This window comes from Lygodium microphyllum, chromosome 4, assembly GCF_053477565.2.
Source record: "Lygodium microphyllum isolate KBCC chromosome 4, Lygodium_microphyllum_v1.1.10, whole genome shotgun sequence".
Classification (NCBI taxonomy): Eukaryota; Viridiplantae; Streptophyta; class Polypodiopsida; order Schizaeales; family Lygodiaceae; genus Lygodium; species Lygodium microphyllum.
The window spans coordinates 169,959,864-170,031,952 of record NC_141138.1 but is presented as its reverse complement, the minus strand read 5'-3'; the positions used below and the strand labels follow the sequence as shown (position 1 = coordinate 170,031,952).

General features: G+C 41.0%; 1 pseudogene; it reads left to right on the top strand.

Moving 5' to 3' along the window:
- The first annotated feature begins 41,032 nt into the window (after positions 1 to 41,032).
- LOC148037891 (uncharacterized) lies at positions 41,033 to 62,021 on the top strand (annotated as a pseudogene).
- The last annotated feature ends 10,068 nt before the right edge of the window (positions 62,022 to 72,089 follow it).

The window sequence follows — 72,089 nt, the reverse complement described above, 5'->3', positions numbered from 1 at the left end:
AGCCTTGAGGGAAAAGTCGCTTGGGACTTGAAGGATATTGATCTCCCAAGTGAATAATGGCTCAAAGTGTTCAAGCTACAACATTGAAAGAATACCAAGATATAATGGAATCATCAATAGACTAAAATTTTTGAGGACTGTAGAGTAATCTTTCACAAGGTTTATTATCCCCCCCATCGTATGGGGGAGATCATGGCAAAGTTTTCCATGTGCTATGCATTTGAAAGGTGTAGTGCTACAAAAGAAGACCCTTTCATGCATAAGATTACACAAACAAAGTTTAGGGTGATCATGCTAGACATGTGTGGCCTGGAGGGTTGAAAAAGAAGTTGGAAAATTGGAAGAGGGAAAATGATGTATTTTAGGGTGGCTTGCATGGGTCAAATAGAAAGGCCGACTACATGTCTTCAATAGGAGGCAAGTCACTACGGCCAATGAGTAGCCAAAAGTCATGGATTTTGATTTGTGTCTCTCTCTTTTCTTTGCTTTGCAACAATGAGGCCTTATAAGCACTTGATATTATCCTATCATTGACATCCTACTTAAGGGGATTATGTGTGTGGCCTTCACCACAAATTTGTAGAAACAATAATCCTTTTTCTTTACATAATTAACTATGAGCGATGACCATTTTCTCCTCTTCTTGGTGCCTCAGTATGTTTCTTGCAAGAAGGGTGCATCGCATAAACCATCTTTTTCATCTTCTTTGTGCGGATGATGTGCAATTCTTACAATTGAGAGGGGTGACCTTCAATGTGGCTATGCTAAAATGATAGCCCTTTTCTTCTTCTACTTCATCTAAATTTGGGCACTATTACCACATTCTATGTTTTGTTGCCACTCTCATGACAAACAACACTTGTGAAAGTTGGATGCAATCATCAAATTTTGAAAGTGGCCAAGAGTTGGGCTCACAAAAGGGATATATTCAAGAGAGTAAGTAACTATCTACTTCTTTTTCATGATGCATGCTGCCTTATCTTCCTTTCCTTATTTGTTATGGGTCATCTTGTTGAACTTTCTAGATTGTGGGGCTAATATGGCATATGCAGATAACCATGCTATAGATAAGGACTCGAAGGGTCTTAGACATGACTCTGGTGATATCAATGAAGAGGTGTTGGGAGCCAAGGGAGATCAATCATAAATATATGTATATATCACATGGGTTGAACATAAGGGATTTTAAAAATACCATTTTTACACATTTTTTCCATACAAAAGGGTCCCATATTACAGATTGAATAGAAAAGGGTTGTGTTTTATTAAAGAAATTTCACAGATAAGGATATTTATAAATAGGCATTGAACGCATGTGATATACAGGCTATACATATAGTGAATTACTCGAGGTTGGGAGACCCTAAACCCATCAAGGTGACGTGAAAATACTCATTGAGCATGCTCTTTGTGAAGAGTAGAAAAGAAAGTTGGAGGGAGAGGAGGAGCCCACTATGGTTCCTATCTTTGGAGAGTTGAAAGGGGAGTTGGAGGGAGAAGGGGAGCCCACTATGGTTCCCAAAAATGAGTAGAGACTAGGTGAAGATAATATGTAATTCAGCCACTTTTGAGTTCAATTATTTGTTTAGTCTCTTGCACATTCCTAATTTGTTAACTTATTTTATAGTCCCAAGAGCTTGGTGGCTCAAATAGGAGCTTGCCGTGGAAAGTAATCTTCTAGGTGATGTTTCAGCAACCAAGGGTAGATTAATAAATTATTGATTTCAATGTAGTGCTCTTGAAGGAATCAAAAGAACCTTTTAAATAGGACTAGTTATTGGAGAGGTCCAAACTAGCTCAAGGGTTAGTGAGAATTGTTATTGTATGGTGAGGCCCAAAGCCAAAAAGTTCCTGCTCTGACACTAGGAGCCAAAGTAAGTTTCATAGTTTGGAGTTGTTGTTGGAAGCCAAAGTTGTTGCATATTTTTTTGCATGCTTCCCCTACACACTGGCCAATGAAAAAATCTTATAGCTAAAGCTACTTGAAGGCCATCAATATTTCTATGTTTCTTTGTAGTCTTCTTATGAATTAAGTCTTACATTCTTGTCATGTATGAATAAATGTATTCTCTCAAGAAGATTGTGAACTATGGCGAAAGAGTTTTTGCCATATCCCTTGTGTTGATGAGCAACTTTGGAAAAAGCCCATGTTATTAAAGAGCTTGTAGAAAGTGTGGGAAAAACACCCTTGGTTTGATGCCAACAATAGTAGACTCTTTATAATGTAGGAATTTTAAGGCTTGCTAGGGTTAGATTAGGGTTACCTATAAATAGGGGAGCAGCCACTAAATTATGGGGATCATGCTATTTTGGAATAAGAAGTTTGGTTTGTTTCTTCCCTTGTAACCATTTTCATTTCATAGTTAATGATAGTTCTAGCTATGATTTCTTGCCAATTTCTTGTCCATTTCTTATCAATTTCATGTCATAGTCTAGAATTAGGCTAAATTAGTTTAGGTTAAGAATCCTTCTTTACAATGGTATCAGAGCATGTGTCTTTGATCCTTGGTTACATCAATTTTCATGGTTATGATCTTGCTGGGGAGGTCTTAATCATGGAGGAGTTGGTTACATCAAGACTTGATTGATCTGTCATCATGGAAGTCTATGTCTAGTTATCTGGGGATGATTTACATAGAACTGTGGTTAGATCTGAAGTAACTGTCACAAACAGTGGTCAAGAAGATGGTTCTTGGTATGCATGATGGAGGATCTTGGCAATATCCATTGGATAATGGAGGTTCAGGGCTAATTTGACAGGTCGTCATCAAATTTTACCCCATTTTGAAGGCTTATGGACCAAAAGAGGGTTAGACATGGCTGGAGGACACTTTAACTGTGGTTACTTTTGAGAAGGAAGGGTTTCTTCTTCTCTTTCCTCTTTCCTTCAAGCTTCCCTACAAACTGCCATGGACATTTCTTCTCAGATCTTCTTCCCATGACCTCTAGTGCTCAAATGGCTTATGCAAGAATTTTGTATGGGTCTCGAGCTACCTATTGAATACCTATATGCTTCATATCCATCTCATTTTCATCACGTGCTATAAGAGGACATATTGCAGTAGTTTGCGCTGTTTTTACAGCCCCCCCTCTTGATCAACAAAATGTGATGCATTTGGAGATTATACTCTTCATAGGATGATCAAATGGAGTGCAACTATGGAGTATCCATCATCTTATACTTGATCTTTCACTCTTTTTGAAGATGGGAGCTTTCTCAAACCCTAGGTATGGAGCTTTATGACAGTTTTGGACAGCACTAAAATTTCTCAAATTTCTTCATCAAGATCAAAGGTTTTTTGCTCTATTATACTCCCTGAGGCTTCTACATACATCCTAGTACCAACATTGATTGATCTTGAAGCTTGAAGCTTTGATGGAGCATGGATATGGAGATTGCAAACCCTATGCATAACAGTTTGGGACAGCAAGCTTTTTCTTGACAAATTTTCACTAATCTTGAAGATTTCTTGGTCTTTGGAGGCTCAACTTACCAGTCTTCAACTCATATATCAACTATGGACACAAGATTGAAGCAATTTCTTGGATTCAAGCTCATGGACAAGTGCATATGAAGGTATTATGGACAGTAAGCATTCTTTCACTCATCTTGGGCAAATTTTGGTGTAATCTTTTGGGGCTTTTGCTTATCTACATTACAGGAAGTGTCTACTTTATTTGTACAACCAAGATTGGTTGGGTTTGAGCTTGAATCAAGCTTTGGAGCACTCTTCTTTCCAATTTGTTACTTGGACAGTAGGGTATTTTGCCTTTGTATCAAATTCTTAGTCAATCTTGGATAATTTCAAGGGGCTTTTGTCTAATGTCAACCTGGGAATGATCATTGAAGCTTGTTGATCAAACTTCATTGAGAGATCAAGCTTATGTGTTACTCTTCTCTTGATTCAACTAATGGCAGTAAGCATTGACCTTACCTATCAAAACTTGGTCTCTTCTTCAAAATGTGGTTTCTTCGCATGTATTTGAGCTCTTCAATGTCAGCAACAATAAGTACTTTGCAATATTGGATGGTTCTTTGGCATCTTTCTACAAGATTGGTTTGGAGAATGTACTACAAGCTGGGTCAAGCAATTGGGTATCTTCTTACCTTTGAATCTACTTGATATGATTCAAACTCATTGGGTACTTTGAAGCTTACCACCAACTCAAGCTATATTGGAGCTTATTTCTTGGTTAGCTCAATCTTGAAGCAACTTATTAGAGTTCTCAATGCTTATGGTTTATGCTTGATCAAGTGGTTGAGAATATGCAGTGAGGGTCAATTGAGCTATTTGTAGAGCAACTCTTTGATGTATTAAGGATGTATTTGCAGGGTTTATGCATTTCTACTTAGTGTTCTTGTTGATCTTAAGTGCCTTGCAACTTTCTTTGGGTAAAAGGTATTGATTATGAGGCAAAACAAAGCTACAACAAGGCATAAAAAGGGTGCAATCCAAATAGGGACAGATTTGGAAAAATTGCTACAGAAATTAGTAGCATCATTCTAATTAAAAACGAAAAATTGGGCTTGATACTAGACATCACAAGCTTGGATTGGAGCTAACAAATGCTTCATTTGGATACATATTTCTCAAGTTAGAGCCTATTTTGTTCCAACAATTCACTAGCAGTTCACTGTGGACAGACCCGGAGAATCATTTCTAGAATGGGGTATAGGTACAAAATAATGCAAACCAGGATTCCTAATTGAAGGTAGACATTGTGGGCTTCGAGTGAAGCTATCAAACACCTCATTCCGATCAGAATTTCTCAAGTTATGGTCAAAACAATGCAACTAGGTACTTGGGACAGGGTGCTGTCTACTGTGGACAATTTTGGAAATTCTTAAACAGAGAGAGGTATTGGCACTCTAAAATTCAAACTAGGACCTCTATTTGATGCTAGACATCATAGGCTTTGGATAGAGCTATCAAATGCCTTATTTGGTTCTATTCTTCAAGATATGGCCAAAATAGTGCATAGGGATAATTGGGACAACATGGTTACAATGGACAGTTTGGTTAGAGATGTAAGGGAAATGAAATTGAAGGTTAAAGAGCTCATATCCATCATTTATAGTATCATTGTACAAGTGCCAAATGTGCAACATGATTCTTATACATATGGTATATCTCATGAAAGAGAGAATGGCACTAATGCTTATGGATGTGTTTCCCATGATGCTCCAGTTCATGGATATAGTGACTATGGATCTTATGTCTCTTTTTCTTCAAATCAGCAAAGTCTTAGAAGTTCTTTTGGGAAATATGGATGCCATACCTCATGCCAAGATGATCAAGGTGATCCTTATCCAAATGGTTTTGGCCAACAACAAGGTGGTTTTGTCTATGTCAGATTTGATAATGAGAGTAATCATACAAATGCTCATGGCCAGTAGCTTGATGCATTTGGGAAGCAACAAGGATATTTTGGAGGGACGTATGCATATGTAGATCATGCGTCATCTTTGGAACCTACTTCAAAATACTTTGGACAGCATGCTGATGAGAATGCCTATGCTTATGGGCAGCATAGCAATCTCAAATGTAGTTGTCATGAATGCTTTCAAGAGCAATCTTATGGGAATGAGCATCATACATCTTATTTTTGGCCACATTTAGTTGACCATGGACATCATGAACCAAGTAATGTAGGGAATCATTATGATCAGCCTATGGTAACTAATGCAAGATCGTATACCATGCAAACTGAAGGAGGTTACAGCATAGATGAAAATGAGGAAGCTAATGAAGAAGACAACACTCAAGAAGAGGATGACAATGAAGAAGATGTGGAAGAGGACCAAGCTGAAGAACAAGAAGACCAAGAGCAGGAATTTCAGCATGAAGATAGCCAAGAAGATGAAGATCAAAATGAAGAAGAGTGTGTAATAGACAATGAAGAGCATGAGGATGTAGAGATATGTGATGATGGCTTACAAAGAGAGTTATTTGCAGAAATGGATGAGAATGTATACTCATATGATGATGATCTACTTGAGGATACTTATGGTGATGAGATACATCAGCCTATAGTGGATCATGCTCTTTTTGATTCTCATGTACATGGTCTTGGTGTTGACATGTCATATGATTCGGATGCCTCATTTCCCTATGATCTCGGTATTCATGGTGGTAATCATGAATTCTTGGGTGGTTTTCCATTTGACCTAGGAGGTATAGATGATATCCATGATTCTTGGACAGGTACCCATGATTGTGACTATTATTTTAAGGGATTTCCTTTTGATCTCGAGGGTGCTTGATATCTTTATTTGGAGTATTGCCTATAAGGTAGTAACTCATAAATGGGTGTTGCAGTTTTAATGATTTTCTTATGGTTACTACAAATGGAAAAAGTGCATTCCAAAGACAGGGCAGCTTGCACTCCAAAATTTCTGTCATAAAATAAATTGACTTATCTCAGTCAATTTGCAAGCTTTATGATCGGGGAAGGTACTATATGATGTCTACTTCATTATGACATCTCATATGCTAAAAACCGACATGTATTTCAAAAGTTATGACCATTCTCCTACATCAGCCCTGTTTGGAGAGTTTGGAGAGTTTCTAGCAGTTTACAATCATCACCTTCATTGTAATTCTTTCTATATTCCCAAGCTTTGAGGACAAAGCTTTTTCAGGAAGGGATGGTTTGTAATGTAGGAATTTTAAGGCTTGCTAGGGTTAGATTAGGGTTAGCTATAAATAGGGGAGCAGCCACTAAATTATGGGGATCATGCTATTTTGGAACAAGAAGTTTGGTTTGTTTCTTCCCTTGTAACCATTTTCATTTCATAGTTAATGACAATTCTAGCTATGGTTTCTTGCCAATTTCTTGTCCATTTCTTATCAATTTCATGTTCATAGGCTAGAATTAGGCTAAATTAGTTTAGGTTAAGAATCCTTCTTAACACTCTTGGAGGATTGTCATTGTCTCTAAAGAATGAATATGAAAACTGCGTAGCTATCCATTCCTATGTGCTAGAGGTTGAGCCTTGTAGCAATTCGTCATATTTTATGGATACTATTGTGCCTCAACTTCAGGGGTGGATTAGAGATTCTTGCCCATTGGCCTACTATTAGGTGATATCTAACATATGATGTCAAAGATGACTTGACTTGATTGGCAACAAATTTCTTCATTCAGATGAAAGGTTATTCATATTGGCTTGAAAGTCCAAATATATAAGTTGTTCTAGCTAGCATATGACATCTTGTACATATTGTAATACAATCCCAATGTGTAGAAGCATCCTAATGTAGCATGGTGTTTATTATTTCTTGTATCAATTTGTCAATATCACTTAGGCTCCTTCACCCTACATGGGTCAATAAGGTGGGATTGTTCAATTACACCCTTTCTATATTTGCATTGGTGATACCGCCTCTATTAATACAAATAGATTATAAGGTGTAATGTAGTTTGATCAAAGGGCTTCATGGGTGGAGGGCTAGAACTTGGAGAAACTCTCTAAGTTTATTGAAAAGTTAGAAGTAAGAAAAAGTCTTACACTAGGGCTTGCACGTTGCCATATTATTTTGAAAGCAAGTCTCCAAATTGGGTTGCCACATTATATGATACCACATCATGTACTTATTTTTGTATCAAATTGTCAATATCAAGGCCCTTTTGGATGGTTATGCGATGATGTAATGATATTGTAGGTGGTAATATGTATTGATCTTAGGGCTTTTAAATATCCTAGTGGTAATTACGTTGTGATTATTAGGTGATTCGATGTGGGTGGTGATAGGTGGTGATCTCTGGGCTTTTAAAATGTCAATGTTGATTATGGTATCTTGGAGACTTGCTTGGAGATTTATGTTGAGGAGGTGATCATCATGTTGATATGGCCACCACCAAGCAAGAGAGACCCATCACAGTCATGAAGTTCTCTCTTATCATTTGGTGGTGACCCTCGTGGGTGGCAAGGGTAAGAAATACAAGTGCCAAGTGTGGTACGATGTTATGGGTGGCGATAGGTGGTGATCTATAGGCATTCAAAAATGTCAATGTTGATTATGGTATCTTGGGAAATTATGTTGAGGAGATGACCATTGTGTTGATATGGCCCGTTATTGCTTAGTGTTGACCTTCATGTACTATGAATCCCACATGGTCACCACCAAGCGAGAGAGCCCCATCTCAATAGTGGAGTTCCCTCCTATAGCTTGGTGGTGACCCTTGTGGGTTGCAAGGGTGAGAATCACAAGTGCCAAGTGTGATATGATGTTGTGGATGGTGATACATGGTGATATCCAAGCTTTTAAAAATGTCAATTTTGATTATGGTATCTTGGAAAATCATATTAAGAAAGTGATCATCGTATGCAGAGGGCTCCAAATGGATCATCATCAAGTTAGGGAGGTATCTCCCAAGGGTATTTGGACCGTTATCACTTGGTGGTGTCATGTGTGTGGTGTGAAATCCACATGGGTCACCACCAAGTGAGAGAGCCCCATCCCAATGGTGGAGTTCCCTCCTATCACTTGGTGTGGCAATCCTCGTAGGTGGCAAGGGTGAGAACCACAGAGTGTCAAGTATAGTTATAACAATATTTGATATTGGTATTAGATAGTAGCCCTCTGTTATAGAATCAAACATATGTTCTAAAATTAAATGTCTATTCTAGGATTGAGAAGGGTGCACAAGGCAAATAGGGAACAATATTCGGGTTCTAAAATAGAATGTCATAGAAGGAGACACAAAAACCCATATGCATTACATCAATGATAGTTTTGTTGCATTAGCTACAAGGGTGCTTCTTTCCTACCTCAAAAAAGAGATTTGACAAGATGCAATTTCCTATATATTTTTCCACCACACTAGCCATCTCCAAGTGAATATTTGCCTTGGTAACTCCTCCAATATCACCATGTGGATTATCAGCTGCACCCTTGGCTATCCCTATATCTGTACTTGCTCCCTTAGTAGTCACTTCACAAGTCTCTAACCCCATAGTCTCGTCAACCAACTTTCTGTAATAAGTGTCAGGAACCATGTCATTCTTGGCATCTTTTGCATTCTTGTCAGACCCCTTGTAGTCCCCCCTTCGACCCATTAGCAGCCCCCTTTCCACTTTTGTTATCAATAACATCATCCGGATCCTCCCTCTACCCCAATGGCATTGTAATATCCCCGCGGGATCCTGCATAGGAACACCCCCTCCCTTAATAGTTAAAAGTCATTGAAGTTTTTTAAATCTCCCCCTCCCCCTATTGTCACCGAATAGGTGGTGCGGGGAAGGAAGAAGGAGGATGACGATGATGAGCACAAGGAGGGAGGAAGGAGGCCATGGCACGATGATAGAAAAGGAAGGAGATGACGATGTCGATGAAGTCAATGGGGGGGAGGGGCACACAGGTGCCACCTCCCCCCCCCCCCCCTCCCCCAACTATCTCTTTTCACCCTAAATGGTGACAACCAATCTGGCTGCCCAAAATGGAGGTGAGGGCCTACAGCATGCCCCCCCAATAATACCCCACCTCTCCAACTATAAACCCCCCCACCCTATCAAAGAAGAGGGGACGAGACCTGGGACACTAAGTGGCATGCTGAGAGAGAGAGAGAGAGAGAGAGAGAGAGAGAGAGAGAGAGAGAGAGAGAGAGAGAGAGAGAGAGAGAGAGAGAGAGAGAGAGAGAGAGAGAGAGAGAGAGAGAGAGAGAGAGAGAGAGAGAGAGAGAGAGAGAGAGAGAAGGAATATTCCAAGGGGCCTCCTTCTCTTCCCCTCCTTAGAGGGTGACCCCATGTGTTGTTCTTCTCCCCTTTTTCTGCGAGTTAAACCCCCCCATTGCAATAGAGGGGAGTCACCCCAACATGCTATCTCTTTGACGAGAAAGAGAGAGAGAGAGAGAGAGAGAGAGAGAGAGAGAGAGAGAGAGAGAGAGAGAGAGAGAGAGAGAGAGAGAGAGAGAGAGAGAGAGAGAGAGAGAGAGAGAGAGAGAGAGAGAGAGAGAGAGAGAGAGAGAGAGAGAGAGAGAGATTTATAAGTCGAAACTTTGGCCCCCAAATGGAGGGAGACATGCACCAATGGTAATCCCGCATCCAAAAATGGAGCCACCGGCCAAGACATTACTGCTAATACGAATACAACGTTGGGTATGGATAATTCATATCCGAATATCCAGGTACTAATTGCCATCTGCGCTATTCGGTTATATCACTTTGGCATGTGCATGAGTTCATTTTAAAAAGTAACCTTTTTTTTTTAAAAATAGTTAATGAGCTCATAGGGGATTATAGGATAATTCTTTCCACAACCATAGATGACCTTGCGTAGATTTATGCATATAGCGCATTGAGGTCCGCACAAACCCTTGTACCCAAATACAATCATTGCATCCTAGTGCAACACGATAAAATCATATGTAGCGTGAAGAGCATATAAGGTTACCTTGAGAGTTATGCACATAGATGATACATGCATGGAAAAGATTATACAAAAAATTGATCTTGCATTAAAGACTTGCATCCATCCTATGAAGGTTTTACATAAAATAATGGTCAAGGAGTTTACCTTGTGCTGCCAAACCATGAGTTGATTACAACTCACATAATAATTCAGGGATTATTTTACATTGGAAGATAGTCTTGCATCGTTACAAATTGGTCTCGCATTCTTTGCCTTAGGAGAAACGAAGATAAAGTCAAGTTAAAATTCTACCTAGTATCACTCTTTGATCCCAAAGGGGGAGAGTGAATATGCAATAGAAATGTTATTGTGACTATTATTATATTGTTTGGAAAAATACAGTCGGTTTTGTTGATTGATCGAACACACCTTAGTTGCTTTTACATTTAGCTGATTGTTGAAATTGTGGTTTGGATGATTATTCCAAGTACTTGGGATTGATGGTAAATTCATGGCAGGGGTCTTGATAACAAATTGCCATGAGGGTAAATGAAATTTTTCTTGGAAAATGATATTAGGCCTAATTGCCTTGATTGTGATCGATTCTTAACTAGATTAATTAAGGAAATGATATTTTGCACGGGTGGATCATCTCCAAGGTCACACAACACTTTAACTGAGAAGGGCACTTCTTGATTCACAGGCCAAAGATCGAGTGGTGAAAAGGCCAACCACGGAAATGATGTCTTACTCCTAGTCCGCTTGTGGGTTGGGTGGAGCTTTGGACACCCCTTGCTTAGTCCAGAACAGAGTTGAAGACTGTTGTGGGCCCAAGGTCTTTGGCATTGGAAGATCCTATTCTAGAAAAAGGATGGAAATTGTGGTGCCATGTGATTTGGACCAGTTACCTTTGTAGGGTAGAAGGGACATATAAATTCTCCTGTATGGGCAGGAGACAGAGATTAACTTGAAGATAAGTTAAGAAACTTGTTTGTCAAAAGGAGTGCTTGCCCTGTTTTCATGTCTATGCTATAAATTACACGAATGAACCCTGTTTCATAAAAGGCTTAATTAAGGTAGCTAGTTTTAAATGTCACACATAAACATGCTAGGAACTATTAAATAACTAAAGAACGCCTATTGAGGGAAGCAAGTGGGTGGAACCCCTGATGAGTATGGCAGGGTGGTCCCAGGGAATTGGGAGGCTTCTCACAAGCTTTTAGGTATTGTTAGGTTAGAACCTGATTCATGCCATTTTAGGGGACCGAAATGGGACTATGCCCCATGGGTAGAGACATTGAGCAGTGCATCCCTCTTGTTTTCCATTCTCTTTGAGCCAAATGTGGCATGGATCTGCTTTGGCTTGGGTATCTTTGCATAAATTGGGATGTTGAAGACCCGACACTAAAATGTTGTCAGGAGAACTTGACCACTAGAAACCCAAATTTAGGTTGTTCCTAGTGGGTTTGGCCGTGAACGTTTCGTTGCGAGGCGAAATGAGAAACCCTAGGTGACAAACCCTAGAACATTCCATGGGAGTGCCACACAGTGACGCTTAGATTCGTTTCTTGATGGACCACTAAAATGTACTTGGACAACCTATAGGTGGGCACATTACATGCATGTGGCGCTGCTTCATCAATCAAAGAGTTTTTCTCAACCTAGTTTTGCTCCACATCTAGCACATCATCCTCAATGTTCTTAGATTTAATAGCACAAACTCCCGATTTTAGGTCCCATGGGATATCTCTTACCTTCTATATGTACTATACGACTCCTAGAACATGGGACTAGTAGTAGAAAATTTGGCTAGCCTTGGCCTGTCATATTTCACATTGTCTATAGTCTTTCCATATTGGATGACCTCATCCAATCCCAATTGCATGGAAAATTTGAACATTGTCAATCCATTGATAATCATAGTAAATTTAGATGCAAAAAGATAGAGTTGAATTAACAAATATCAAGCATTATATATAACTATGGCCACTTGACATGGGCATTATATATAACTATGGCAATCATAGTAAATTTATATCTATTACCACTGGAAGCTCAAAGTTACAATAGAGATTCTGCTTTAACCCTTAAGAGAAAAAAGATTAGATATTTATCGAGCACATATTATGTGCTTTAAATTATTTTTTATTTTGGATGGGCATTCATTGTTATTGCCCATCAATAAACATTTTTCCAAAAACTTTACAATTCCATATAGGTTGACAATGTTTTAGGTTGAAAATTTGATGAAAAGTTCCATGTTATTTTTCCATTCTTAGGACTAGTTGGAGACCCTTGGACTAGCTTTGCATCTTGAGTTTAATCTTGTTGTACAACCAATTGAATCTCTACTTTAGCATGAGCCCACAAATAGTCAAGGTATTTAGTGGTGCCCTAGCTATATTGTTTTGAAGCTAATCTCTATGAGCCAACTTGGAAAGGTCCCATGAGAGCACGATTATCTTTGTTTTTACCCTGTTGATTTTAGAGCCAACAAACGAGAAAAAAAAGGTTTCATATATTTGAAGGAGTTCTTTTGTGGAAGGTAACCCCATCACTTGGAGGGTTCCTAGTAGAAAGGATCATGAGAGCCTATCATAAGCTTTTCAAAATCCATGATCCAAAAGGAGATCTCCAATCTGCAGGCTTTTCTCACCTCTTGAACACAATTCTCAACCTCACCTTATATAAGGGTTGCGAGCATGCGATGTGGGGACCCTCTGCCATTGATATGGGAATCCCTCACTTGGTGGTGATCCATGAGGGATTCACCTCACAAAAGGGTTACCACCAAGTGATATGGTACTCTCCACCCTTGGGAGGGACCTCTCTTGCTTTGTGTTGATCCATTGTGGGTTTAAACCACATGAGGGTCATGACTGAGCAACAAGATCTTAAGGATTGAAACAGTGAGATCAAGCAATAATGTTGCTTTGATGTCAACATTCACTATATGATCCAGTATAGTAGACTACATGAAGTCTTAGCTAAATGTGGAAAAACACAAAATAAACAAAGTGAATCAAAGCAAAGTAATAGCATGGAAACTCACCTCTAGGTTTCGTCTTCATCACCAAACAAGATTGATGTTTTCTTGGATTACTCCATGGAGCAATGATCCTTACTTGTAGTAATGTTTGGGATCCCTCTCTCCTCCGACATGGACCAGGGTGTCTTATTGATGCTACAAGGGGATTTCCTCACCTTCTTATGCTTCATCATTGGGGGCTTCATTGGGGTGAATTTAGCAACCCCCTTCCTTGATGGAGTTCTAATGGCAACCAACAAATAGGAAAACTGAGTGCAAAGCACCAAGAAAAGAGTTTGAGTGGTTCAAAAAAGAGCCCTAGGGGCTATGTAGAGAGCTTAATGGTTGGAGAGGGCCTGTGTTGTATCTCGGGCAACAAGCTTTAGCATGTCTTCTTGCTCCATCAATTGGATGATGGCTAGATTTGTTTGCAAGATAAGACATTTCTTAGTAGTTCAAACTTGAGTCTACTCAACTGAACTCTATCCATACATGATCATAATGACACCATAGACGTATGTCATGACTTGACGTCATTTGGGCCAACAATGTGCTCAAAATTCTTTACAATTTTAACTTTTCTTATCTAGGGATTTCCCTCCAAAATTAATGGAAGCATCAAATGACTAGGCATAGACAAATTTGGTCTTTATCTTATACCACCAAACTATGCTTTCATCGATAAAGGGCTAATTTTCCCTTGGATTTCAATTTTTTTTCTCCCAATGGTGTATTTTATGAATTGCACATCACTTTCTCTCTCCACAATTTCTTACAGGGCCAAAAATTGACCTTAGATATCCCCTAATGTCTCATCAAATTGTGGAACCACGTTCTTGGCCCTTGCTAACTCTTTGATTAAAGAAGAAGTCAAGGAAAAGAAGCAAGTGAATGAATGACAACCAACAAGAAGTTGATCCAATAAGGTATTTAATGATGGAATGGATTTAGTAAATCGATAAAACCCTCGACCTCCAAAAGTGGTTTTTGGACCTTGCTAGCTCTTTAATTGAAAAAGAAGCCAAGGAAAAAAAGCAAATGGATGAATAACAAGCAACAACAAGTTGATCCAATAAGGTATCTAATAATGGAAAGGATTTAGTAAATTGATAAAACCCTCAACTTACGAAGTGGTTTGAAACCAAGTAATGAAATGAGATCTATGTTGAACTAGTAGAGATAATGTCAAATAAGTTATTTAGACTTAATCAAATGTTTTTGATTCTTAGATAGTTTGTTTGATTTTCTAGCAAAATAATATTCTCTCTTAGATGTTGGCACCCTAGATGGATTGAATGATAATTCAATCAAGGCTATGTCCAATAGTTGTGAGAAATATGAACCTATTTTTAGGTACTAGCAAATGACAATAGATGGACTTAGAGACACCTTATGAGAGCATGTAACTAAAGCCACAAGGCTTCGCATCTTATTTAGAACTAGCATCAACCAACAAGAGATCCAAGAGTTGGACCAAAAGGTACAAAATGCTACATCTTTGTTCTTCAAAATATATTATCAACTACGGCTTCATTTGGGTGGGAAAGATGTCAACTCATAACCAATGCTAAAGAGCTGAGAGTCAATAGACATTCAAGTATGATTCGACATGTATAGCTCCCACTTCCCTTAAGATTGATGGATTCTACCAAAAAGAAATAATTGTCATGGGACATAGAAATTCATCCTTGATTTAGATAAGATTTTGGGTGGAAGAGATGCATGTGGCTAGTAGGTTAAACACATGCCACATTGTCTAGACATCATGCATTATGCCACATATCTAGCCATTCTCTTCAATATCATTCAACTTTGTATCAATGGATTCTCTCTTCGATTGCATTTATTTTATACATGAAGAAAACCCATTCTTTCTTTTAAATAAAAATCACTATACAAAACAAGAAACACAAAGAGAACATGAGCACTTTATCTTCCTTGATCAACTACATGTCTATGTTTTAGTTTTATGAGCAAGTAGAAATTTTTTGAAACTCAAATCTAAAGAGAAAACCAATTAAGAGGAAATCTCAATTATTTCAACACACAAAGGAATTGAAGAACCATTCTCTAATCTTACCACCTCTTCAAGAGAACAAAATTTGACTTGTACCATAGTAATAATAACATTTTGCAAGAGGAGTTGCAAGTTTCTTCAACAACAACTCAAGTTATTTACTAATACACCACATGGAGCTCAATTCTTCTTCAATAAAAACTTATCAATATCATAATATTGCAATTCACATTTTTGTACACACTTTTATGTATGTAACCAATCTAAAGAGTTGACTCTACTATTTACACTTAACCTTGGTATCCCCATTTTTATGTACACATTGCTAAAAGCTAATGTATGATGGCTATACAAGACCACAAAGAAAAATGAGAAAATAAATAAGCACACATGAAGATTGCAAAAATAGTAAGGGATTCTCAAGATAGAGATCCTTAGTGGCCTTGGTCAACTGGCTCCATTTCTCACTCCTTAGCCCCATTTCCAAGCTCTCCACACATATGATGTGGCCACATCGTGTAGAATATATCTAGGGAGTCTTTACTCACCTATGGTTGGATGTTTCTTCTTGAGTCACTTGCACCACCCTTTCTCCCTCTAATCCATTTAACCACCCAATGCCAAGGCATTGAACATGTGAGTAATAAGATAACCAATGAGGAAGAGCTATCCCTCCATGTACCATTGATTGCTCATGATAGAGGATAAATAAAGATTTGAAGGAGTGGATTTTATCAAATCATGAATGAGTGTCCAAAAGTATGTTGATTGAAAAGCCATACTAATGATAATTTCCTATATCGCTCAACTAAGGACATCATGATTTTCATTATCAATAATTAGATTTTATTAGTTGGAATAATGGTTTAGCTTTGGGTTGCTTCTATCATGTGTTGGACCAAAACTCTAGGCTTGCTTGGATCTTCCAATCCAATGAGATATTCCTAATGCACAAAAAGAAGACTATCATTTCCCCTACGAAGAGAATGCACATGAGGTTTTTTATTGTAGAATATAAAAGTCTATGGATGACTACAACACATCACATAAACTTCTACTTCTAACCTTCATCGATCCAAACCTTGCAACCTATCCTCTTTAGCAACCCAAGCTTCATCCAACAAATAGAATTACCAAATCAAGCCTACTGGCAAGTACAAAATATCTCTAAACTCTTTGTTAATCTATGAACCCTTTAGCTTCCATTAAACAAGTCCAACCACATTCCTAATCATTGCCAAGGCAAGAGTCATCACCCCTAAGAACACCCTTTTCTCCCTTAACAACAAGGCCAACCACATTCCTACTCATTGCCAAGGCAAGAGTCATCACCCCTAAGAACACCCTTTTCTCCCTTAACAACAAGGCCAACCACATTCCTACTCATTGCCAAGGCAAGAGTCATCACCCCTAAGAAACACCCTTTTCTCCCTTAACAAGCTCAAAATTCAAGTCCCAATGTTCCATGTCTATAATGTAACCCCAAGCACAATACCTTTGATGAATATTTCAAGGGGGATTGACACTCATGTGTAGAATGGGGGAAAAAGTTAAGCTAATTTAGGATCAACATAGTATAATAATTGCTTACTAATAGCAATCACAAGAGTCTAGAAGTGTGAGCTACCAAGGACATTGGGAGTTATTGATGAAAGTGTCAACTTACAAACTACTAAAATAATAGTTCCTATCAGTAGTAATGTGAAAGATAGTATGTGACAATTGACAATTAAAAATAGGTGAGGAGAGATCAATTTGTTGATATTTAAGGCCTCGATGTTACTTCAGTATCCCACAAGTAAGTCATGAAGGACAAGTCTAAAGACCAAGCATTGTAAGTGAACAAAAGAAGGACCAAAGGATTGAGAGTGCTCACTCAAAAGAAAATACTATGTACAATTTGTGAAAATGGATAGCAAGCCCATGCTTGTGTGTATAGACTATTAAGACCCTACACACACACACACACACACACACACACACACACACACACACACACACACACACACACACACACACACACACACACACACACACACACACACACACACACACACACACACACACACACACACACACACACACACACACACACACACACACACACACACACACACACACACACACACACACACACACACACACACACACACACACACACACACACACACACACACACACACACACACACACACACACACACACACACACACACACACACACACACACACACACACACACACACACACACACACACACACACACACACACACACACACACACACACACACACACACACACACACACACACACACACACACACACACACACACACACACACACACACACACACACACACACACACACACACACACACACACACACACACACACACACACACACACACACACACACACACACACACACACACACACACACACACACACACACACACACACACACACACACACACACACACACACACACACACACACACACACACACACACACACACACACACACACACACACACACACACACACACACACACACACACACACACACACACACACACACACACACACACACACACACACACACACACACACACACACACACACACACACACACACACACACACACACACACACACACACACAGGCATGCACACAGAGAGAGTCAAAAAGAGATAAAGATGAAGAAGTTAGAAGATAAGATGATAAGAGAGGAGCAAGAAATGCTCAGTCAATTCATGAATCCTGAGAAGTAAAATACTCAAAGGCCAATTAAAACTCCAAGTCAAGTTGTGGTTTATGTTGGCATTAAGGGGTAGCCACATTACCTCAGCATATCCCTAGAAGACATCATATTCCTCAATAGAAAGAACAAAAAGATAAATGATGCAATAATTTTGGTTTTGCCAAGGCTCTCTCTCTCTCTCTCTCTCTCTCTCTCTCTCTCTCTCTCTCTATCACACGCACGCACACACACACACACACACACGCATGCACGCATGCACACACACACCCACCCACCCACCCATACACGCACACGCACACACATGCACACACGCACACACGCGCGTGCGCGCACACAGACACACACACACACACACACCCCAATCAGCCAGTCAATACCCTTGCTTCAAAAACTGGCTAGTTCTCTCATGTGAATGATTCAAGAATGGATATAGTGGTTGGGTATTATTATAGTGATCCACTATTGCTATAGTTTGATCTAGCATATAATTTTTCAAAAAACTCCATAGTTTGAGTATTGTAGCTCCTCTTGATCCATTACTATTCCATCCTTCAATTTATCTACCACCACCACTCCAATGCAAAGAGGAGAATATAAAAGAAAAATAGAAAGAAAAAGGGAATGGAAAGAGGGATTCTCTCAACTGATCCCTAACTCTCAATGACTCTTGCTCTCTCCCTCGATTTCATGCTCTAACCTTCTCACTATTTGCATAGTGAGATGGGAGGAGGAGGAGGAGGAGGAAGAACCATGAGTAGCTTCTATTCCTTAACTTCATCACTCTCCCTCCTTCCTCACTCTCAAGGTATAGTAAAGCAAGAATGAAAATAGAGAAGATAGAGCAAGGGTGTGTGTGTGTGTTGATCCTTTTTTGTCTCCTTTCCCTTTTTTTGCTATGTCTTCTTCTCAGCATTTTCCACATTTCTATCTTGCCCAATGACATCTTCCTTTTGTAAAGTACTCTTCTTGGATCAAGTTTTAGATTTACCTCTTGCATGGGGAAAAACATATTTTTTTCCTTAAATTTCCAACCTTTGGCTCCTAAGGTTTTTAAAACCTTAAGGGAGGTGATATCAGCTATTCAAGCATTAATACTCCTATTTCATGGGTGGATATGCTTTGGGCTATTGCTATGTATTTTGTGTGTTTAGTTTTGATCTACATGTCTCTTGAAGTTTTTAGTCCACTAGGATTTTCGGAATCTTTCTTGCAATTTGTCTCACTCTTGCAAGTTGCAAGTACTCAATTATCCAAGAAATAGTATTAGAATAACATGAAAAATTAGTGAACATAAGGGCAAGTGCACCAAATCCCTAATGGTAATAAGATCAATGATGGAAAGAGCAAAAAACCTCAAGAAGATGGACAAAAACACTTGAAATTATGGTCCAACCCTATGGTACATTGCAAGGTGATTTAACAATGTCACATTGTTAGCTTGCACTTATTGTGTTGTTGTAGCATTTGGCTTGTTTTCACACTAAAATATCCTTAAAAATGGTAAAAACTTATGAAGAGGGACTAGGGTGCTATTAAATGCACGGCATAAGAAATGTTTAGACCTTGAAAAGATGGACCAAAACATTGCACACATAACAATCATACCTTATGACATGCAGGAAGACAATCGACATTATCGAATCACCTCCTAGCGCACTATAAGTAATGACCTAAATTTTTGCTAGAAAAGTATTAAAATTTCCAAAAACTCCATAAGAGTTGAAAGTTTAGGGTGAATACCTTGCTTGGGTGGACTACTCTTTAAGATGTGGCTTTACTTGATAGCTTGAGCTAGACTAGAGGTACTAGAAGTTAGAAGTTGTTGAAGGTAGAGGTAGTGGAAGATGGATGGAGGTAGATGAAGCTAGAGAGCTCAAAAGAATGAACTTAGGGGTGAAAATAAAAACATCAAAATGAATCTTGGTTTCATACCTTCGGCCACCACACATGCAAGTAATGCCCATCTGTCGCGACATGACATTCGAGTATTGGACCTACAATCTTAGGTTAAATGTGGGATATATTGGAGGACATTCGGCAAGAATCACATATATGATTCAATCAATCTATTTCCACATGGCAAGCATGCTATGAAAATTGAGCCACAATACATGTGGCTTTGTTTACATCATTTATGGCTAAGTATTCCATGCACTTAAAAAATAGTAATTATATACACATCCTCATCTTTGCATCTTCATCATTGTGTTTTCCATACTTTTTGTAGAATATTGTTGTATTTGTTATATATATACTTACTTTGGGTCAATGTTTGTGAAATTACATTTCAAATTATTGAGGGAAAGAGAGATAGAGATCCGGGGGGGGGGGGGGGGGTCGAGAAATTTCCATTCTAAGGAAAATAACTTCTCATATGGGACTCCTCTCCATTGACAATTTCTTCTCCAATATAGTTGATTTTTTTGCCAATGTCCTTTGAGGCTTCTACATTAGCTGTTGTCTCTTTCCCATGTCTAGATATTTTCATGTCTTTCTTTTATCAAATGATGTGGTTACTATTAGGGGCCTCCAATTGTATTGAAATGAGGAAAACCATCCAAGAACAAGGAAAAGTAGAAAAATTTGGACCTAAAACTTAGCTAGATTGTGCAGGGCACTGCAAGGCAACTCGACATTTTTGGATTACTTTATAGTTCACCATGTCCAAATGTGAAACAACTCAAGTTCTTACTTTAACAATTATACAAAAATCTTCAATGGACCATTCAACACAGATCATTCCATCTTGTCCAATATCTAATACTTTGTAAAGAAGCTCTAGAGCTTTGAGGAAATGGTGATTATTGAAAAGTAGTTACATAGTCCACAAATTTTATTCACCCATTATCTATTCACAAGGAAGTGTCAATCACCAAAGGAGGGTTGTAAAAGAAAGGATCTAGAAACTTCTTGAAGTTTGTAGAGCAACATCAAACTATTCATTCCTTGAATAAAATTTTGAGCTTTATCAATTTTATTTTCAAAGCCGTGTGCTTTTTGGCCTACCAGAAAGAGCCAATAGACCCAACCAAACTTCACCAATTAGAAGCCATTTGCAAGAGAAATGAAGATGTTGAATGGGATGACATGGATATGAGGAGGCATTTACCATTTTGGATGATGAGGGCATGTTAAGAAAACTTGACATAAGAAAATTTAAATATAAAAATCTAAAGAAAAGATGAGGAGAAGAAATTGTTAAAAGAGACGAGACACAAATATGTTGGGGTAAAAGGCCTTTGGGCCTACCCGTGTATACTGTGACCGCCCATTCTTTATTCATATATAATATGATAGTGCAATAAGGCTGTCAGTTTAGTTGGACAGCACCTACATTGTGTGTGCTCTTCTCTCCCGCATCTTCATCTTCTCCTTCTCCACTGCCATTGCATCCCCTTCAACTAGTATCAAAGCGGGTCTTCAAGAGCTCATCCTGGCCTTCCACACGAGGTATGAGATCTTCATTCTCACTCAGTTTTCAGCTCAATAGGGTTTTCACAGGTTGTGGGCAGCCATAGCTCACATCTCTTGGAGCTTCCTTCACCTAGATCTTGCTTCCAGCCTATCAAGGCTTGCTAAGGCTTGGTGTAGGCCTTCTTTGGCCCCCATTTGTGCCCCCTTTGGGCCCCAATGTTGACACGTGGGACAGCAGACTCCCCAACTAGCTCACGTTTTTTTTGCGCCTATTTTAAAATCTTGCCCAAAAATCACTCTTTTTGTCATATCTCGGGCATTCGGAACCCGATTCAGGCAAGGTAAGAGTCTAAGTTGGGGTTTTGGCACGCTCCGACGTGATGGTGATATCAGATTTGCCAAATTCTGATGACAAAATATTCTCAACAGATTTCAGTTCTGAGACAACATGTATTTGTATGCCTATGGCTTATGTGATGCTTCTACTGATGTCTATTGATATCGAATCACTTGTGGATATTATGCCTCTTATGTGAGACGCATTTTGGAGCTGATTTAGCTCAGCCATTGATTGTTTTGAACAATTCTAGATCTATTCAAAATAGGGCAACCACCTGTTACTTCAATTTTATGCTTACAGGTCTTGGCATTTGATGCCCAATTATGCCCGGTTGGTGCCTATACATACGGGAATGTATGGCTATGGTTTGACTATGGATTTGAGCTTGGATTGAGCACTAATTTTCTCAGTTTACAAAGGTTACATACTACTGGAAACTTCAGGGCTGAAGCTATTTATGCTACAGTTGGGTTATGCCTATTGGCGGGGTGCTCCTGGCTACTCGGTATGATGTCATGATGTATTTGGACTATGCCACATGTCCTGTTTATACTCCGGAATGCTTTTGAGTTGAGATTAGAGCTCTATTTGGGTTTGATTGTCACTTCTTTGTAGTTGATATTTCATCTATGACATGGTTTATGCCTAGGCTACCCAGTACAGGTTATGATGTCTTGGTGAATGCTTTATGCTTTGGCTATGGATGCCAGTTGTTTGAGCTCATCTCGACATTCATTTGAGTATTCCCTTGAGTAGTTGGACATTGACGTGGCTTTTTCCGTTACGACTTTGGATACTATATGGGATTTGATGCTCCGATTATGGATCTTGGCTATTACTTGGTGGATGCACTTACAGGTATTGAGCAGTGAACTGCTCCCTTGTTTTGGCAGTTGCCTATTGAGCTATGATTGCTCGTTTTCATTTGATATACAGGATACTTACTAATCAATGGACTTGGAGAATGCTTGGGATTTACAGTTATGGCTTTCTTGCTTCTCTGTTGTCTAGCTTCTATGCTAATTGGGCTCCTGTTGCCTGTCCATGTTAGAGAGCAGATGCTATGTATGCTTACCCGTCTATGCACATGGTCTACTATTATATACCTTACAGAGCCACTTATTTGGATGTTGTTGTAAAGATGTTTGGGCTTCACCTAGAGCTTGACTCTTGCAAGATGCTTTGCCACTTGTCGGTCTTTACTTGACTTGGATGTTCCTTGGTGGCATGATGTACTACAGAGCTATGTGTATGCATATGGTTATGGGCTGATCTCATGGATAAATATCATATGCTCTTATGACAGATGTCTTATGCTTCACTGTACTGTGGTTGGTTATGTCATGTAGTTGGCTACAACTCTTCTTCATGTGGGAGCTTTTGCATCCTTGATTGATGCCTTTATGTCCTCCCATCCATTGAGGTTTCATGAGCATTTGCAGCATTCTTCTACCACTGATGTACTAGCAAATGATTGTCTTTATGAGCAGGTTCCCTATGTTGGGACAGCCCTCTCGATACTTGAGCTCCATGGATGCTATGGATAGCCCTATTCATGATGACTTGGATTCATTGTTATCTTCTACAGGTTCTTCTACTTCAAATGTTGTTTGCTTCCATTGTGGGAAGCTTGGGCATGTTCAAAGAAAATGCTTTAGATGAACTAGAGAGCAACAGAGACAGAGATGAACTCGACATGAGCAGAGAGTCAGTGATGCAATGGGTATTACCACTCTTTCTAGTGGTGAGGTACATGCAGTTACCCATGATGATGCAGTTGAGCATGTCCTCCCATCATCTAGTTTCCCTATAGCTTACTTGCTCAATGATCAGGCCCATGCCTTTGATTGGCTTTTCGACTCTATGGCATCTTGTCATGTTACCCCTCATAGAGCATGGTTCTCTTCTTATATGGAGGTTGATGGATGTATTGATCTAGGCCTTGAGCAGACTTATGCTATTGTTGGTACAAGGAACATACACCTAGCTTTGCCTAATGGGACTTCTCTTATGCTCAGGGATGTTCTACATGTTCCCATGCTCAGTAAGAGCCTGATTTCTGTCTGTCAGTTGCATGATGCAGGTTACTCTGTTTCTCTTCAGGATAGGTCATGGAAGATCTGTCATGGTTGCTTGGTTTTGACCAGAGGTTCTCGAGTTAGTTCTCATTACCCAATGCATGTCTCTCATGTGGGAGATTCTATGGTTGCAGTTATCCGATACCACATGCATTGTTATGGCATTATCGCCTAGGCCATATGCACCACAGAGAGATGGAGATCTTGTCTCGTTCGGACTCATTGCTGCCTCCTATGTCACTTACAGATCTTGATGCTTGCCCTGATTGTACTCTTGGTCCTTGCAGAGCCCCCTTGGCTTATGGCGATCGTATGAGACATGCTCCTCTAGATCTTGTCGATTGTGCAGTATATGGACCTATGCCTTCCCAGTCACTTGGTGGAGCGTTGTACTTTCTGACCTTTGTTGATCATGCTACCCATCGTGTTTGGGCTTTTCCCTTGGTGCAGATCGAGGATGATGTAGTTATGCTTGACAGGTTTATGGATTCTACTGGTAGCAGGCCTAGGTGCTTGTAGATGGATTATGAGAGTCATGCTTTCTCTCCCAACTTTCGGACCTCTTGTCAACAGTATGGCATTGATTTCTTGTGCCCACGGTATTATGGGATTGCTCATGGCATGTGTTTGACCTTACAGGCAAAGGTTGCTTCTATGCTTACCATAGCTGGGTTGTCTTATGGATTTTGGGCTGAGGCCCTTATGACAACAGTCTATTTGGTTAACAAGACGCCGTGCTTGACCTTGGATGGTATTACACCCCATGAGGCATGGAGTGGGATGCAACCCTCTTATGATTACTTGGGGATGTTTGGCTGCCAAGCATCTGTGTGTATGCCACATGAGCCTATGTCACGTAGATGTATCCTCCTTGGTTATGGAGATGGTGACTTTAAGGTCTACAGATTATGGGATTTGGATGCGCAGCAGATCATACGCAGCCATCATGTTGTCTTCTATGAGATGCAGACACCTCTTAGCCCTCTTAATGAGCGTACAGTACGCTTTATGGCTGATTTTATAGCAGCTACAGTGCCATTATAGCAAGTTTTTTATTCTAAAAATGAGGAAATTATTGGCCCAGATGACTTAGCTATACATAGCAGTCAGGGTCAGGATGTTGGTGGTCAGTTGCTAGACCCCTTGTAGGCTCATGAGAGCCGTTTTCTTGTAGTTTTGCAGGCTAGAAAGCCAGCCATATGTCAGTCTTCCGCTTCGATAAGGCCACATGTAGTCTTGAGACCCCGTTGGACGAGTGTCCGGGATGTTGGTCCTCTTTTAGTGATTGACTCTAGAGAGTTTGACTGCTCTCCGCTGTCTTATATGCACCACGTTGATGGTATGCACGACTCTGATGCTTTATAGCCATGTACTGATGAGTTGTGCTTGCTTCATGAGAAGCATTCTTGGATTGCTCCGTTGTATGGAGTTACGGGATCACTTATCTCCTAGATGTCATGGACTCGGGGATGCTTGACTCTTCTTCCTCAAAGGTTCTCGACACTTCTTGCACAGCTCGCTTTCTGATTGGGTGTTGGATGAGATGTTATGATTCCTCACCTTGTCTTTTTTTTCTTCTTCTTCTTCTTTTCTTTGTTTTCACTCCCCAGCCACATTGGCCTTTTAGTGGGAGGTTGTTGGGGTAAAAGGCCTCTGGGCCTACCCGTGTATACTGTGACCGCCCATTCTTTATTCATATATAATATGATAGTGCAATAAGGCTGTCAGTTCAGTTGGACAGCACCTACATTGTGTGTGCTCTTCTCTCCCGCATCTTCATCTTCTCCTTCTCCACTACCATTGCATCCCCTTCAAGATAGAGGAAAGCCAAGAGAGAGCTCAATCATGCTCTACTCCATCTTCTTCATTATTCCATTGATACTAATTCACTTACTCAAGTGTAAGTCATACACAAGGTTAACCTAACGACGACTAACTCTAATTAGATCACATTGACTAACCCGACTTATTAAATGTCCCACACTTGCTAATACAGCTGGACATAGCTAAGATACTGTCGATCACACACAAGAGCTTCAAGTCCCAGCGCTCCCCCTTAAGCTCAAGATAAAACATGTGTACCAAGTAGCTGTCAAAATTGACTGAACTTATATTTACCCAAAGACTTGGTAAAGATATCTACAACCTATTCATCAGTCTTCACATGCATAAGATCTACTTTCCTTGCAAGAACCATCTCCTTGATAAAATGGTAGTGTACCTCAATGGGTTTAGTCCTAGCATGATAAACTAGATTTGTTGCTAATAGTACACTACTGAGATTTCGCATAACCAGGTCATTGGAGCATCCATCTGTATGTCAAAATCAGCCATAAGCTTGACCAGCCATGCAATCTCACATGCTACCAATGCAACACCCCTATACTCTACCTCAGTGCTAGACAATGCAACCATAGGTTGCTTCTTGCTGCTCCAGCTGATCATTCCACTTCGAAAGCTGAAGGCATAACCACTCGTAGACCTGCGATTATATGAGCATCCTGCCCAATCTACATCCATGTAACCAATGAGTTTCAGGGCCTTATCCTTCTTGTAGAACAACCCATGATCTACAATTTGCATAAACTGACTTATGAGTCCAACAACATAACTCAAGTCAAATGGTCAAGTAGATCAGACTTCCAACCATCTGCATGTACATAGTCACATCATCAATTTTAGCTCCAGTGCTAATGTCCAACTTGACATTCTGATCAAGAGGTATATCTAGTGGTTTACATTTAGCCATGCCATATTTCTTAAGCATTTCCATGGCATAGTTTTTTTGCATTAGCCATAATCTATTTTCAGCCTTGATCACCTCAATACCCAAGAAATACTTCAGTTCACCGAAGTCTTTCATATCAAATTCAGATTTCAACATCTGCATAACATGTTGTATCCCCAAGTCATCATCACCTATGATTATCAAATCATCAACATAGATAACCAACACTACCTCTTTTATGTAAACAGTCTATGATCAGCCCTGCCAATAGTGAATCCCAAACTCTACAAGTAACTATTGATCCTTGCATGCTATGGTCTCAAAGCCTACTTCAGCCCATACAATGCTTTTTTTAGCTTACATACATAATGCTGAAAATCAGGATATACATACCCTTCAAACTGATCCATATAAACATCCTCTACTAAATCACCATTGAAAAACACATTCTTAACATCCATCTATTGCAATTTCCAGGCTTTAGGAATAGCCAATGAGATCACTGTTCTTATGGTTACCATCTTGGCAACAAGGATGAATGTTTCCTCATAGTCTAACCCATACTGCTGCGCATAACCCTTAACAAACAACCTAGTTTTGTACCTCTCTACACTACCATCTGACTTGCATTTAATCTTGTAGACCCATTTGCAACCAATGGTCTTCTTTCCTTTTGGCAGTGGTACAAGATCCCATGTTCTATTTTTAGCCAAGGCATATATTTCCTCATCCATAGCTATGCATCAATTTTTATCCATCACTGCCTTAACATATGTAGTAGGTTCTTTGACCTCCATCACTTTTGTCATGTAAGTATAATGCTTTGTAGAGTAACCACTCTATGTCAGCCTATCCAGAGGGTACCTAACTCTTTGTGAGCATCTAAGTTGTGGTGCACTACTCGATTCCCCTCGCTCATGAGGCAAAATATACCTGTTGTGCCTAGTGCCAGGCGTATACACAGTTGGAATACCAAGCTCATTGTCTAGACTGTCAGCTGAGTCATAACCTGAAGTCATCTTGCCAAGTGTCATTACAACAAATGTATCATTAGAAGCTTTCTCTTTCCCTTTTCTATCCATCACATCATATCTTCCCCTCACTGACATACCGGTGTCAGTGGACGATGAGATAGAGCTCCACAATCTCCCTATCTATGGAGATACCGTCGTACCACTAGGACCTGTCAATGCAGTACTCTGCTGTGAATCAACTATAGAAACATATGTAGAAGGCATATTTGATGGCACTGTAGTAGGTAATGCATACCAAGAGGCCATATCATCAAAGATAACATCTTTGCTGACTAGTGTCTCCCGAGTAGAGGGATCATAGCATTTATATGCATTCTTCTCCTACGAATAACCAATAAAGACACACTTGTGTGCTTTCGAATCCAGCTTCTTCCTCTTCTCATCAGGGATATACACATAAGCAAGATAGCCAAATACTTTCATGTGACTGATATCTGGCCTGAGCCATACATCTTCTCAAATGGTGTCATATCATGAATCCTTGTAGTGGAAGTCATGTTCAAGATATACATGGCTGTCATAACAGCCTCAACCCAATAATAGAGTGGCATCTTCTTCTCTTTCATCATTGCACACGCAGCTTCCATTAAGACTCTGTTCTTCCATTCAGCTACACCATTATGCTATGGAGTGTAGCTGCATGTAACCTGCCTATGTATGCCATTTTCAACCAAAACACTGTCAAATTCATTTGACACATACTCCCCACCACTGCTAGATCTCAAACAAGAGATGTAGCAATCAAATTCCTTTTCAACTTGCTGCTTAAATTGTTGAAGATTAACATGCCCCACTCTTTTATGCCATATTTCTAAATCTCTAACTGTGCCAGAGCCATGGCCAAACATGCCTGATTTCAGTTATGGCAAAGTGGCATCAAGAGTAAACATCCTGCCATTTCTATGACCGCAAGCAATCAATTTGTAGCCATTACCAAACTCCGCAATGAAGCAACCATGCTTATTAATCCTAACCTACAAATTTTGCTCAATCATTTGGCCCACAAGCAATAATTTTTTAGTAATTGATGGGACATAAAATACATCATGTAAGTTCTTCTTCTTGCCATCGTGGATTACCAAAGGCACTTTGCCTTTATGTTTAATGCTATGCTACATGTCATTCCTTGTGTATACATAGCCATTCCTCTCAGGCACCATGGCAAACAATAAATCAATCACCATGAGGTGTCATATGATTTGATGCCCTTGAATCAATATACCAGACAACATCCTCAGTGGACTTCTCAATAGCCATGTCTTTCACATGTCATAGCAAACAGTCTATCCCTAGAAACATCATCTGTCTGACTGCATGATGCATAATGTCCATGCTGCTTGCCCTTTTGATTTCCCTACTTCTTCAAGAAATCCTTGGCAATATGATCGTACTTTCCATAGTAGTGATGATCCTTATCATTATTAGGATTGTTAGATGGACGTTGTTGCTGTCAAGAGCCTCTGCCTCTAAGGCTAGATCTCCCCCTGCCTTTGAAAATTCCACCTCCTCTTGCATTTAGACCCTACTGGTTATTATTTCCATAAGACACATTCTGGTGAGATCCTTTTCTAGAGCCATAACCTCTAGCATGGTTGCGTGATTCGAATAAAAAACAAGTTCCTTGCTCTTAGAGCTGCTAGAACCTATGGCCAAACCTAGTTTAACCTCTTCATGAATGAGCAATGCAACAAGCTCATTGAAATCCAACATTTTAGCCCACACAGATGTGGAAGTATCAAATGACTTATATTTAGATCCCAAACCATTTAATGTCACTGCAACCATGTCTTCATCCTCAACCTATGTTCCAATGGATGCCAATTGATCAACAATAGTCTTAATCTCTATGACATAATCATGTATAGATATGCCTTTTCTCTCCATGTTGTTGAATTTTTACTTTAATTGTATTTTCCTAGCACTAATAGTTGTGCCATAATACCTAATCAATATGTTCCATGCATCTACTGGTGACTTGCAGTTCATGATTTGCATTGCTATAGCATCTGAGATACACAAAGATAACCAGTGTAGCACCCTGCGAGCTCTTTCCATCCAAGCTCGGTGCGCTCATCTTTGATCAGCTTTAGGATTACTTTATGGGATTTCAGGTTCAATTTCAACACATGTCACCAAGTCTCAATATCCTTTACCTATCAAGAAGTTCTCCATGCGAAACTTCCATATGGCATAATTATTGCTATCACGCTTTTCCCCCACTATCTGGGTTATGTTGTTGGTTCTATCTGCATTTGCCATACTATAATAGACAATGGCTAGTCAATGCCTAACTTCCTACAAGCCAACAAGTCTAATTGACCTAATGTAGTCTTTGATTGTTTATGACGGTCTTCTTGAAAGCCAACAAGTCTAGCTGACCTACTGTAGTCTTTGATTGTTTATGACAAACTTGTGCAATTAACTAAATGATGTACTCAGGGTATTTCAGCCCATTAACATCTCAAAACCATCCACAAACATGTGGCATAACTTGTAGATACATCAGTCAACACATAGAACATGTAGTTGCTATAATTCTATATCATGCAACCTCACTGCAGTCAACCAAACATGTAGTTTGAAATCTGAAGACTGTCAATGATACATTGGATCTTGGTTTAAGCATTGAAGCTATCTGACATGCATTCTTGGCTCCATTCAATGTATGTAAGTCAGATCTATGTACTGTAGTTAGATTCATATCTCATCTTCAAGTCAAGCATTTGCATGTAAGGTCATCAAAGTACCTTCCAAAGTATGTATGCAAGCTATAGATCACTTGAGTAGTGATTATTGCATTGATTAACAGCCATGGGAAACCATTTTGATAGTAGGCACAATCACATGATGCAGCCTGGGATGTATTCTAGCAAATCTTCAACACAATGATGATTAGTTCTCTCTTTAATGTGGTCAATGAAGCCTCCAAATGCTCTAGACAAGACCCAAGCACACTCCAATAGCAAAGAGAAACACGAATGACCCGACTCTTACTCAGCATGAACAATGGCAGCCTACTCCTCTTCACAAAGATCCTACCTCTTCAACCTTTAGATCTTCTTCACTTTGTTAAGCTACAGAGATCCCACCCAAGATGGCTCTAATACCATGTTAAAAGAGACGAGACAGAGATAGAGGAAAGCCAAGAGAGAGCTCAGTCATGCTCTACTCCATCTTCTTCATTATTCCATTGATACTAATTCACTTACTCAAGCATAAGCCATACACAAGGTTTAGCTAACCATGACTAACTCTAGTTAGATTACACCGATTAACCCGACTTATTAAATGACCCACACTTGCTGATACAACTAGACACAGCTGAGACACTGTCGGTCACACACAAGAGCTTGAAGTCCCAACTGTGTGTCAATCACACACAAGAGCTTGAAGTCCCAATTGTGTGTCAGTCACACACAAGAGCTTGAAGTCCCAACAAAAATACATCCTAGATTCTATTGAGCTTCTCATTCTAAAAAATATTTCCTCCTTTCCCATACTATCAGTCTCATATAAGTAATGATGTTTCACTACACTCTAAGTCCAAGTAGGGTTAGGAAAAATAATGTTTATGAAACTTCATTTAGAGTAACATATCAAGACAACATGAATTGTCAATGGAATTCTTTTGCCTAGCTCGCTAATTGCAATGCAAATGGGAAGGAAAATCTTGAGATCAACACTTTACTTGAGAAGTTCACCAAAACAATATTACTAGCACTCCATGTTCTGATTACAAAGAAGACCCATAGAAAATTTGGTTACTACGACAAGCATGTTTAATAAAGAAGCTTTGACATAGGTGGCCTAGTGTTGATAATAACTAAAAAGTGTTGCAACAAAATGATGATGCTCTAAGGACTTGTCCCTCACCACATGCAACAAATTGGTTCCTATGATAATTTTGAATTAAAGATCTAGCAAGTAAGCGAAAGGAGTACTATAATAGTAGTCACAACAAAATATATTTTCCCCTTGCAAACCCATGACAAGAGGAACATGTACATGTAGATGAGGAGGAAATCCAGGTTATAGTCATACATATCAAAGACCCTAAGGACACAAACCATGAGAACGCATCTCCTACTTATATGCAAGTTATGCTGATTAGTAAAAGAGAGGGTATCATGATTATGTACACCAACAAAGGGTGAAAGTAGATTGTAACATCTTATAAAGTTTGGATACAACTTGAACAATTAGAACAAGTGCCCACTAACACATGAATTACCCCTTACGGCATTGGGTCCTACCCATTGTTAGGAACATATGCCAAGTACTAATAATGATTCAAATAAAATCATTTGTATCATGTTTTTATGATTTCTAATTTGAAAGGTGTAGGAAAGGACGTCTTGATTGGTAGACAACTATTACATATTGCAATGTGGACTAAAAGGGTAAAAGAGTGTAATTTAGCTAACCTAGTTCCATTTTAGTAGCTCCCTTTAGTCAAAAAGCTATCCAAATGAGAAAAAAGGTAGATAAATACCAAGATAATCCCTAACAAAGGCTAGTGAGAGGATAATGGACTATATTAAGACCCTAAAGTAAATTGTAAAAGACAAGCCAACACTAGTGAGCCAAGTCTTCTCTACAATTATTCAAGAATTAAAGAATATAGCCAACAATATTAATGTAGTTACAACTCCTTTGAGAATTCTAATTTTGGTGGAGGAAGTCATAGTCAAAGGGAACACCAAAGAGCACCCAAATATCCAAGAAGAAGGAGAGTCATGAAAAAACAAGGGGCCCTAAAGAAGGTTTTAATAACCTACATTTAATTAGAAAAATCAATGGATTTGGCTACTCAACAACATCAATGACACGACCCATGCAACCAAGAAACTAGATATGAATCAAAGGGATCTTGTTGTGTGCCAAAGCGCAATGGTAATATATCCCTTGTAGCCAAGAGGGGCCCATTGATGGATTTGGATATCCAAGCCTTGTTTGTTTTATAGCCAACACAATAGAGACCATAAGTTCAAGAAATCCAACCAATTACCACCAAAAGGAGCTTTAAGCCCATAAGATTTAGAAGAGGTTTCAACATCAAACACTGATGAAGCCCTAAAAGAGGTGGAAGCTCAACCACCCAAGGTTGTGTTGGGGTAAAGGCACCTCCGCAATGCCGCCCCATGTATTATTACACTGACAGTACCCCCCACTGCACACTGCAGGTGGCGGGTGCCCGTCATGTCACTTTATTCTTTACATTCATTTTAGTGACTAGTAAATAAAGGAAGGCCTGGTCACACATTGTGACTGTTGGAGTTCCCATTTCTTGTCTTTCTCTTTCTTGCTCTTGCTCTCCCGCCATAGCTCGCGTGCAAGCTTCGATCCTTCTCACCTTTCAACTGGTATCAGAGCTTTTGGGCTGAGGCAGTTAGTACGGCATTGCATGTCATAAACCGATCGCCTTCTAGTGGATTGGATTTCCAGGTTGTAGAGGAAGTTTGGGTTGGTAAGCCACCCTCTTATGTGCATCTCCGTGTCTTTGGATGTGAGTCATTCTGCCATGTGCCCAAGGAAAAGAGGAGTAAGTTGGATCCAAAGAGCATTAAATGCATCTTTCTTGGTTATGGTGATTCAGGAGAGATGGGCTATCACCTATGGGATCCGCAGGCGCGGAAAATAGTACGCAGCCATGATGTAGTCTTCCATGAAGACAAGATGCACAGGCAGCCTGAGAAGGTGGTTGAGATCCGCAGAGTGATCTTTCAGGAGGAGCCTAGAGCTCCTGCACAGCTAGTTGGATAGCCTACAGCTGCAGCAGATGCTCATAGTCAGGGTGTTGGACAGGCAGCTGGGCAGGCAACAGAGCCTGCAGTGAGACGATCTGCTAGAGACAGACGTCCACTTGATAGATTTCAGCCCTCTATGCATTATATTTTGATTACAGATGCAGGAGAGCCTTTCACTTATGATGAGGCTATATGCATGGGTGACAGTCACTCCTGGGAGAGGGCTATGCAATCTTAGATCGACTCCTTGTATAAGAATGAGACTTGGGACTTAGTTGCCTTGCCTAAGGGCAAGAAGGCTTTGCCATGCAAGTGGGTGTACAAGCTGAAAAGTACCCCTGGACACCCCAAGCCGGCATACAAGGCTAGATTGGTAGCAAAGGGTTTTAAGCAAGAGCATGGTGTAGACTTTGATGAGGTCTTTTCTCCTGTGGTTAAGATGACCACCCTACGCTTGGTCTTGGCTTTGGTTGCTCAGCTTGACTTAGATCTATATCAGATGGATGTCAAGACGGCTTTCTTACATGGGGACTTGCATGATGAGATCTATATGGAGCAGCCTAAGGGCTTTGCAGAACCTGGCAGGGAGCACCTAGTGTGCAATTTGAAGAAAAGTCTTTATGGCTTGAAGCAGGCACCTAGGGAATGGTATCATAAGTTTGATGCCTTTATCCAGTCACAAGGCTACAACAGGAGTGCTATGGATCCGTGTCTTTACACGAAGAAAGCCCGTGATGGTTCATTGCTTATTTTGGTACTCTATGTGGATGATATTCTGATAGCAGGGAAAGCTCATGATGAGCTAAATGCTCTTAAATCTCAGCTAAAGAAGAGCTTTGAGATGAAGGATTTGGGACAGGCCTCTCACATACTTGGTATGCGCATTAGACGCGACAGGCATCAAGGACTCCTCTACTTGTCACAGAGGGAGTATATTGATAAAGTCCTTGAGCGCTTCCGCATGCAGGACGTAAAGCCTATTGGCTGTCCATTGCCTTCTTATGTGAAGGTATCACAGGCCAATTGTTCGCAGACAGATGACCAAAGGGCCGAGATGGCCCAGATCCCTTATGCTTCAGCTGTGGGCAGTTTGATGTATGCCATGATAGCCACTCGTCCAGATATTGCCTTTGCACTTGGTGTTGTGGCACGCTATATGGCTACACCTAGTAGCAAACATTGGGATGCCGTGAAGGGTATCATGAGGTACCTGAAGGGCACAAAAGATGTGTGTATTTGCTATGGCAGCCATGATATAGGGGTCGTGGGGTACACTGACTCCGATTATGCAGGACATGCAGATAGCAGGAAGTCCACTTTTGGCTATGTATTCACCTATGCTGGAGGTGCTGTCTCTTGGATGTCCAGGGTTCACAAGTGTACGGCTTTGTTTACCACTGAGGCCGAGTAGGCTTGCAAGGAGGCCACATGGCTAGGCCGTCTAGTTGCTGACCTTGGGATTGATGCTATACCTACACTGCATTCGGATTCTATGAGTGCCATTCAGTTGGCTAAGAATTCGGTCTTCCATGCGAAGACGAAACACATTGAGGTGAGGTATCACTTCATACGTGGTGTCGTGGAGGACAAGTCTGTTGACCTTGTCAAGATCTCCACTGACGAGAATCCTGTAGATCTGCTCACGAAAAGCCTCACTACTGAGTGCTTTGCCTTCCTCAAGAGATTGATGGGCATTGGATGAGATGTTTTCTTTCCTCATCCCTTGTACCTATGTACAGTTGTACTGTCTTTTTCTTTTCTTTTCTCTCTCACTGGGGCAGATTCGCCTTTAAGTGGGAGGTTGTTGGGGGTAAAGGCGCCTCCGTCGTGCCGCCCCGTGTATTACTACACTGACAGTACCCGCCACTGCACACTGCAGGTGGCGGGCGCCCGTCACGTCACTTTATTCTTTACATTCATTTTAGTGACTAGTAAATAAAGGAAGGCCCGGTCTCACATTGTGACTGTTGGAGTTCCCATTTCTTATCTCTATCTTTCTTGCTCTTGCTCTCTCGCCATAGCTCTCGTGCAAGCTTCGATCCTTCTCACCTTTCAGGTTGAGGTGGAGGGTTCCATAGGCAATATTAAAAATGATAAAACCAAGTACAATGTTCTCACAAGTGAATTCTCCAAAGACAAAGATCTCCAATAAGAAAAAGAAGGTAAAACCTAATAATACCATATCCATTAATTGGTGATAAATTTGAGAAACTATAAGTATATTTTAATGAGAATTTTTAAATAATTTACATAAAAACTATGCTTGTATAGGATACAAGTATACTAGAGATTGACAAAAATAATCTCATAAGGATTGTATAATTGTTGATGTATCTCATAAAGTTAACATGATATTAAGATTTGTTAAGTCTTCAAGTCTTTCATGACTTCCTTAATATGATCTCGGGGGGGTCACCTTATAGAACATGTAATATACCACGTGAGTTCAAAAGAAAGGGTATTTTTATTATGTTGACTTACAGTTTTCCAAAAACAAAAGGGGTTTATAAATGCACCTCATGTAAAATTTACATTAGGGGTGTTTTTATTCAAAAAAATATAGAAGCACACTTTTTAAGGGAGGCGGGGGGGGGGGGGGGGGGAGGGGGTGTGTGGGGTGGGAGGGGGATGGGTGGGGGGAAGATGGGGGGAGGGGATCAATACTTAAAGGCATATATGTTCTCATGAGACAAATATTTACAACTAGCATGGGGGAGGGGGAGTGGATTCTATCATAGCTTTTCATTAATATGAATTTACATTGTGTTCACATTAAAATCCAAACAACTTCCAAGTTTGAGGATTATAGGCAACACACCAAGTGCTTTTGTCGGGTGAGGCAAAGCATCCATAGCTATTTCCTCTCCTTGCAATTTTATTAGCCTTTCCCTTTAAGGCATATGCTAGTAAAATGGTGCATGGCAAGGTGGTGCATGGCTCCAAAAAATTAGCCACAGTTAAGTTAAGTGGCTCACTATCTTGAAGAAAGTGGCCCATTTTATGAGTTAAGAGTTGTGGATCTTGGAAAAAAAGGAGTCCTTAAAATTAGGCATTGGTTACATCAAGGCAGATTAGAAGTGTTGGAGGAGGGCAATCAAGAGGTTGCTCAACTCGCTCAACCTTGTAAACTATCATGGATAGTGGTGAAAGTAGAAGTGGTACAATGGTGTAGTAGGAAATTGCATATTAGTCCCACCCCAATGAGATTAAGGCATTGTGCCAAGGGTGTCACTCTAGACTAAAGGACCTAGGAGGATCACGGAGGTGATGGATATTTTCTTTGAGTTGCCAAAGAGGTCACCCCAATGATATCAAGACATCAGACCAAGGGTGTTCCAATAGATTTCTCACAAGCTTGCAATGATCGTGAAGGCAATGATTTTTGTTTGGTGGATGTTTGTTTGTTTGACTTGGCCCAATAGTTCATACAAAAGTGAGACTCAAAGTACAAAACCACAATCAAGGGTGTGGATGTAAAGAGTAGATGAGGGTAACTACCTAACTAGTATGGTAGTTGCTTCGGATCTTGTATGAGCAATGAATGCTCATAATGCTCCACTTGATGAGGTAAAAGGAAACATGATGCTCAATGCATGGTTTTCCATTTGGAAAAGCTGAGTTGGAGAAGTAGTCACTATGGTAGTATTATGTTTTAATTTGAATTGTACAGAAGGGGCCATGAAAATGCACATTTGATTCAAATTTTAGATTTACAGAGGGGATAAAACTAATGACTTCAAAATTCACAAAAGGGGTTATATAAAATGGTGATTTTTTTAAAAAAATGGGTTTTTAAAGTATCCTTTGAACGCACATTATATAGTGTGCTTCTATAAGGTGACCCCCCCGAGAATATGATATATATGATTGTACTAAATCTTTGTATCCCTTGGTGACAAATATATTATATTTGGGACATAGATATTAAGCTTACTACAAGCATTAGATCCTCAAAGTTTATCTTGGTATCCATTAGTGCACCAAATGACACTCATACTAGGCTAGACCAATTTTTTTTGGATGATACCTTCTTATCTTTCATGAATGCATAAAGTCGAGGCAAAGGAGAGAGAGCTCATTAGGAGTATGAAGATTGAGACTTTATCCTTCATAAAGGCCTATTATGGAATGTGTTCGAACGTAGAAACCTTAGGCTATAGAATAATCGTGAGTAAAAAAACCATAGAGTTAACAAATATGAAGTATGGACCTACTCACACCCCACCCAAGAGCACAATTGTAAAAAAGGGGAAATATAAATACCGCGAGAAAATAGGGAAAATTTTTAGCTACATGAACCCGGTATACTCGGGTAAGTTACTCATGAATATATGTGTGTGTCACATGGGTTCAAAATAAGGTATTTTTAAAATACCATTTTTATACATTTTTTACATAAAGAAAGGTGTAATATAAAGGGGTTATTTACAGATTGAATAGAAAAGGGTTATGTTTTATTCAAGAAAAATTCACAGATAAGGATATTTGTAAATAGGCCTTGAACTCACGTGATGTAGAGGATATACATATAGTAACTTCCCCAAGCCAATATATAAGATGTATGGGATTTTATTTTTCCATGATTAGTTAATATGAATACGCTTCCATCTTTATCTTCTTCTCGTTCAAGTTTCATGGCTTCCCCTAGCTTCTCTTTTCTCTTTTTGCATTCTCCCTATTATTTTTGTCTTTCTCTTTCTCCTGCTCATTCTCTATCTCCTCTTAGCCTCCTTCACTAAAATGGTATTAGAACCTTGGTCTTTGGTCCCTTTTCCCTTCCCCCTCCTCATATCTAGCTATATTTTACACAAAAAAAAACCTAGTTGAGATTGGTACAACAAGGATAGGAGTTGTAAGGGGAGCAATGATAGAGTACCAGAGGGTGATAAAAACCTTTCTTGGAGATCTCACAAGAGCAATGGCCAAGATGGAGGTACTCAAGTAAAAAGTTTTGCAACTCATTGCCAACTTTGAGGCAAAATTTTAGTGATTCTTGGTTGAACAAGGCTCATAGGAGTTACAGAAGAGTAAAACATACTGTTACTTTTCAAGAAAGACCTTCTCTCTCTTCTCTCCTCAAGCGTGCTTGAAGGTTACATGGCTACCATGGTTTCTTGAAAATTATATCTCTCATTCCTTGCTCTCCAAACCATTTGTAACACCTTGGGAGAAAGCTTCCTTGTGCCTTGCTCTATCATTCAAGCATGCTTTTGAGGTGGATTAGTTCAACCATGTGGAAGACATCTTTAGAGAAATTCGTGTTGGCTCTAGGTAGATATAATGGCTATTTTATGAGATTCCCATGGTGAAAAAGGGGGCATGTGGGGTTTTTCATGTTTTCAATGGTGGTAAAGAAAGATAAAATAGATTGCCATGCCTGCGTGATTTGACTAGGGGCAAGAATAGCTATTGCTGATAATGGCTATAAAGATAATGAAAAGTAGAGCCCGAGTGGAAAAACACAAGTAGAAGCAAGAGAAAAGAAAGAGATGTGTCTAATGGAACAAGAGAGCGAGAGAGAGAGAGAGAGACACCGAATGTTGAAACTCCAACAGACACGCAATGTGTGACCACCTTCCCTTGTTCAATAGTCATTGAAAGAATAAAGAATAAAGTGAAAACGATGGGCTCTCGTCACCTATAGTATGTAGGTGTGTGGTCACCATGTGTGTAGTAGATACAAGGTACCAGTCTCACAAGAGCCTTTACTGCCAATAACCTCCCACTTAAAGGTAAATATGCCTCAAGTCAGGAGAGAACAAGAAAAAAAGTGACAACAAGATGAGGAATAGCCTTCATCTCAACCGTCATCTTCCTAAGGAAGGCAAAACGTTTCACTGAGAGACTTTTAGTGAGGAAATCTATATGATTCTTGTTAGTTGAGATCTTGACAAGTTCAATAGACTTGTCCTCTACCACCTCCTCAATGAAGTGATAGCACACCTCAATGTGCTTTGTATTCACATGGAAGACCCAGATTCTTAGCCAACTGAATAGCACTCATAGAATTGTAATGTAGGAGTAACAACAATACCAAGGCATTAGAGCTATTTGGAGGTCAAAAGGAGGGCCTTGTAAGAAAATGGGTATTTGCATCATTATCTCTCTAGAAAAATAACAAAATCTTCATTTTCTAGAATAAAATAGGTGTGTTTAACTAGCCACCTGAGAAAGTTAGTAACACCTTTTGTGGATAACGACGGCCCACACTGATGACTTGAAAATTTAAAGTCAAGAATCTTTAGGGAGTAAGAGCACTGTAAACCTTCAATGCCATATACTATGCCACCCCTCTACATTCAATGCCATCTGTAGTTGGGAAAGTCCCACTTGACCTCTTTACCCTGCCCTCCACTAAACCCCTCTAATCCCTCTCGCAATGGTGGTCTACTGAGCTTTTCCCTTTGTTGGTAATAGCAATCTAATGGGATGTTGTTACCTCTATTAGCAATGGCGGACTCCCATGTCCATGTTGACAATGCCAAGTACCATCTTCATATTGACCTTGAATCTAGTCACGCTCCAATGCAAAAACGTCGTGGTGGCAGCTTTGTATCAGCAAATGAAAGGAATTCTCTAAGATGTTTTGGAGCCAAGAATGTGGATATATGGTGTGATGGATCTATTTACCCACATGATCCTCAAACCTGCAATCAACCACCTTTCTCAAGCCCAATCTCACTTCTCAGGTTTGTTGGAGATGGTCAGAAAGGTTTGTTGGGCTATTGCAAATCAATTTCAGTAGCCCCTACAGTTGAGAAAGAGATGTTCTAGGTTCAAAATACCCATCTTTGTCACCTTAGAGACCTTTGCAAGTTGCAAGAAGAAAAGCTCAAGCACCAGGAACAGGAGATCAACAAGCTACAAAAGCAAGTTGAACAATACAGAATGAAGAAAACATCTATTGGACCTCGGCAACGGAAAAGAAATTTGCAAAAGGTAGAGGATCTTAAGGTTAATTCAGGAGGACTCAAGAAAAGGATCAAAGCAATCAGGTAAGCATTCTGATTCTATGTACTCTCTTGCTCCTATGTGCCCTCTAATTTCTATGTGCCTTCTTCCCTCTGGCTCCTCCATACATTAACACTGGGGTTCTGCATGCAGGGTTGTATTGCAGCCCGACAAGGAGAATATCAACCCAAATAGCAACCCAGCAATGCAGATGAAACCTCTGATTAGCTCGAAGGTTGCAAAGGAACTAGTGTAAGAGAAGAAATTTAAGGTTGTGCAGAGGGAGGTGGTGGATCAGTTTATTACCAACAACACCATATCCACTAAGAATGTACAGAGCGCTATGGATGAGAGTGGTATTAGTTGGAAAGGATATGCCTTCTTACATAAGACTGTCAAGTCTGCATTCAAAGCTAAAGGAATCACTCCAAAACTTCTACCAACCACTACAGATGTTTGGAAGCTTCGGAAGAGACTTAATGAGAAGCAAAACGACTATGTTGGATCCCCGTACCACATTACAAATGAATACAAAGGGAAATGAGGCACTCTCAAATATGATGAACACAACAACATCTTCATGGAGTTGGAGTTGTTGTTGTAGAGAAGGATGGTTGAGTTTTACAATATCACACATGTTGAAACAAACGGTGTTCTCAACTTTGTTCTGAATATGGACGAGTGTGAGATCTTGAATGGTAAGAAGATGGAAAGAGTAGCCATAACATTGATGGATAGAGCAATGGGAAAATTGCCCAAGGATGATCCACTGTACTTCTCAGTACAATCAGAAATGAATCTATGGTGGATCGGTTGCTTTCTTGTATGTATTGCCAGGTCATTTTCTTGTGAATACAGTGTAGTTTATACACTCAATCTAATAGATGTATTATTTTGATTTGGTGTAGGTTTTAACCGAGGACCATGATGTCTTGGAATGGGTCTTCCGACAAACTCCCATTCCTGATCTTATTAGTGGGCAAATGCGAGGGCAAAGGACTCTTACTGTTGGAGACAGAGGCACCTTTCAAGTTGTTTGGCATATGGCCTCTGATTTAAAGACATTAAAATGCTTATACAATTGCAATCGAGGAGCCTTGACCTTACTATGCCAATACTGCATGGAGCCTGCAAAAACCCTTGATCATAGGTGGTGGACAAAGCCACCCGTTGCTAGATAAGAGCTTTCGACATGTTTTTGATATACCATTGACAAATGTTCACATTTGTACTATGCACGCTCTGTGTCATATCATAGAGAAACTAATCAATCTATACATTGGGTTTGTATGGAAAATTAGAAATCAGTCTGAACACCGTGATGGCATTGCTACTATTGAAAAGGTATTATCCAGTATGCAACTTCATGGAGGAAATGTTCAAATTGAGCAAGACCAGAAGCTCTCCACCAATGAAAAAGATCTTCCTAGAAAGGTTTCTATAGGTGGAGTGAAGGCAAGGCGGTTCCTATCGAGACCAGTCAACAACACAATTAAAAAGCGTGCATCCAACCAGGTTAGTAGGATAGAGTACGAGTAATGGAGGAGACTACACATTGTAGTTAAGGACCATGAGGCTGCATCTAGAAATGCAAAGGCGGAGGTATGGCGTGCAGTGGACAACATCTTCAAGATGTGCGACAAGGAGTCTTGGTCGACTCTGGACATCAAGGTTTTTCAAACACACCTTCAACAATTCAAAAAACAATTTACCACAGCCTGGATAGAAAACACCATAACACATTACATGGTAAGCTTCAAAATCTGGCCTACATCATTTTGCATCTCAGGATATAATTCTAAAACATATGATATTGTTGTAAGTCAGCACATCATCTATAATCATCTACCATTCTTCATTCAAAAGTACAGTGATCCAAGCATATGGAGCACTCAGGGAATGGAGAAGTCGCATTATATGGCACGCAATGCATACTTCAGACATACTCAACATGGTGGTGGCAGTCATAAAGGAAATAGCCTTCGTGAACTCTTCCAGTGGTTCTACAGATGAATAATGCAACAGCTTCACAAAGAAGAGACTCTACGTTCATCAAAGATTGTGCAGGCTGTCAAGATTGTGGGTGAGAAGGAAGGAGTCTCACTTGTAGCTTTTTCACTTGCACAATGGGGGAATACACACAAAGGTGGAGGCTGAAAACAGTTTTCCTCTTCTTAGTTGTGTAAGCCAAAAAGAACACTAGTACAAAAAAATAGAAGAACCCTATATATGGGTCTCAAACCAAACTCAACTAACTAAGGTGGCATACTAACTGAGCCATGAACTAGAGTAGATAAGGATAGATATCATCTAGCTATTATTCATGGGCGGTGTACCAATCGCATCTGCAGCTAATAAGTCAGTGACATGAATGCACAATGGTCACCCTGGCATATCACGAGTGGAGCTCGATATCTCAACACTCCCCCTCGAGCTCAATCCCAATTCCTGCATACCAAGTAGGTCTCTAAACTTGCGTAGCTTCTCTGCGGGCCCAATGCCTTTGTGAATATGTCAGCTACCTGATCCTCTGTGCTGACATAAACTAGATCAATAAGACCTAGTAAAACCCTCTCCCGCACATAGTAATAATGCACCTCAATGTGCTTTGTTCTAGCATGATAGACTGTGTTATTTGCCAAGTGTATACTACTCATGTTGTCACAATAAATAACAACTGGCCCATCTGTAGGTTGATGCATATCATAAAGTAGCTTATGCAACCAAGCTTCCTCACATGCAACCATTGCTGCACCCCTGTACTCAGCCTCTGTGCTCGACAAGGCAACTGTAGGCTGTTTCTTGCTGCTCCAAGTGACTGCAACACTCCCAAAAGAGAACACATATCCACTGGTAGATCGTCTATCAGAAATACCACCAGCCCAATCAGCATCAGTGTATCCATGCAAATGTATCTGAACCCCAGTCTCATAAAATAGTCCATACTGCAATGTGGACTTCACATACCTGAGTATGCGTCTAGCTGCATCCAAATGCAGTTTCCTTGGAGCCTACATAAACTGACTTACTAATCCAACAGCATAGCTCAAATCTGGCCTGGTAATAGTTATATAAATCAAACTTCCTACTATGCATCTGTACATAGTAGGGTCTTCCAGAAGCTCACCTGCATCTGTGCTCAGCTTCACATTCTGCTCCAAAGGAACTGAAATAGGCTTACAGCCTATCATCCCATATTTGGACAGCATGTCCAATCCATACTGCCTCTGCAAGAGTCGTATCCCACTTGGTGATCTAATCACCTCAATGCCCAAGAAATAACGCAGCTCTCCCAAATCCTTCATCTCAAACTTCTGCTTCAATAGCATTTTCACATGAAGGATATCTTCATCACTATCACCTGTGATAATCAAATCATCAACATAAATGACAAGCAACATAATACCTTTCTCTGTTTTTCTCACATAAAGTGAGAAATCTGCCTTGGAAATCTGAAAGCCAATAGTGACAAGATACTGTCCTATCTTGTCAGACCATGCTCTAGGTGCTTACTTCAGGCCATACAAGGCTTTCTTCAACCTACAAACAAACTCAAGATGAACAACATGCACATAACCTGGTGGCTGCTCCATATAGACCTCTTCTTGCAAATCACCGTGCAAGAAGGCATTCTTTACATCAATCTGATGTAAAGACCATCCCTTTGATGTAGCCATGGCAATGACTACTCTTACAATTGCCATCCTTGCAATCGGACTGAATGTTTCTTCATAATCAATGCCATATGTTTGTGCATACCCCTTGACTACTAATCTTGCCTTGTATCTGTTCACAAAACCATCTGCATTGTGCTTCACCTTATAAACCTACTTACAACCAATTGCATTCTTATCTTTAGGCAAAGGTACCAATTCCCATGTAGCATTTTCTTCCAAGGAATCCATTTCTTCATCCATGGCTTTCTTCCATTTTTCTTTTCCCATGGCTTGCTCAAAAGAAGTGGGTTCTGGTTCCTGTATCACTTTGACTATATAGGTATAGTGAATGGCTGTAAATCCATCATATTTCAGCCTATCCACAGGATAACTAGCTCTGGTAGACCTACGCAAAGTAGGCTCACTTCTAGATGCTCTGAAAACATCCCTGGTCTTCCTTACTTCTGGTGTAATAACAGATGGAATACCCAACTCATCATCAATGCTCTGTTCTGAGCCACTGGATTCACCATCCACATAAGAGTGACCTGCATTCACATCAAACATGGGTTGATCTACCTTCTCTTTTCCTTTTTGTGATACTTGCATACCACTATCTGCATTGCTTTGAGAAGATTCTCCTGATCTCAATCTGCCTGTCCATGGCAAAGAATGTAAACCACTGCTAGAGGACACTCCAGGTCCAGTAATAACTTGTGACTGCTGCTGTGAATTCTGTGCAGCATTACCATTTTGTGCATCTACATTATCAATCACATTTACTGGTTTATACCAGCTACTCATCTCATCAAAAACAACATCTCTGCTCACTGTAAACTTACGAGTAGAAGGGTTATAGTATCTATACCCTTTTTGCTATGCAGAGAGTAACCAATAAAGATGCACTTCTCAGCTTTTGGATCTAACTTGGATCTCAACTCATCTAGCACATGAACATAGGCAATGCAACTAAAAATTTTCAAATGAGAAATATCTGTTTTCCTACCAATATACCTCTCCTCTGGAGTCATGCCATGTATTGCTGCAGTGGGAGTCCTATTCATTATGTAGACTGTTGTAGCAACTCCCTCAGCCCAGTAAAAATCTGGCAGGTCTTTTTCATTGAGCATGGCACGAGATACCTCTCCAATATGCCTGTTTTTTCTTTTTGCAATTCCATTTTGCTGTGGGGTATGACTACATGAATATTGCTGCTTTATGACATGCTCCTGCAAGAACCTTGCAAACTCAATTGAGAGGTACTCTCCCCCTCCATTTGACCTTAGGCATTTTATTTGCAGGCCTGTTTCTTTTTTAACCATAGCTTTAAGAGTCTTGAAATGCCCAAAAACTTCACTTTTCTTTTTCATAAAATACACCCAAATTTTTTTGCTATAGTCATCAATAAAAGTGACAAAATAATGAAGCCTCCAATAGATGCAGCTTTAGTAGTCTACACATCAGAGTGTATTAATTCCAATGGCTTCTTACTCTCTTGAACATGTCTAGGAAATGGTTTCCTTGCCTGTTTTCAAAATTGACTGGCTTCACATACCTTATGCATTTCTGAAACCTTGAATTTAGGCAATCCTGCAACAATATTTTGGGCCTGCATTGATTTAAGTCACTGTACATTAACATGACCAATGCGTTTATGCCAAATATCAATATCTGCAACTACACCGGTCCCATGTGCAAACATTGCTACACTCAATTCAGGCATGTCTGGATCCAACGTAAACCTTCTGCCCTTCTTCTTTCCTTTCGCTATCAAGCGACCTTTATTTTTCATATCCTCAACAAAGCATCCATGAGGATTAAATCTGACCTGCAAGCCCTGCTCAACCATTTGACCAACAGAAACCAGATTCTTGGTGATATTCGGGACGTGAACTACATCTGACAGGTATTTCTTTTTCCCATCCTGCATAGACAAATGAAATTTTCCAATCTGCACAATAGGATGTGCAGTATCATCACTAGTCTCCACAAATCCTAATTTTTCCATTTTCCTTACATCCTGCATCCATTCTGCATGACCTGTCATGTGGTTTGATGCACCTGAGTCAACATACCACACTTCGTTGCTTTCTTCTACACTTGTCACAGAATTGTTCATGTGCTGCACCATAAACAAATGCTCATTTCTGTCATCACCCTGTCTACTAGAAGATGCATAATTCCCTTGTTGCAATTTTCCATTCGTGATGTCATTCTGCTTTTTATAGCAGTCTTTAGCCATATGATCCATTTTACCACAGTAGTAGCATTCAACATTGCTGTTTGCATTTTGGCCTCTTTGCCATCCACCACGACCTCTTTGGCTCCCCCTGCCTCTAGAGTTACCATGTCCTCCTCCCTAGGACTGGTTTTCTTGAGTTTGCTGCATATTCTGATTTCTACCACGGCCTCCTCTACCTCTGCCTCTACCTCTTCCAGCATTTGAGTAGAAGACAGTTTCTTTTGAAGTTCCTCCTGAAGAAGATGCACCACCATTTCTCTGCTCCTCAGAAATCAGAAGAGCAATCAACTCCTCAAAATCAAGAAATCTTTCACAGACGGAAATGGATGTTCGAAACTGTGTATAATTCTTTCCTAGACCATTCAAGGTCACATAAACTAAATCATCATCTTCCACTAGCGACCTAATGGAAGCAAGTGCATCTACAATCTTCTTCACCTTTGTTGAGTGTTGAAATGACCTATTTTTTGGTTGATTTTTGTTGTTTTTGAGAGTTGAATGGTTGATTTTATGAGATGATTGATTGGTTTGGAAGTGTTTTGAGAGTGTTTTAGATGATATTGATTATTTTTTGGAAGTTAATGATGATTTTCATTAGAGATGTGAGGTTCTGTGATGTTCTGATAGGTTCTAATTGGTTTTGTATACCTTCTGTATAGCTTCTGTTTTGTTCTGATTTTCTTCTGTATGAAGCATGGATTGATGATTTATGAAGATTGAGATCTTGTGAAAGCTTATTGAATAGTTTTTGATGGTTTGGAATGGTTTGAGTATGAGTTATGAGGTTTTGATAACCTTCCATAACCTTCTGTAGATCTTCTGTAGAGCTTCTGTCTCTGTACTGTAACTGTACTGTAGCTGTTCTGGTACTGTACTGTGACTGTTCTGTATGCTTTTGTATGTGTCCTGTAGAATGTATGTGTAGCTTGGGAAATTTTTCTAGCCTTGGAAAGAGGTGAATACAAGTGCAAAAGAGCTAAAAGAAGTAGCTGCTGAAGACTCAAGTAAAGACTGAAGTGAAGTGACAGTAGTGAGCTATGAAAGGACACTGTAGTGGCTTTGGTGACTCTTCATATCAGACATACCTCTTGGGAGGGGTATCCACGACCTAAGAAGGATTATTAAGAGTAATTATGAGAGATTGTAGTGAGCATATGATGTATTATTGATGGAGGGAGAGAGAGAGAGTCAGAGATAGCCAATTCTACTAAAACAGAGTGATTGTATGTGAGAGATTGAGAGAGAAGACTACGAAGATATTGAAGATGAATACTATGTGATGTATTTCCATTCAAAGATGGTGTATTCCTTTGCTTACTTTGTTCTATTGATGGATTTTGTGAAGATATTGAAGAATATGGTTGATTCTATCAAATCCGTGGAAGATCTACATGATGCTGCATGAAGATTTGTTGTGCCTGGTGTTCTTTTCTTCATTGTGATCATATAAAACATAATAAACAAGCTTGTTGATGTTACAAGATAGATTTTCTTGAAGAGAATTCCCTTTTCCTTGGTGTTCCTCTTGGGGCTCCATGTTTTTGGTGCACAGCCAGGGAATCTTGCCATCAACAAGCACCAGAAGAGGCTGAAAATGAAGGAAATGGCATTGCCAAGAAGAGACGAATTCAATGGATGATTGTAAAGTTCCTTCTTCCACTGAAGAGTTGGAATTTCTCATAATCAAAGCCACTTTCCACAAGAAGTTCATCCCACAATGGCGGAAACACATCACCATCATGATGCATGCTCTATGTGGTGGACAGTTTCCTCTTCCTGTTGAAGCAGCAGAAACTTGCATCTTGGTGGTAAACTATTTGGGAACAAACTGAAGAGCAGAAACAGAGAGAATGACCATACATGGAAGATTTGGCATTCATTGAGAAGTTTCCAGACATCATCAAGTGGGAGATTGTGAAGAAACTTCAGGAGTCTTGGTTTGTAGAGGTTCACAAAGACAAGAAGGAAAAGAGTTGGAATTTGTTCGTGGATGCTCAACAGCAAGATACATGGGATGCTTGGTGTTCTGATAATCTTCTGTTTGTTCAATTAGCAACCCACTGGAAGTTGGTAGACAGAGTGTTCTTCACAACATACACTATTGAAACCATTAGAAGCTGGCATTAGTATGATGATGGCACCACCACAATGCTCCGACGTATGCATTTTGACACCTTCAGAACCGAATACCTTCCTCTGTGTAGTGGTATGAAAGCAGAATTCAGAGACGTTGAAAAGGAAGAAGTAGAAGAAATGTTGGCAAGAGAGCCCTCCAAAGACTGAAGCCTTCTATTATCCCTTTGTGGAGCACTAACAACATAGTGGAGCCAACTCCCTGATGAATGACGCAATAAAGAGGCAAGCGTTAGAACGAGTCCAAAGGTATGTGAGAAGAGAGAAAGCAAAAATCAGAGCCGAGAACGAGCTCGCAGCAGAAGCCGCCTTTGACGCCCTTGCGGAACTCTTTACAGAAGTCCCAATGGCACATCAAGCCCTTCTTCCTCCTGCAGGAGGTCCACTTCCAAGCCAGATCCGTCCTGGAAATATTGATGACAGGCCAGCGAATGTAGTTCCATTGCCAGTTTTTAAGGGAGAGTACAATGAAGACCCTGATCTTCATGTAGCAGAGTTTATGGTAGCATGTGTGGCTAACAATGCTAGAACCCCTGAGCATTGGCTAGCAATATTCCCCGCCACTTTCAAGGGCACGGCGTTTCAGTGGTATGAGAGACAAGCAGCATGAACTTTTGGCACATGAGACGACCTGAAGTTGGCCTTCCTCACTAAATTCAGGCGTGAAGGTTTTGAAGAGCGGATGCGAGAGGAATTTATGAATTTAAGTCAGTCCTCTGGAGAAAGAGTAGAAGCTTATGTCTCACGAATGGAATCCATCCTGAAGAGATGGACTAATCATAATCTAGATGATGGCATTCAGAAGGGGGTGTTTCTCAGAGGATTACAACCAGAAGTCCGTAAGTTTGTGGAGCTACAAAGACCAGCCACACTGCAAGCTGCAACAGAAGGTACAAGACTGTACGATGAAGTGGAAGCTAGATTGGCGATGAATATAGGAAGAGGAGTCCTACCTCCTCTGATGCCATGAATGATGTACCCACCAAATGCAGTCCCAGGGACAGTCCCCTACCCCTACCAACAGATGCCCCCAGTATCACAGTACAGTGCACCAAATCCACAGTGGCCACAATCAATGCCTCAAATGATGGTTCAACCACAACAACAATGGTCCCAACCAATTTCCTCCATGCCAAATCAGCAGCAATAGTGGAACCCTACCAACTGGAGCCAATAGCCAACAGTTCAAACTGGAGCTCTGAATTAGAATCAGAATAGAGATCCCTCTGTACCAGCCCAACCTGTTTATGCAGTGATTACAGAGACTCCTCAAAACCCTACTGTCAGTGCCTCAAGAGGAGAAAGCTTGAAGGATTATTTATCCAACTCAGTTGCAAATATAAAAAAGGAGTTGATGGATGTGATTACAGAGCAGCTACAGACGCTAAAAGTGAATACCGCTAGCATATCCAATGTGGCAGGAGCAGGAAGAGATGTGATGCGGTCAAATACTTGGTGTGGTAAGTGTCATCAAGCAGGCCATTTAGCCACTGAATGTATGCGAAAACCAACCATTCCTGGAGCTTTCTGTTCCTATTGTTTTACGGAAGAACCATACAGAGGATATTTGCTCTCTGAAGGAGATGCATGATAGGAGAAGGAAGGAAGAAGACGCAAGATTCAACTTGCTAGAATCCAAAATGACAACATAGGATATTGGACCCAAGCCTAGAGAGTTTGGTCCTAATTTCGGTCCCAGAAGATTTCCCTCTCAAAGTTACAGAGGAAGACAGTCTGGCGGTAGTCAGAGATCAGAAGTGGAGTGTTACAGATGCGGAGAGAAGGGACACATTTCACCAAATTGTCCAAATCCCAGAAGGTCAGTGGATTACAAGCCCTTATGCACTCGATGCAAAGGAGAAGGCCACACTGCAAAAAACTGTCCAAGCCCAGTCCCAATGAAAAACAGTGCTACTGATAATCCGGCCAAGGCCCAAGAGCCTACCTCCAATTTAGTGGAATTGGAAGTTGTTGCCATCACGCATGCAAAGAAGAAGGAACCACCTATCCAAAAAGAAAATAATCCTCCTGCCAGAACAGTGAAGTTCAATCTTCCACTAGAAGAACATAACAGAACAGAGCCTGACAGTGCCGTACAGAGCACCACATTGCCACAGAGAGTCACAGAGATAGTTCCAGAGACAGGACCAGAGGTCCAGGAGATAGAAGAGGAGGAAGTGCCACAAGTGGCAGAAGAAATTTCCATGATGCCTCTGTTGGAAGAAAAAAGGAAAATGAAAATGGGTGTTTTCCCATTCCCTAACCGGTTAGAGAAGCCAGTGGATCCTATTAAGGAATACGATCTGGTCAGAGATCTAGATACCTTTAAACCAAACCTCACATTTCAACAATTATTGATGTTGTCTCCCAGTTGCCGAAAAAGGTTCAAAAGTATACTGACAAGAAGACGTGGATTAAGGATTGCTCCCTCAATAGCAACAAAGTCCAACAAAGCTCCAGAGCCTGTAAAAGAAGTGGATGTGGCTAACGCCTTCCTAGATTCGGGTACCCCAGAGACTGGCGTGTGGATAGAAGGCTGCTTCATTGCAAATGCACTGCTTGATGGTGGGTCATCAGTGAACATTATGACGGATGTGACAATGAAGGATCTAGGCCTACAAGGTGTACAACCAACCCAATGGCTCATTAGACTGGCGGATCAGAGCAGAATCAAGCCTTTGGGCATTCTCCCATATGTGAAGACTACAGTGGCTGGAAAAGATTATTGGCTAACCTATCTGGTGGTGAAGCCAAACTCTTATGGTACATCCTACCCTCTGTTATTGGGTAGACCATGGCTTTTTGAAGCCAGAGCAAGGACGAATTGGTTCAAAGGAACCTTGACCTTGGGTGGAGGACCTAATAAAGTGGTGTTGAAGCTATATGGTGCTCAAAAAGAACATGGATCCACCTCCTTGGAATTATCTTCAGACTCCCCTAATGAGGCTACAGATGGAACATCAGCAGATGAAGATGCTGTCAAACAGATTCTTCCCAAGAAAACAGTGGCACGTTCCTTAACAGTGGATATTGTAAGCCGACTCCCAAATGATGCAAAGTCCTTGTCAATGGGTGAATACTTCATGCCTGAACCAGGAATGATTTCCGAAATCACTTCCGACAGTGAGATAGAAGCATGGATGTACTGCTCTCCCTATTACATGGCCATAACAGAGCCAGAGACAGAAGCAGAAGATGAAACAGAGAACCTATTCTTCTCTTACAGAGCTCCTACAGAGACAGAGATAGAGACAGAGCCAGAGACAGAGACAGAGCCAGAGACAGAGACAGAGACAGAGACAGAGACAGAGACAGAGACAGAGACAGAAGAGGAAGGAGATGATATTGAAGAAGGTTATGAAAGTGAGATGGAAGAATCTATCCCACCTGAAGAGGATACATATGAAGAAGAAGTTCCAGAAGCATCAAAAGCAGACGAGCTCATGCTGTGGGACAGAATGGCGATGGTACCATTTGGTCTGGTAAATGGATATTCTCATATGCAAAATCTTTATAAGAAATGGTTGAAGAAGAACAATCCGTCTTTCAGCAGTGGCTCTTGCCGCCCTCACCTACCCTTGCCAAAGAAAGATGATGATGATGCACTGTGCTAACAAGCACCAGTCTCACGATTCCAACAGGCATCAGAGGGTCCCTTTATGTGACATTCCTGGACGCGTCATCAGAAGATGAGTCTTCAAGCCAAGAGGTAACTAATCTTGAAACCAAACTCGAAATGGCTCTAATCCGATTTCAACAACTCAAGGAGCAACCTAAGTCTCCACCAAAAGAAGAAGTTGGTTCTAGTGGGACATCAGAAGAGGACACCACTCCCTTGAAGGAGTCGGATCTATACCCAGAAGCAGTTCGTGGGACCTTCATCCATGAAGTAGAAGGTGAACGGCAGTTAACCTTTGTGGATGCAGATGGCACTGAATGCCATTTGAAGGTGGGTAGCAGCCTCCCAGAAGAGGAGTTGTCAACTTTGTACAACTTGTTGAAAGAGAATTTGGACGTGTTTGCTTGGTTCTACAAAGACCTAAAGGGGATTGATCCCACAATATGTTAGCATCATATTGATTTGGAGCCTGATGCCAAGCCAGTACGTCAACGACAGAGGTGAATGAACCCGAATTATTCCACATTGGTGAAAGCAGAGCTACTGAAGCTTCTGGAAGCCGAGTTCATCTATCCAGTGGCAAATAGTGAATGGGTTTCACCCATTGTGGTTGTACCCAAGAAAAATGGCAAGCTTCGTATATGTGTGGATTTCCGCAAGTTGAATTCCAAGACCAAGAAGGATCACTTTCCTATCCCTTTCACAGGCCAACTGTTGGACACAGTGGCAGGACATGAGCTTTATTCCCTTCTGGATGGATTCAGCGGATACAACCAAGTACAGATAGCAGAAGAAGACCAATCCAAAACAACCTTCACCACAGAATGGGGGACCTACACTTACCGAGTGATGCCGTTTGGGCTCTGCAATGCCCCTGCTACCTTCCAACGAGTCATGATGGCCGCATTCCAAAATCATCTGCACGACTTTATTGAGGTATATTTGGATGACTTCTGTGTCTATAGTTTGATCCGTGAACACTGGGGATACCTGGAACAATGCTTTGATCGATGCCGGGAGTATGGGATTTTCCTCAACCCCGATAAATGCATCTTTGGGGTCTCTACTGGAGTTCTGTTGGGCCACATTGTCTCTGCACAAGGGATATCAACAGACCCTGCAAAGATCGAAAAGATCTCAGCTCTGACAGCACCCACCAACCTCAAACAGTTGAGGGGATTCCTATGCCACGTGGGTTACTACAGAAGGTTCATAGCCCATTTTGCAACAAAGGCAATCTCCTTGCACAAGCTTCTGAGGAAAGATGCAGAGTTTACTTGGACGGAAGAATGTGACACAACCTTCAACACTCTGAAGCAGTGTCTGATTGAGGCACCCATTCTCCAACCTCCTGATTGGACGAAAGAGTTCCATGTACACACTGATGCATCTATTGAAGGCTTAGGCGCAGTTCTATGTCAGAAGGGCTCCTCGAAGCTGGATCAACTGATCTATTACGCAAGCCGAAAAGTTATTGATAGGGAACGGAACTATACAGTGACAGAGCTGGAGTGCTTGGCAATGGTGTTTGCCCTAGAGAAATTCCGCCACTACCTGCTGTCTACCCACTTTAAATTTTATGTGGATCATGAGGCCCTGTCCTTCCTGATGACGAATGATGAGATGGCTCCTTCTATTCCAGGAGTTCGACTTTGAGGTAATTATCAAACCTGGTCGTTCCCATGTTCTGGCTGATCATCTGTCGCGTATCCCACAAACTGCAGATGAGGAGCAGGATGATCCCGACCTCCCTGATGCTTCCCTATTCTTGGTAGAAACTATAACCCCCTGGTATGCAGACATTGCCAATCTACTGGCAACCCAACAATACCCTTCTGGTATTTCTAGTCGGGAAAGGAAGAAGCTTATGTTAGAATCAGCCCCCTACACCCTGCTAGGTGGTGCACTGTACAAGAAGGGCAAAGATGAAGTGCTCAGAAGATGTGTTGCAGGAGATGAGATTGGCATTGTTCTGAAGGCTTGCCATGACGAGCCATGTGGAGGCCACTTCGCAAGAGAAGCTACAGCCAGGAAGGCTTTACTAGCAGGATACTGGTGGCCTACCATCCATAAGGATGCCTATGATTACTGTAAAAGATGTGATGCTTGTCAGAGAATGGGGAAACCCACGAAGACAAGTGCCATGCCATTGCAACCTATCCTTCCTTTGAAGCCTTTTGAGAAGTGGGGCATCGACTTCGTTGGTCCAATTGATCCTCCTACTAGAAGGAAACAGAACCGATACATCCTCGTATGTATAGATTATGTCACAAAGTGGTGTGAAGCTAAAGCCCTAAAGCGGGATGATGGTAACAGCATGGCCTTGTTCATGTACGAGAATATCATCACCCGTTTTGGCAGTCCCTAAGAGTTGGTAAGTGACAGAGGCACTCATTTCATTAATAAAGTCATGGAAGAGTTGACAGAGCTATATAAGATCCGCCATCGCAAGTCCACTCCTTATTACCCCAAAGCCAACGGCCAAGTCGAAGTCACCAATCGCATCCTCTGCTCGATTCTGACAAGGACGATTGCCGCACATCGTCGAGATTGGGATGATCGACTTTCAGAGGCCCTCTGGGCGTACAGAACCTCCCCTAAAGCAGCGACAGGACAAACACCCTTCCAACTGGTGTATGGTACAAAAGCTGTTTTCCCTGTTGAACTGGAATTATCCTCTTTGAGAGTGGCTATCAAAGAGCGTTTGGGGGATGATGATTCACTGCAACGCCGTCTCCTGCACCTGGAATGTTTGGACGAAACTTGCAGGATGGCTCTACAGTGCATGGAAGCCACGCAAGCCCGACGTAAGGCTTACCATGATAGCTTCATCAAGCACAAGGAGTTCAAAGAAGGTGATTTGGTCCTAGCCTATGATTCACGATTTGGCAAATTTCCTGGCAAGCTTCAACAGCGGTGGATGGGCCCATATAAGGTACTTGCTGTCAACCCTAATGGCTCTGTCCAAGTGCAGACCATCGATGCCTCTGATGATCCCTTCCTGATCAATGGATATCGCCTGAAGAAGTACTTCCCTCCTTGGGGATCTTGACAATCACGGTCACCTGATCCTTTCCCTCGTTGGCGTGGTACTCTCACTCTTATGATGCTACTTCTGATAGCCGTTCTTCAGCCACTCCTGATGAAATGGATGCAACCCTCAGTCCCCTCAACCCCACCTTCCAGCCTTGATCTCTTATCCTCTATTTTCCACCAGCGACAGTGGCAAGGTGGGTTCTGACAAGTGATATTTCTACCATTCCCTTGCTTAATTCGAAGAGAAAAAAAGAGAGGAAAAAATATACATATCGGTCATGGGAGAAAAGGACTTAGATCCCTGTCATGCCGACCTATTCTTCGAGAAAAGGTGGAAACACCCTCGGGAGTAGGAGAAAAAGAAAAAGAAAAAACAAAGAAAACAGAAAAAAAAACAAAACTGTTATGGGAGAAAAGGAAGAAATTCCCTGTCATAGCATGCCTCATTCCAGGAAAAGGTGGCACACACCCTTGGGCGAGAAGCTGGCTGTGGAAAAGGTGGCAACAACCAGCAGTCCAGAAAGTGGATTCATCAGTTGATATCCCCAAGATCCAGTTCCGAAGCTGCCTCCCTTGGTACGCTGTGTCCTGGGTCTCTCTGCAGAGCGTCTAACTGTCCTCTAGCAGACGCCATGGTCCTATCCAACACAACGTTCGATTTGATGGCTACCTCCCTGGTTACACCTCTTCAACAATTGATGACGCGATCTTCATCGACAAACAATCGAGTGATGCGAGCTTTCATCCTAACCAGATGGGGAAGTGAGTATGGTTGCCCTCTGTATCTATCAGCAGAGTGTGAGACAGAGGGTGGGGCGAGTGACTAGTCTTTTCCTTTCAAATCAAATGAGAGGTGAGAAGTGTGAATGAAGTGTTGCACGCACGGGATGGGTCTCTCAATGCACAAAGCACAATCTGTTTCTGTGCACTGCACCATAAGGCTCCCTGGCCTTTCTTCTCGCACCGTATGCCGGCACAGGGCGGGATGCACAGTTGCACCATCAAATGCGCACAAGGCATACAACCTTTGCACAAGTGACTGTGAGGATTACATCAATGGGTTTCAGGAAAGGGCTGCCCTCCTGTATCTATCAACAGTGCGTGAGACAGAGGGTGGGCTGAGTGTGACTGGAGTTTCTTCAATCAATTATCGAGAGGTGAGATTGAGGGACGTTACGACACTTGGAGTCAGGTATGTTTCCATTTCCCTATGCACCCATGGGATGGGTCTCTACCATCATCACCGGACACGTCACCCTGTTCTGTACACTGCACTGTAAGGCTCCCTTGCCTTCCTCCTTGCACCTATGCCAGACGGGTTAGATGCACTGATGCACCATCAACTGTGCACCCTGGCATACTCCCTCTACACCATCCCCTTGTCGATTCCTAAATTGGGTACGAGATATGGGTTTCAATTATTATTCCTCGAGTGATATTAGTCATGGGGCGAGTGACAGTTCTTTCATTCCATTTGAGTGACTGTGAGTTGAGTGTAATATCCCTCGCCATCGACGAATTTCCTGCGATTCCTTCAACCAGCTACCTCCCTGGGTGCTGCCGCATGGTCCCTGCCATGACGGATGTGTGCTGTGAAGAACCTTGGTACCTCCTGCAACCGACAATAACACTGGGCGTGCCATCGACAATCAACCTTGATTCTCTACAATATGGGCCAAGTTTTTTTAACCCTACAACTTCTGTTTCTCAGTGACATCATGTTTTAAGTGTGGGGACGTTAGTGGATGGTCTGTTGTGTGGTCCTAGGTCCCTGTTGTTCGGTTACCCCTGTCCGTTAAGGTTTTAAGTGTGGGGACGCGTCCCTGCGCATCTACCTTGCATACCCCTCTGCATATGCCTCAACCTGCTAATGCCTCTATGCCATGACTTGCTTTTACCCTGATGGGGTCCCTTCCCACCCACCCATTTCTGTTCCACCCACCCTCGGGGCTGTTCCCTTGCAGTTTTCCTTCATTCCCTGATTTTGCTGTGTTTTCATGCGAACGCACCCTACGTTCAACAGACTTCCAATCTGACTTTACAAGCCTATTCTTCCCTTTGAATTGACCATTTTTCCTTTTTACCTATCCCTATTCCGGTGCACGGTTTTTGAGTTATTAATTTTTAAAGCATTTTGTGCACATTAGCCGGTTTTCCATGTGAACGCACTTTTCTTGCTTTAGAACCGTGATCTGACATCATAGACTTGACAAAAACTTTCCCCCTGACATTTTTCCTTTTTATTCCGTGTCATTTCGATGCACGGTTTGTCCAAAATTAATTTTGCGGGTTTTCAAGACTTTTTCGTGCGTCTTTTTGACATTTTTTCATGTGAACCTGCCCTGTTTGCATCGGAATTCACATTTGATTTGATAACCGTGTCCGCTGTGCCTTCCCCCACCTTTTTCCTTTTTCCTCCATCCTCTTTCGACTTCTGGATTTTTAATTATTAAATTTTAAATGTATTTTTGGGTGTATTTTTGGTGTTTTTTGCATGTGAACCCCTCTTACTTCCTCCGAAACTGCGTTTTGACATGACAACCCTGTACCACCCCTTCATGCGGACATTTTTCCTTTTTTTTGTATGTCGTTCCGGCTAACGGTTCATCCAATATTAATTTTCGATTCCAATTTCGGGTCTTTTTTTGGCTTTTTTCCACGTGAACGCGTCTTATCTCAGTTGGATCTATGTTTTGACGTGATAGGATTGTCGGGCCCGTCTTTCTGCACATTTTTTCTTTTTCTTGAACCTCGTTCCGATGCACGGATCTTTCGATATTAATTTTTAATTACATTTTCTGAACCCGTTTTTTGCATGTGAACGCCCTGTCTTTCCCCTAGAATCTCCGTTGAACATTTTCCCTGTCTTCCCCCTGCCGTCCTGCCCACTTTTTGTTTTTACAACATTTTGTTTTGACGTCCGGATTGGGAGATATTAATTTTTCTTTATTTTTATGTGTTTTCGCGTGTCTCGTCCCGCGCGTGAACGCGCCCGTTTTCAATTTCATGCACCTCCACGTGCCTCGGTCGCGTCCGCGTGACCTGTCCCGCCATCCCGGTGCTATTTTGATCCCGTCACGGCAAATTTTTTTACCCCGCCCCGCGCACGCGCGCGGGATGGGGGTACGCCTTTCTCTCATGGGCCCCTCCGCCCATTTCCTCCCTTGGGCACCTTCTTGGGCCCCTACCCACCTTCTTGACCACCCTTCCCCCTACTCTTCCCCTCAGGCACCCCCCATTCCATGGGCTCCCCTACCCAATTCCACCCCCACCCCACCCTTTCCACCCTCCCCACACCCTTCCCTATCCCCCCCACCCTTCTCTCTCCCCGACCCCTTCCCCCCCCCAACTACCTCTTCCTCTCCCTTCCCTGCGTGTCCCTTCCCTCCCCTCCTCCTCCTTCTTCTTCACCCTTCTCCTCTTCTCCTTCCTCCCCTCCTCCTCCTCTGCTCCTCTCCTCCCCTCCCTCCTCCACACGCGCGCCGCCCCGTGCAGTCCCTGCCTCGCTTCTCGCCATGTGCCCACTGTCGGCGCCCTCCTGATGCCTCCCTCCTGACGTCTGCCGTCGCCGCGCGCCCGTGTGGACGCCCTGCCCGCCCTGTGCTGCCTCCCGCCCCACCCTCGTCTGACGCCACGCGCCGCCCTGTGGCCGCCGACGCCCCGCCTCCCTGCTTTGCCGCCTGTCGCCCTGCTGCCCATCGCTGGCCCGTCGCCACGCCTCCTTCCTGTCCGCTGCTACCTCCCGTCCGGATGCCCCCACTCTCCTCCACGTGCCACCTGCACTCAAACACCCCACCTACACCCTCCCCTAAGCCCCCCATCCCCCCACTATACCACATTCCCACCACTCCTACTCCCTCTAAGCCCCCCTTCCCCCCAAACACACACACCAACCCTCTCACCCCATCTAAGCCCCCCCTTCCCCCCCAGCAAACAAACACACACACCAACCCTCTCACCCCATCTAAGCCCCCCTTCCCACCATCACACTCAAACCACCGTACCCCTCCATAACCCCTGTCCCCCCCCCCCCCCCCCCCCCCCCCCCCGCAGAAACCCCACCGCCGAAAACCCTCCATGCCACTGTTCCCCCGCAGCAACCCAACCACCGAAATCCCCTCCATAAGCCCCTGTTCCCCCGCAGATCACACACCAAACCCCTCCATAAGTCCTGTTCCCACCCGTAGATACCATTCTCCACCCCTTGCCACCCGCGCGTGTGGTTGTTCGTGTGTTCGTGATTGTTCGTGTGCGGGTGCGGGAGATCGTTAGCTGGCTGTTCACACGCAGCTGCCACGCAGCCTATATCTGGGTATTTTCCCAGATTTTTTTAATTCAAAAACCCGCAAACCTTTTTAAAAAAAACATTGAAAAATTCAAAAAATCATTAACAAAAAAAAACACTTAAAATTCACAAAAAAAATACAAAAAAAATCTTGAAAAATTCCCAATCTTTTTGCAGCAAATTGCCATATTTTTCTAAACTGAACATTTCAGTAAAAAAAATAAAATTCAGACCATTTTAAAATTAAAAATTCTTTTAAAAATACCCAAAAACTGAAAAAATTTCATTAAAAATGCTAAAAAGTTCCAAATTAATTTCCAAAAAATTCCTAAAATTTCTATTTATATTTTTACTTATTTTTGGCATATTTTCTAAGCTATAAAAATACTTCATTACATCCTCAATTCATTTTTTAAAAAAATAAAAAAAATCCTCTTTCATTCAAACCACACACTGAAAATTCTCGAAAAAAATCCAGATATTTTTGGATTGAGGAGAATTTTCATTCCATTTTCACTTAATAAAAATGAACCCATTTCTTAATAATTTGTTAAAATGAACCTTTCATTAAATTAATTCCCCCTCATTGCACTTATTTTTCCCTTTTTAATGATCTCGTTTTGTGGGATGGGTACGCGAAGTCTTCGGAGTTGTCTCCATGGTCAAACCTGATTATTAAAGTTGTGGTCTTGATAAGTGTTGAAATGACCTATTTTTTGGTTGATTTTTGTTGTTTTTGAGAGCTGAATGGTTGATTTTATGAGATGATTGATTGGTTTGGAAGTGTTTTGAGAGTGTTTTGGATGATATTGATTATGTTTTGGAAGTTAATGATGATTTTCAGTAGAGATGTGAGGTTCTGTGATGTTCTGATAGGTTCTGATTGGTTATGTATACCTTTTGTATAGCTTCTGTTTTGTTCTGATTTTCTTCTGTATGAAGCATGGATTGATGAATGATGAAGACTGAGATCTTGTGAAAGCTTATTGAATAGTTTTTGATGGTTTTGAATGGTTTGAGTATGAGTTATGAGGTTTTGATAACCTTTCGTAACCTTCTGTAGATCTTCTGTAGATCTTCTGTCTCTGTACTGTAACTGTACTGTAGCTGTTCTGGTACTGTACTGTGACTGTTCTGTATGCTTCTGTATGTGTTCTGTAGAATGTATGTGTAGCTTGGGAAAGTTTTCTAGCCTTGGAAAGAGGTGAATACAAGTGCAAAAGAGCTAAAAGAAGTGAAAGAAGTAGCTGCTGAAGACTCAAGTAAAGACTGAAGTGATACTATAGTGGCTCTGGTGACTCTTCATATCAGACATACCTCTTGGGAGGGGTATCCACGACCTAAGAAGGATTATTGAGAGTGATTATGAGAGATTGTAGTGAGGATATGATGTATTATTGATGGAGAGAGAGAGAGAGAGTTAGAGATAGCCAATTCTACTAAAACAAAGTGATTGTATGTGAGAGATTGAGAGAGAAGACTATGAAGATATTGAAGATGAATACTATGTGATGTATTTCCATTCAAAGATGGTGTATTCCTTTGCTATCTTTGTTCTATTGATGGATTTTGTGAAGATATTGAAGAATATGGTTGATTCTATCAAATCCGTGGGAGATCTACATGATGCTGCATGAAGATTTGTTGTGCCTGGTGTTCTTTTCTTCATTGTGATCATATAAAACATAATAAACAAGCTTGTTGATGTTACAAGATAGATTTTCTTGCAAGAGAATTCCCTTTTCCTTGGTGTTCCTCTTGGGGCTCCATGTTTTTATGATACCCATGGATGCTCAAAATCTAGCACCTTAACAGATCTGTATCAAGCACCTATTATATCATAATAGCCTTATTATATTTTGTAAAATGATAAATTTCCAAAAAAGGGGCATAACTTTTGAAGGCCCAAAAGCAATGGTGGCTAAGGCCAATGTAAAAGAAAATATTATTCATTAATAAACTCTTGCACGAAGGGGTGCATGTGGGGGAAGATTGGGGTGTGTTTCTTCAATATATCCCTCTCTCTCTCGCATGTACTTCGAGAGCATTTGTTGTGTAAAAGGATCTCTCTCTCTCTCTCTCTCTCTCTCTCTCTCTCTCTCTCTCTCTCTCTCTCTCTCTCTCTCTCTCTCTCTCTCTCTCTCTCTCTCTCTCTCTCTCTCTCTCTCTCTCTCGTGTGTTTCTTAAGGATCGCTATGGAGGGTGATGAAGAAGAGGAGGATAATTGTTTCTATTATGTTCTGTGGGCAAGAGATCAATTCTCAGCATAGATTTTGCTCCGATAATGTTCATGGAAGACTCGTAATGGCATGCTCCATTTTTGGTGCACTGGCTGGGAATTTGGTCGCTCATGGTGAAGCTTTTTATGACATTGATGGTGGCAGGGTACTATTGGATCGTTTTCAACAGCAAGTCACTCATGAAACAGAAAAGAGAGAGAAAACGAAAAGCTTCCATTCTTTGCTGGCATCATCACTGAACAAATCTCTGATCATCATCGCATTTGCATCAGCTATCCTGAGTACGATTTTGGCAACAAGCACAGTGATCGATTTCCTTCTTGTCGTCATTCTTTCGTTCATCGTCATTCTTCCGTGAGTAGGCGCGGCATGATTTTGATCTGATTTCGATCCTTTAGGATCGTCCATTGTTCCTCCATTTCGAACGATCATTTTGTTTAATGATATATACATTTACATTTCCGTTGATATATATATATTTTTAAAAGGGTCCTAGTGATAAAGCATGTTTCTATGCGGATCTTTCTCAACACACTCTTGAAGCATCCTCAATGGCATGAAGAAGATGGTGTTCATTTGAGATTTTTGAGTGTGCAAGCTCATGACAAAGCAGAGGATAGCATCCTTGGTGTGGTGGTCCCTAGGTGGTCTCCTACGGCTCGGCTTCGTCATCGACGCTAAAAACATGTTCAATGATTTTGTGGTTTTTCTTCCTTTTTCTTGCCGAGGATGGCTTCACAATTGTGTTTGGGGAGAATGATGATGCCCATGGATGCTCAAAATCTAGCACCTTAACAGATCTGTATCAAGCACCTATTATATCATAATAGCCTTATTATATTTTGTAAAATGATAAATTTCCAAAAAAGGGGCATAACTTTTGAAGGCCCAAAAGCAATGGTGGCTAAGGCCAATGTAAAAGAAAATATTATTCATTAATAAACTCTTGCACGAAGGGGTGCATGTGGGGGAAGATTGGGGTGTGTTTCTTCAATATATCCCTCTCTCTCTCTCGCATGTAATTCGAGAGCATTTGTTGTGTAAAAGGATCTCTCTCTCTCTCTCTCTCTCTCTCTCTTTCTTGTGTGTTTCTTAAGGATCGCTATGGAGGGTGATGAAGAAGAGGAGGATAATTGTTTCTATTATGTTCTGTGGGCGAGAGATCAATTCTCAGCATAGATTTTGCTCCGATAATGTTCATGGAAGACTCGTAATGGCATGCTCCAACCTTCATGTGGTAGTCATTGATGCTCATACTTTCTCTTTGCACATTGTGCAACTCTTGCTTGAGCTGCATTTTCCTGGCTTGCGTATTTGTGCTATACATTTTTGACAAAGTATCCCATGCCTCCTTTGGCGTACTTGCATCCTGAATATGCACAATCATAGAGTCTGAAATACTGATAGACAGCCAACACTTAACTTTTCTAGCTCTCTCATGCCATCCTTTAAATGCCTGCATTTGCTGTTGATTGGGAACATCAGGAAGAACTGGTTCTTCTTCATTTCCTGCAACGAATTCCCAATATCCTTTTCCCATAAGGAAATTCGTCATTCTAAACTTCCATGCTTGGAAGTTGTTCTTGTCAAGCTTTTCAGTGACAATCTGTGAAAGAGAATCAGACGCCATTACAGAACACTGCAAAAAAATTTGTCATTGTAAAAAATACAGCTTCAGCCTCACAAGGGCAAATTTGCAAAACTGACGAAAGTGGTATTTGACCACACAGTCACTTCCTAGTGACGATTTTGCATCAACAGGCAACAAGGATGATTCTGTAACTCCCAATGTCTCTGCACACAGGCATACGATGCAATTTTCCGGCTGTGCTACCTATAGAGACTTGCTCCCAAACTCGAAAAATGAAAGCAACACTGGTCCTCTTACCAGAACACCGCGAACTTGGTTTGCTTTCTTGAGCTCCTTACCACGAACCAGGCTCTGATACCATGTCAAGATTGTGGGTGAGAAGGAAGGAGTCTCACTTGTAGGTTTTCACTTGCACAATGGGGGAATACACACAAAGGTGGAGGTTGAAAACAGTTTTCCTCCTCTTAGTTGTGTAAGCCAAAAAGAACACTAGTACAGAGAAATAGAAGAACCCTATATATGGGTCTCAAACCAAACTCAACTAACTAAGGTGGCATACTAACTGAGCCACGAACTAGAGTAGATAAGGATAGCTGTCATCTAGCTATTATTCATGGGCGGTGTACCAACCACATCTGCAGCAGCTAACAAGTCAGTGATATAAATGCACAACGGTCACCCTAGCATATCACGAGTGGAGCTCAATATCTCAACACAGGATTTGAGGGAAGTTCAATAAAAAAGGGAGAAGTGGATTCAAGCATTTAGAAACTCAAATGCTCTTCAATCACAATAAAGATGGAGACAGGAACGCCACTTTATTAACCATAGGGTTCCAGCTGCTCACTGTCTTCTATTCCTAATGCTAACGCAAGCCCTACATAGGCACTAAAATAGCCCCTTCTTGAGCATCAGGACGCAGGCCGGTAGCCAAAGACATCCAAGAGTGTGAACTTCTCTACCAAAATTACCTTCTCGTAGGTGCTAGGGATAGGCTGTCCACCGAGAAACCGGGAGTGTTTTGAAGAAAAATGTGGCCACAACATCTTCATCACTGAGGTTGTTGTGGTGCATTAAAACCTTCGATTTTGCAAGCCCCCCTCAGGTAGTGCCTTAGAGCTGCATCGCGTCCATGGAACTCTCTTCTGTGTGAGTGATTAGAAACTCATCTACTTCTCCAAAAAACCTCTGCAATAAACCAAATAGACCAAATCCGAATTACAATGAGAAGAATAAGAACCTCCACCATAATCTAATCAAAGCAAACGACGAAAGCAAAGTAAGCGTCACCTCCAGTTTCTTGTCATAGAGGAAGGTTTTCTCATTCTGAAGGTTCACACTACCCATGCTCTCCCCTTGTCGTTCCTCCAGGAAATGAGTAGTGCTTTCCTGCAACTTGTCATAGCCCATAACTTCCTGAAACTGCCTGAACTCCCGCTCACTTGGCACTTTGCCTCTTTCCCTGTCTTCTTTCACCCTGTTGAACCACAAAAGGAGGCACTAACTTGCATCAAAATTCTCCTCTAGTGACAGGTCTTCCATATCATCGTCGGAAACGAACCTGTCCTCCTCCTCTGCGCTCCTTGCAATTGCTGTTAGCGCGAAGTCTTCTCTGATAGAGAACACCTTCTGGATGTCGCTGAGCAACAGATACTGCTTTCCCTCAATTTGAAACTCAGGAAGAGCAGGCAGCTGGAGCGAAGTGTCAACAACACCAACTTCCCCTGTGTACTGTGGAACCTTTGAAACTTTATTCTTGATATCTTTGAGACTTATTGCCTTGGTCTCATTCTCTTCCTTAGTAGGTGAGAACTCTTCCTCCACTCCGACTCCTTCAATGTCTCCTTCCACATCCGGGCCCTCATCCTCTGTCTCCTCTTTTAGCTCATACAATAACTCAACATTTGTATTGGGAAGATTCTTGTATAGACAATGCAGGTATAGGATGAACCCATCTCCACTAAAACAAGCTTGCAGTCCTTCTTCTGCATTGGACACCAAAACAGCCTATAAGGGCCCATCAGAAGGAGATAATGTTTATACAGGATGTTGTTCTGCTTCTTGTCCTTTGTGCAATCAAGGAGATGAAGAGAGTCCCTCTAATCTGATGTCACCCATCCTTTCTCTACCTAGGCTTCAAAATCATTGAATTTAGTAGTGTAATATTCCATTTTCTCTCTAATGATTTCCTGATCCGGCACCGCTGTGTTGAATATATTTACTAAATCGGGATAATACTCCGATGCTCCCACTTCATTGACGAAGTCTATTAAAGCCGCTTCACAATCTACTGGTGTGGGGGCTATAGACTTTTTCTTGCTTGCTATTTATTTGGGTGCGGGCTCTTGCTCTGGTTGGAACATTGAGAAGTCTACCTTTTGTTTGAGGGACGGTCACTTGGTCTTCTTTTCTGAAAGGCAGACAAGACTTGAAGCAGCACAAGCTTCACACAAATTGGAGGTCGAATATTCATGAAAACTTGTCACAGCCTGAGTTTGCCAGTAGTGTGAGCTTCCAGTGAGAGGTGATACCTCCACAGTAGGCATTAGTGCTTCTAAAGGTTAAGCGCACTCTATGACACGGGCAGAGTCTCCCGCCTCCTCAAACGAACTTGCTGGTGATAGTGCTGAGAAATCCACTACACGCTTTTTTGATGAACGTGCAGCTACCGCTTGGCTTGCCTTTGCAGACACTTGAACCCTCCCCTCTTGGCTAAGCTCAGGGTCAAGAAAATATGGCCTCTTCCCACATCCTCCTAAACCTGCGAGAACGGAATTTCCCATTTGAAGTGTATACAGAAACAGAAAAGATTCCAAGACCCCTATGGACTCGAAAGTGCACGGCTCGTTTAACTAGACATAAACTATAATCAAAATTCTTAACACCTTGGTGCGCATAAGTGCAGTTATAGTCTTGATACAACCATATGCGTGTCAAAGAGCAGGAGATTATGACTCCCGTTGATCTGTGCGCAGCACGCCAGGTTTGAAAAAGGGGTCAAAAAGTTGTGCACTTTGACGCGTATACATTTGTTTGACATTGTCGCAACAGTCATTACGCGTTAAAGCACACAAATACTATTAAACAAATAAATTGGTATCAAAATCAGAGAATGACCACCTACCTTCTTGAGACCGTTTTTAAGTTTTAACAACGTTGTGGAATAGACATAGAGAGACAGTCTGATAGCGCAACACACAGAGAGATATAGCGTGCCATTTGCGTTCCCAAGAATCACTTCAAAATCGACAGTGCCCAGGGTGAGAGAGAGTGTGTGCGACAAAAACACAAACACAAAGAGAGAGAGAGAGAGAGAGAGAGAGAGAGAGAGAGAGAGAGAGAGAGAGAGAGAGAGAGAGAGAGAGAGAGAGAGAGAGAGAGAGAGAGAGAGCACCACACACAAACACGCATAGACAAAGAGAAAGAGAGAGCCCAGCAGCAGATAAACTCACTACAAGGGAGCGAGAAGGAGCAACAGAGATGACCTTAGCTTGGACGGGTATGCAACTAGGTAGATATTCTTGAAACAAACCATTTTCTTCTGTTTCAATTCGCTTTGACGCGTAGCAGCATGTCATGGACCTTCAGAAGCCACTATGCGCGCTAAAAAGAATCATTTTCCAAGCATTTAAAAATTTTTGCCCTTTGACGCGCAATCGCATCTCCATGGCATGCAAAAGGCACTATGCGCGTCAAAGGGCACTTGTTTATTTACTGAGCTTAGAATACGTGTAGCCCTTTGATGCATAGGTGCTTGTAAAAGGCCTTCATAAGGTACTATGCATGTCAAAGGACCCTCATTTGGTTAGGTTAGAGTAAGGATTGCCCTTTCACAAGCAGAGGCTCATAAGGCATTAGGTGGGTGCAAAAGCAGCCAATTACTTAGCATAAAAAATGTTTTGCCCTTTGACGCGTAGACGGTCTCATTAGGCTCTTGGATGATGCTATGCACGTCAAAGCGCACTTTAATTTGTTATCAGTAAATAAGCTCCCTTTTTTTACGTATACATCCACGCCATTGTGCAGGTCTAAATGGCAAGAACGAAGTCAATGGCAAGGAAAGAGAGATCTGGCCCAGGCATCACAGTGAAAGCTTGGTACACTATGCACCATGATTGTGCATATGTGCAATGGGTGGTGTGCAAGATTAGGTGTAGGGTACTGAAAGCTTGTAGTACAAGGCATGGTGCATAATGTGCTTACTATATGATATTGATGGAAGTAAATGTGAGTGCCTAATAGGTATGCACACTATATATATGTGTGCATGTGTGCAGTGCGTGCCATGCACTATGCACTATGCATTGGTGCATGCACTAATGCATGATATAGTTCATTAGTGAGAGGCTAATGTGGTGCAACAATGTAGTATATGTGCAAGAACTAGATGCAATTAATTGCCTATTTATTATGGGAGCATATGCTGTGTCAAGAATCATGTGGTGGGGGCACTTGCTTGAGCTGCTATGCCAAACACACACCATACACATAAGAGGAAGCTCACTCAAGAATACAAGAAGAGAGACAGAGACCAAAACATGTTTTTATAGATTTCTTCTTATTTTTCACACAATACAATGTACACAAAGTATAAATAAGATGCAACATAAAGGAAAGTGGCCTACCAAGTCAAACAGTGCATAAGTGACTATACTAATCAACTGGTGCTATAACTATGCCAACTATAGATAGGTGTAACAACTAAATACAATAAGTGATAAGTCAGTGACTATGTGAGGATGATAATAACCATCGATTGCCAAGTATATATGTGTGGATCCATCTAACTGGGCGGTCCATCATCAATGTCCACATGTGTTAAGCTTGCCATCTCAACATGCCGAGGCACCGAAAGGTGCATGTTTCTTTCTTTCTCACTCCCCTTGGCCCCCTCTTGCAAATAGGGTGAGCGAGAGAAAAAAGGGACAAGTAGAAGGCTCATAAGCATACATCCATTTTCTATGGACAAGGCTAGTGTGCACCACTACAAAATGACAAAAAAAATTGCCACCATAATGGCTCAAACCCCACCTAATTTTGTAGTTAAGAAAACTAAGTTTTATGGTGGAAAGAAGTAGAATCTAGATTGACATGTAGCATAATTTGAGACCCACTGGGTTGCAAGTGGCCATGATGCATTATATAATGATCAAATTAAGAAGATTCAGTTTGCTACTATACATGGCAAGGCAATGGATTGGTTTAGTGCAGACACGAGTTAGCCCATTTTAACAATTATAAAGCTTTGCAAAAAGCTTTCCTATTGTAGTTTCACAAGAATAAAACTCTTAGTGATGTGTTAGAAAAAATTAAAGTAGTCAAGTAGAAATAGATCTTGGTTGAAGATTACGCATAGTATTTAAAATTTTGTTGAACGAGTTGGATCAAAACAATCATTTATCTTTAGATATGCAGACTTAATATTTCTTGAAGGGATTGAGTTGCAAGATTTTAGGGGCAATTGAAATTGTGGAAATAGGAGCACAACAGACATTGGATACTTTAATTGAAGTAGTTGTATGAGTAGAAAAATGGCTTTGGTTTTAGTTGTTCCTGCAAAATAAGATATGTAGGATCTAATTCTAAAAGTGCTATATATAGTGATTTTGAAGAGGATGATGATTTTGAAGATGAAAGTGATAGTTTAGATCTAGAATTTGATGACTCTAATGAGGAGGAAACACAGAGTTAGAAGAAGAAGAAGAAGAAGAAGAAGCATAAAAAGAAGTTAAAAGGTAAAAGGTCTCACAATAAATTCTCCAAATCAAAATCCTCTTCCAAAAAGAAATCTAACAGTAAACCAGATAAAAAAATAGTTGAATATTTGAAAGCTTTAGAAATCTCCATTCTAGAGAAACAACAAAAGTGTGTTAGATTTATAATAGGATTGGCCATGAAGCAAAGACTTGTTGGTACAACCCGAATGTGAGAAATCCACAACTACCTATTAGAGTGCACCAACTAGTAATGGTTCATCAAGTTGTTTTAGATAATCAAATGTAGATAGGGTTTAGGGGACCCTGATAATTCCCAAATAAACCAGCATGGCCCAAGACCCCAATGGCAAATGGAGGGGCAACAAGGAGTTTGTCACTACTATGGAGTCCAGGAACATTTCATTGGGCCACAATGTGAACTATGGATTAGACATAGTGCTGAGACATGAATGGAAATAATGGCAAACTACAATGAAGAATAGTCCATAGGAGCACCTCATCTATAGCCACTAGCCCCAATCGCTACAATAATCATAGGTTTTCTCGAGGAGAAGGTAGAGATGCTAGGCTTTGCAAATCATGGGGGTATAGAATTAGTACAATATTTTCTAAAATTCAAGGGTATGGGATGTTAAAGTTCGACATATGGATAGTGTTCCAGCGATTCATTTTCAATGTGAATGTTCAACTTATATGGTGGTAGAAGAGTGCTACGCAATGGTAGTTAAAGAGCCCAAAGGAAGAAGGGATTAGATTCAAAAATACAAAAGGATGTCAAAGATTAAGCAATAGGTTAGGTAGAATAACTGCAAATGTAGGAAAGACCTCCAAAAATAGAAGAAGTACAAAATGAGGATTTTGTGAAAATTCATGAGGAATGGTAGTAGAAAAAATTTGCTGCTACAAAATCAAGAGTTTAGAAAGCCTAGGAATTTGAAGTATCCTTTTATGCATCAGTCACTTCATCTTTGCAATTAACACTTGAACATGACATGATCCTTGGTTTTAAAGAAAATTTGTTGCAAAAATTAAAAAGCAATGTGGGGGGAATTCTGACCAAACATCGTGTCCAAAACCCATGGATGCCAAGTGTCATGTAGTAATTCCTACCCAACAATTGATGGTAGATTATGAAATCCCTATAATTTAGGTTGAGTATATGGGGAAGATGTTTAATGAAGTTTTATTGCATGGGGGATTATAAGTTAATATCCTCCCTAAAGCAATTTATTTTTCTACTAAATATTCAAAATTGGCTTAAGCTCCATTTTAGGTTAAAAAGGCAGATCAACAAAGATAATAACCATTGGGAATTCTAAAAATCAGTTCATTTGGGTGGTTGCTCTGAAGTTCAAGGTGAGTTTGGTGGTTGTATGTATGGAAGTTGAGGATTCTTATCATATGCTACTCAAAAGACCTTGGTTCCCTTGATTCAAGCTAGCAAAATGAAGTAAGATTAGGATTCAAGATTTGTGATTATTCCTCATGGCAAAAAGGAAATTAAACTATCTATTCAAGGCAAGATGTTTAAAAAACCAAGTTGTCAGCCTGTTGTGGCACAAACTATCAATTTGGCAATTGAGGTGGAGGATGATGAGGAATATCCTTTTCTTCAAGATAATCCCATAGTAGTTTATATCTTTGAAATTGAAGTGGAGAAATATGTGCAAGAATATTCCACTAGTATAGAAGTGCAAGGTTCACTAGCTATTGCAAACATGTAGAAAGGTGTTCTAGAAGCATAGAATTCTAGTTTATAGCAACCAAATCAAATTGATGAGTCTAAGTCATCTCTATAGATGTCCCTAGATTAGGAGAAAATGGCCCAAAATAAAAATATTGAAGTAGAGGAAAATTTTGAGCACACAATGCGGCTTTCAACTCACATAACAAAAGATGCAATTGAAGATGTGGATTTGGGTTTTGCTGAAGTCCCTAAAATAGAATATACTAACATGCAAGGCTTTGATCCTTAGATTTGTTAGCATAGAATTAATGTGAACCTATTATTCAATAGCATTACAAGATGAATCCCAATTACAAAGTAGGTTAAGGAGGAGCTTGATAAATTGCCATGGGTTGGATTCATCAAGCTTCTTAATTAGGTTACTGGCTATCTCTTATCATAGTAGTTCTAAGAAAGAATGGGAAAATCCATGTGTGGATTACAAGAGACTAAATGCAACTACAATTGCTAATCCATTTCTACTACCTTTTACAGATTCCTTACTTGATGATGTAGTGGGCATTAGATGCATAACTTCATTGATGGATTTTCAGGATACAATCAAATTTGCATGCATCATGGTGGCCATTGAGGAAGTGTGTTCCTTGGTACCAGAAGCATCTACCACTAACTCATGGATATTGGATAGTGGCATCTCTAGTCACATGACTAACAAGAAAGAGATATGTACAATTCCATGTAGTGTCTATAAGAATTCATAACTGTGACAATTGGAAATTATAAAAAATGCCCTACTAAGAGCACATGTACTACTTCCTTTGTTGTTGCAAATGATGTAGTCAAAAAACTTTCAAATGTAGTGTATGTACTAGAGATTAATAGAAATGTGTTATCAGTTGCTTCCATTATTGATCTTGACCATGAAGTGTGGTTCACCACCCGGACAACAAGTGTAGAAATTCTCAACACTACCAAGATGCATTGTATTTGGTTAAGCTCAACATCTTTCCTTTTTCTATCATTCCATTGTGCTTGTGTGAATGTTGGGACATGCTACAAGTCCTTTCCTGGACTTCTTTCCTCTTCTATCTCAGTGATGATATTTGTGTTTTTCACTCATATTGCACCAAGAGATGTTGGATTTTGGCTGGAAACTCTTGAGGATAAAGTCCCACATTTTTTGGAGGTGAAATGAAAGCATAGAAGACAAATGTGTTAGCATTAATTTTAGAAGCATTGGCCAACATGTCCATGGGCAGAGGAGTCATTGATTGGAGAGGAGCTCAACTTAGTAGCAAAGAGGGGGGAAATCGTATGTGTATTTTAAGAGTTTCTTAAGTGCAAATTCTAGGGGGGAAATATTGTAGTCAAGAAAGGAGAGGAGGTCATGGTGTAAACACAAACTAAGATTAGGATTAGGTTACTTGTCTA